This window comes from Nuphar pumila, chromosome 8 (genome assembly GCF_984573655.1).
Source record: "Nuphar pumila chromosome 8, dmNupPumi1.hap1.1, whole genome shotgun sequence".
In the NCBI taxonomy this organism is placed as follows: domain Eukaryota; kingdom Viridiplantae; phylum Streptophyta; class Magnoliopsida; order Nymphaeales; family Nymphaeaceae; genus Nuphar; species Nuphar pumila.
Window position 1 is genome coordinate 31,460,299 of NC_143256.1, and position 72,089 is coordinate 31,532,387.

At 38.2% G+C, this 72,089-nt stretch overlaps 2 protein-coding genes across 3 annotated transcripts; one reads left to right on the top strand and one right to left on the bottom strand.

Moving 5' to 3' along the window:
• The first annotated feature begins 6,281 nt into the window (after positions 1–6,281).
• Positions 6,282–40,546, top strand: LOC149829875 (putative GPI-anchored protein At1g61900). 2 transcript variants are annotated; one of them, XM_090016128.1, is made up of 9 exons: positions 6,282–6,401; positions 19,934–20,057; positions 22,980–23,216; positions 23,303–23,908; positions 33,699–33,944; positions 34,067–34,081; positions 34,262–34,402; positions 34,501–34,548; positions 40,318–40,546. In XM_090016128.1, the coding sequence occupies exons 2-9, from the start codon at positions 20,024–20,026 to the stop codon at positions 40,386–40,388; spliced, it is 1,398 nt and encodes a 465-aa protein (XP_089872254.1). In that variant the 5' UTR covers positions 6,282–6,401; positions 19,934–20,023; the 3' UTR covers positions 40,389–40,546. The 2 variants fall into 2 exon arrangements, with proteins under 2 accessions (XP_089872254.1, XP_089872255.1); XM_090016129.1 differs by having other exon boundaries at positions 6,300–6,401; positions 20,008–20,057.
• LOC149829876 (uncharacterized) lies at positions 9,371–13,293 on the bottom strand. The gene is made up of 3 exons (XM_090015322.1): positions 12,385–13,293; positions 11,711–11,982; positions 9,371–9,449 (listed from the first exon to the last, which is right to left on the bottom strand). Exons 1-3 carry the CDS (start codon positions 13,291–13,293, stop codon positions 9,371–9,373), a joined length of 1,260 nt encoding a protein of 419 aa, XP_089871448.1.
• Positions 40,547–72,089: the final 31,543 nt, after the last annotated feature.

Consider the following 72,089-nt stretch of genomic DNA (forward strand, 5'->3'; position numbering starts at 1 on the left):
CTCTTCCACCGTGGTGGTCGGCCATTGTAGCTGGACGTGTCGACCTCCCCTGCTGATCGTGTGGACTCCATCGCGGAAGTGGTGTGCGGCTCCAACGAAGGAAGAAAGTGGTGCAGCAGTGCCGTTGTGAGATTCCAACAAGAGGTAAGGGGTGTTATGCTTATATGTTGTATTCCTTGTCGTGTGGTACGATTATGAGGCTGGTGTTCACCAAAACCCAGTATGAAACCATACCTACCGTGGTTAGTTATGAGTTTCCAACCCAACACGGTTGAACACAGGTGCTATATAACACATATAAAGTTATGCATAGACGTATATAGATATACCTATATAGGTATCTTTATATATGTATCTGGATAGTTATTAAATGCTCTCTCTTTCGGTTAATTAAGGCTGTATAATATTTATTATATTGGTTCTGTGATTAGTGCATTGTGTCTATTTTGTAAGGATATACAAAGATAAGTTCTCGATTTTCTCCGGTGTGAATGGTCATTGGTGAAGACTTGAGTTTCTTTACAAAACGTTAAATCTGTTATGAGAATGGTCATGAAAGACCTGAGTTTTCTTTACAAAATGTTAAATCTGTTATGTGAATGGTCATGCGTGAAAGACCTGAGTTTTATGCACAAAACGTTAAATATGTTATGTGAATACCTGAGTTTGTTTTTTTTTCTCACAAACATTAATGTTGTTATGTAAAGGGTCATGCGTGAAGACCTGAATTTGTTTTTTTTACAAACATTAATGTTGTTATGTAATGGGTCATGCATGAAGACCTGAATTTTTTTTTACAAACTTTAAAACTGTTATGAAAAGGGTCATGCGTGAAGACCTGAGTTGTTTTAAAAAAAAAATGTTAAATCTGTTAAGTGGATGGTGGTTAGTTAAAATCTGGAAGATAAAAAAAAAAAACCACAGTCAAAGTGTTGGCAACCAAACATTTTTTTTGTATTAAGTCCATGAATAGGGATCTGCGTTTTATTTTTTTTACCATTATTTGAAAACTGGAAAAAAAATATATATGCGTGGTCTTTTCCTCATTGAATCAATATTATTCTTTTTGTTTATTGCATCTCAAGCATATTAGTTTATGACTGTATTCTTTGTTTACCCATGGTCAAAAAAAAAAAAAAATTTGTCATGCATGTATTATTATTCTGTATGTATTTTATAGGCCCCTAACAGAAATTTTCATAAAGTGCTTACATATTATAATATGAACAAGAGGAATGAGATTTTTACTTAGAAATCCTTTAGGTTTACGTGGTTTTAATTTTTACAATAGTCATTAGTTGATAATCAGACTGTGTGCGTTTCTTTTATGGAACGCATTTGCTCTCACGTATATATATATATATATATATATAACACATAGATTTGTGTTGTGACCATGTATGGCCCTGCTATACATTCACACACGGGGCTGAGGAGCTGTGGTGAGTAGGCTGCAAATGGACCACACCTGTTGGGTGATCATATGACGTCGACACAGCGTGTTCGGCTGATCGAAACCGTGAATTATCACTTTGGTGATGCTGGCCTATCCAGCATATAGCTGGATCAACAACCCGTTAATGTTGCTTCCGGCTGAATGTCAGAGTTGTGTTTGGAACTCCATGTGAGTTTGCCAAAAACCACAGTACCCGTGCATGGGTTTGGCAAAAGACGACTTGACCTTGGTTTTTGTTTTTGGTTGCACCATTGCTGCGGACCACGATGACCTGGTGGTCGTTGTACTCACGGGATGTGGTTAGTCATTTTCGCAACCCAATCGACCCACTTTAACCAAGTGGAAGTGTGTACACCAGGTTTGGGCGACAGTTGTGGCGAGGGCCACAATGGCACCGATAAGTCAAAATGTAAAGCGCATAAGGAGGGACAACAATGCTTGCCACCGATATGTTGTTATTTTAGGGTACAAAAGAGTACACCATAAAATTAAATTGTTGAACGTGGGTTTTCGGGCCAAGCCGATCCCAAGGAAACTTCACTCATTGGTGGTGCGTACGTCACCCAGACTATAAAATGCATACAATTGGTGTGAACCCCGTGGCGGGTTTGGGATTTTTGGAAAATTCACTGTGGTGCGATGACTCGCACAGGAGAAACAAACAAAAGAATGTAAAACATCAAATCACATGGTTCTGGGTATACCTGGCAGAAGGTATATGTTACCGGACCCCTCGTAGTGCGATAGCTCGCACTTGGTTATAAAGAAAATGTAAAATAAAATATAAAACCTTTGAGACTCTAGGTATACCTGAAAGATGGTATATGTTACCGGATTCTCTGGGCTCTAGGTACACCTGAAAGATGGTGTATGTTATTGGACCCATGGTCTACCTTAGAGAGGGTAGGTGGTACAAGCTTCATGGACATTCTTGTTTTCGTGAGAGCTAGGCGTCTCACCAGGTCCCTAGTCCACGAAGTTAGGGGACCAGGACTACCAGTGCGTCCTAGGTGGTAGATCCAAGTCTTCTGCAGAAGTACAGGGTGCATCTTAATTATTGTTCTAGCCACTGGGGAGTTCTCTCTCGGTCATTGACCGTCTCCTTTGGATATCTGTACGGCTAGTCATACGGGTCATTAAATAATAGACCCCCGTATGGTCTCAGTCCGCTACGAGGTCTATGTCTGTGCGTACCCACAGGGTAAGAGTAAGATAAACATTAAATAATTTAAGTTAAATGAAATACTCATTCTTGGAGAATCGTGAACTGTCGTTATGACTTTCGCAAAACTTGTAGAATCTACAGCTTATGCTAATGTGAATAAATGTAACTTTAGTTCAGTTATCTGTTGCACTGTATCAACGATTAGAAAGCATAATCATTTTCTTAGAATGATATAAATTTCCATGCTGGTTATATCTATAGTTGCTGCACATATTTGTATACATGACACTGAGCACCACATATAAATATAATGCTTCTTACGCAGACAGGGGAGTCTGACCCTTCTGCTTTAAATGTTTTTCAGGTAGTAATTAAATCAGAGCATCGTTGTCGTCGCGTATGGAAGTAGTCAAGAAATCTCAGTTTTTCAGTGTTTACTGTTCGAACTCTGATTAGTAGATTTACATTTCTGTTATGGGATGTAATTAATGACATTAATGTTTAAATTAATGAATGGTATATTTAGTACTTCTCTGTTTTACCCTGTAATGCACCCGACTTGTGTTTTTCGCACTTCCGCTATTTCAAAAAAAAAAAAATATTTACACTAAAATTTTTACTATAAAAAGTTGGGGCGTTACAATATATATATATATATATATATATATATATATATATATATATATATATATATATATAAAGTAGGTGGTTTGGATTTAGATTTAAAAATCCAAATTCATTTCCGAAAACTTATATTTTAGTTTTAAGTATTAAATTGAGATTGAATTGGATGCAAATTCCAATTTCAAGATCTAGGGTTTTGTTCTTCGAAACCTTACCTTAACTTATGCGAGAGTTATTTTGGGTCTCGTTTGAATCTCGGATCTAGATGCGATTATCTCCAAAGTTATATATATATATATATATATATGCTTTCATACATTTGAGGAACAACCCAACTTTTTGGATCTATTTTTGGGTTTGTAATGTTTATCCATATGGATCTTTTTTGGATCCAATTCTGTTTTGAGATTAGATCAATCTAACGGATCTAGTCTTTTGTCTTACATGTTTTAAGCGATCTGAATCTCTTTTAGAGGTCCAACTCTGCATTGTTCTAAACTCAGATTGGGTCCACTAAATGGATCCAAGTCTTTGTTATGAGGTTACTTAGATTCAGATCATACATTGGATCCAAATCTGCCTAATTCAAGAAATTTAGTAGATGCTTCACATTTGTAATGTATAGTTAGAACTAGGTTTCAGGGGAGGTCGATCCTTGTGGTTCCCTTATCGAGATAAAGAATGAGCTTGTATACACTATATACCTTTTTAACGTCCAAAAGTTCATCGATTTATTTTCAGTCGATGGATTTTCTCATAAAAATACTGAAAAAAATCCCATCTCATTTATGAAAAATCCCAAAATTTTTGCGAACTTTACATGAACCATAACCAATTTCTAACCTAGTTGGGTCAAGCTAGCCTAGTAAAGAGGTTGTTCAAAGTGGTTCGTGTCAAGGTTGTCAGACTCACCTGATCATTAACGAAAAGCCAAAACTTGATCCTAAGTGGGGGAACTATAGTTTAAAAGATAGTGCGTATAACCGAGTGCACCTGGTTCAAGCTTAGATGTGTAACCTAATGTCCACTTGTTTATTTTCTCACATCAACTGTCATCTTTACTTTATGCACATGGGTGAGTTAGGGCCCCACATTTGGATGCTTGTTTCTTGAAGAAACTTGGGCATGCAGTATATCATTTGTTTTTGGAACCAATAATGCATGCACTAGGAAAGCAGATCATGTGTTGTCCTACGTGCTACCACTAACCAGCACTCAAAAGGGTCCTCAACGTTTTGCATTGATGCAGATGGATCAGATTCGGTGGATCCTTTTATCTGAATCCAGCACATTATCGGATATGGATTTTAAAATCGAATCCAAATATACATTTGTATTGAATTTGTACTTATATGATCAGACTCATTCTTAATTTGAATTAATATATTTTTTCCACAAATCTATGTTCAGATTGAGAATGAATTTGATCATGTAACATGTATAATTTCAATCTTTTTTCCCTGATCTGGTATTACCATATGAGACTCAAATCCAGATTAAATTTTACTACGTCAAATCTAGTTCAAGTTCATTTTTGAATCAATTGAATCGGGTCCATATCTGATTGCACCCTTAAGGACAGTTTGTATGTAAGTATCCAGTATGCCTCCTCCTGACACTCTTGGTATGGATCCACATCAAACCAAAATACAATTCGGATTCAAACCGATCAATAGTGATATGTATGGTTGGCTGGATCGCAATCCATTGGGCTTGCCATGACCTTTTTCACATGTGGTTGGCAAGCCAAGCCATTAAGCATAAACGAGTCAATCACAAATATAAGACCACTTCAGGTATGGACCTTTTGAGTCTAATTAAGCAATTTAGTTGGCCTGTCCAAGTCCTATCCTGCCCTGTTAAACTTGAGTAAGTGTGACCTTATTTGTGAGTACTTTCTGGATGTAGGCCTTGATCAAAGATGCTTTACGCTGACCCAAGCAAGGATCTGGATCTGGATCGTGGTAATACTGGATCCGGTTAAAAAAAAAGTAAAAATGCAAGCTATTTACGTGTAACAGATGTAATCAGATTGAATTTTTATCCAAATCACAATTAGATCCAACTTACCATTCCGATCAGAATCTGCCAAAAAAAACCCATCTAACAGATCCAAATCCAATATGAATGCACATACGGATCATAGTTCAGGGATCTGAATCCAGAAGTAACATGTCAGACTCAGATCGGATATCCGACAACATTTGATCAGTTGCACCCTTAGTCCACTTCATACTGGACATGTCTTAGACCTGACCTGACCCCCGACAGGGTCTACATATTACTCGGATCTTGTGGCTCTAAGCTGGTTAGCTAGTCGGACCTACCTTACTAGGTCCAGACCTTAATTATACCAATGGGTCAATTTTAGGTCAGCCGACCCGACCCCACCCGACCCGTACGTTGACAGGCCCAGGCGCGTGGTGTTGGGTTACAGGCTTACAGTTCCCACTCGCTCGAATCGCTTTATTAAAGGCGTGGTTCCCAAAGCAGTCCCCAACTGATACGGGCTTGTTTTTAAGATACAAAAAACTAAGCATTACCAGATTACCATAACACCCCTGGGTGGTTCACTTCAGCCACACAGTGGCAAAACCTTTCATTTTTCGCCAGTAAGAGAAGACGAGGCTGCCAATGGGTTTGGATCCCATAGGGATTGGGTCCACAGTTGTTTAGACAACAGGCCAAGGTATCCAGGTGGGAGTAGAAAATTAAATTTGGATCCCATTTGGCACAAACCCATAGTTGAATCAAGTCTTCATGAATTTTGTTTGGACCTGAATCACCTGTTGGTTTTTGAACTTGTGATTTGGATCTTTATCCAAAGTCCGTGCGCATCTGCATTGCTAATTTGCTACGTGTTCAAAGATAAAAGATTAGACAAAGTTAAACCCAGATCTGGATGAAATTAGAGACTTTCGAAATAAGTGAAAAAATGAAGGTCATTTTCGAAAGGATCAACCCAACAATGATTCACCAAGCCGTAATGAATTCCTGCTTGGGATCCGAAGGTATAAAAGGGCAAAGGTGAGTTTCTGTGTGTGTGTGAGAAAGCGAGCAGGACGAGCGAGCGAACGAACGAGGAGGCGAGGAGGAGAAGGAGAAATGCGGACAAGCTTCAACGCACCCTCCTTCCTGTTAGCCCGTCGCTTCGAGGTTCGGTCCTTCCTTTCTTCCTTTTTCCGTCTTCTTAGAACGCAGTGATCTCTGTCGTCGTTGTTTTGGTCTGAGAACGCCTCCTGCACTTTGTTTCCGTGGCAGAATGGCTCTGTTTTTCTCTCTTTTAATGCCTTAGAGATGCTCGTGCCCTAAATTTCTGGGTTTTTCTTGTGATTTCTCTGTGGTTTCTTTCTTCGGTATTGGGGAGATTGTTTCGAGCGATGAAGGGGGAAGACGGGAGGTGTCTTTTGTTTTGGTTGATGGTGGTGTTACTTTTTTTGGTTTTACATTTGGAGTGGTTGCGTTTTTGCTAATGTGGGGGTTTAGGGTTTACGAGGAGAGTACTATTGAAGCGTGATTTTCTTTTTAGCCTTCCATGTGTTTGGTGGTTGAATCTCTGGCTTTCATGATCTCCAGGACCTTTGTTTCGTTGTTGGTCAGCACCACTATTATCGTTGTGTAACGACCCCATCCGGGGCCTCTCGAGCCCGGGTTCGTGGACGTTAGTTCCCGGAGGGAAATTACTCAATAATCTAAAAAATAACTCAAAATCATGCTAGAAATTTTTTTCCCCCTCTTATTCAATACTTGAAGGTCCATACATCCATTTACAATACCATAAACAAAATCAAAATAAAAAGTAAAGGAAAACCATACTTCTGATGTGTCTGATGTGGCTGAGTCGTAGTAAGTCCTGTGAGTGATGGCAGCAGTCCATGAACCTACAGTTGCAACCAAAAGAAGGGGGTGAGTCTACAACCCAGTAAGATTCCATTTACAAATAGACACGACCGTTGCAACTGTAGTGAACTCTAAGCTCCTAGTCTTAGTTTAGTTTGCTACTTATGCACACATGTTAGTTATGAGTTTTAACCCCTTTCCCACATCTCTATTATCATTTTCAAACATCTCTTCTACTCTAATCGGCTATTCCGGACATAGCCTCCTCGGCGTAGCAACTCATGTAGACAACTCAGAGTCTACAATGTTGGCCAGACTTATGAACCACTCACAAACAACGTAGTCCAAACCGGCCCAGACTACGGACACAAGTGCTGCAGCAGCTCGCCGGTTGCAAGCCGGGAGCGAAGAGACTCAAACGGTAGCTAGCCGAAGAGCCAGGGTGGCTATACCTGCCCCTAAGGTTTCTCAAGGAGCTATACCTGCCTCCAAGGTGTCTCAAGGAGCTATATCTGCCCCTAAGGTTTTGTGGTTCATGCTACGTCCTACATGTGTCTAGTGGACAATGTTTTAACCCCTAAGGGTCACCTAGAAACGTCTGAGATATTTTCAGGTTACTCACGAGGTACACACCTCAACATTATCCTAGACCATGCCTTCTAGTAGAGTTCCCATCACACACCGGGTGGTCATCCTATAGACAACTTTTACTCAACATTCACATTTTGAATTTAGTGCGTTATACAATCCTCAATGTATATCTACTAATTACTTTTAACACATGTTTACATGTCTGAACTGTTAAGGATGACAACCCACCACAGATTAATTCACGATACTTACAATGCCCCTCCCAAGGCATAAGCGTGACATTTCTCAAGGTAATACCTACCCTGAGACTTTGGAACTCTACTCTCAATTTTCACATAACACATCAATCTCATACATGCAATCATGTCATGCCACTTTTATTTCATAACTTAGAAACTATGCATGATCAGATTGAACTTTATAGATTCCTAGGCATGCAAAACAGTGTCTCTTTACAATAAACAAAACTAGCATACTTGAAGTACATGAAATCATATATAAAGATGCCTAAACTAATTAGCATGTGTTTTAATCAACTAAGGAGGAATTTGCAAATGTTCACTTACCTGGAACGCTTAAATTCCAGTTGCAACCTTTGATCTAAAAACAACGAATACCTCGTATCATCAAAATTACCAAAACACTCTTAAACTTAATTGTCAAAATTTGACTCCATTCTTCAGAGTTTGTTCACACATCCCCTACTAATAGACTCTACCCAAGCAGTAGAATCCATGGATTCGAGAATCACATGGATTTGACTTCGGGGCACTTAGTTATGCCTTGTATGCTTTGTAGGCGTATCAAGGGCAAAATGGTCTTTTTGCTTTTTCAATGACTTTTAAGTCATCTTTACTTCAGGTTACTTTAAGATCCACATCCATAATAGAATTTGACCACTTAGGTCCTTAACTCAACTATGATTTGGATCATGGATTCGGTATTCTTGATCCAAACCTGCTTGAAAAGGGTTTGTCTGGATCTAAATCAGGTCGTCTAATCGAATCCAACTTGAGTTTTGGGTCCAAACTGAGATCCAAACCCAAATCCAATTTGTAATGGAAGAATTGAGTCTTCGCTACTTCGATTTTTCTACCGTACTCGATGAATCAATCGCACACGCATCCGATTTGTCTCGGTCTAGACTTAGTCGGTCTGACCCATATTGGGTCCACCTATAGTCTGGGCCGAAACAGTCTACTATTATAAACCCGACTCGATCTGCTAATTAATTCGAACTCGACTCGGTCTGAATAGACCGAGACGGTTTTTCACAACACGCACCTCCTGACTCGGTTTTTTTTTTTTCTTTTGTTTGGCTTGGTCTGGACACGCCCAGACTGAGTTACCAAGAAAACAGACCCCGACTAGGTCTGTCCAGACCTAGTCGGTCTGCCAAAGCACTCATGGCTCAGTTTGCGCTGACCTGGCTCAGCCCGAGTCATGCCCAAACCGAGTAGTGTGGGTGACTCGGTCTGCAGGCCCTGCATATATTTTTTTTTCTCTCTGCAACAGTTCCGACAACATCATTGTTGTCGAACTGTTGCAACCTCTGCAGATGGGCCGATGCCTGCGGTGATGAGGGCAGCGGCCAGACCTCCTGCCTCCTTGAAGCAGGCGGTCCTCCCTTCCCCGTTTTCGTCATCAGTGGGTGACAACAGCAGAGGGAAAATCCCTCTAACACTCTCCTTCTTCTATTGAAATGCAGGGACAGGCTCCCTGTCCCTGTTTTGCTGCAACTCGTCGGCAACCGTGAGGTTGCCGGCGACCCCCCTGCATTCAAACAACCAACAAGAGAGAGAGGCTTACCTGACGGCGACCAACGATGGCTGCAACACCTCCTCCCGATTCTCCCTACACGCTCCCTCTCTGCTCCTCTGGTGATCGAATGGGGGAAATGAGAGGAGCCCCCCCCCCCCTCCCCCCATGGCTTTTATAGCCATGGGGGTTGGTTGGTTACCCCCTCCCTCCTTCTGCATTAACTGGGGGCAGCCCGCTTCCTCTCCCACGATCTGCTTCGTGGGAGAGGAAGGGGCGCCGTCCCCATCTCCTTTTGTAACCCCCCACGATGGGGGGAGCGTTACAATTCCACCCTCCTTACAAAAAGATTCGTCTCGAATCTTTCTCGAAAATAATTGGAGAAATTGTGCGTGCATATCTGCCTCATTCTCCCATGTAGCTTCATCTTTACTGTGATGCTTTCATCTCACTAGGACCATTGGAACATCCTTGTTTCTGAGCTTGTGCTTCTTAAATTCAATTACCTTAATTGGTTCTTCCCGAATGCTTAAATCTTCTTGGATGTCTAACACCGACTCCACTGTATCTAGTATATGCGAAGGATCTGGCACGTAGTTTCTTAACATGGATACATGAAATACGTTATGTATTTTAGAAAGCGATGGGGGTAATGCCAACTGATAGGTTGTAGAACCTATTCTTTTCAAAATCTCGAATGGGCCGATATATCTTGGACTTAGTTTGCCCTTCTTTCCAAACCTCATTACCCCTTTAAACGGTGATATCTTTAAGAAGGCATGATCACCTAACTCAAACTCCAACTCACGTCGCCTCTTATCTGCGTAACTTTTCTGACGACTTTGGGCTGCTTGGAGTCTTTCACGAATGAATCTGATTTGCTCCTCCATTTGCTGAACCAATTCAGGTCTTAATGTTTTTCTTTCACCAACTTGGTCCCAGTATAGCGGCGTCCTACAACGTCTCCCATATAAGGCTTTATAGGGAGCCATCCCAATACTAGCTTGGAAGCTGTTATTATAGGCAAATTCAATTAGCGACAGAATATCGTGCCATGAGTTGCGATACTCTAGTGTACAGGCTCTCAACATATCTTCCAATATCTGGATGGTCCTTTCTGACTGCTCATCTGTCGGTGGGTGGAAAGTTGTGCTAATTTTCAATTGAGTTCTCATTGCTTTTTGAAAGCTTTGCCAAAACTTGGAGGTAAATTTCAAATCTCTATCAGAAACAATGGAGTCAGGCACTCCGTGCACTCTCACTATCTCTTTTATGAAAAGACGAGCTAATTGTTGAAAGGAACACGTTGTCTTGCATGCGAGAAAATGTGCAGGCTTGGTCAGTCTATCAACAATTACCCAAATCGCATTCACTCCCTCTCTGGTCTTAGGAAATCCTATAACAAAATCCATCGTTATATCTGCCCACTTCCATACAGGAATAGGTAGTGGTTGCAATAGGCCACCTGACCTCTGATGTTCAATCTTTACTTACTAACATACTCAGCAATATCTCTCTTCATTCCATTCCACCAGAAATTTTTCTTCAAATCCCTGTACATCTTTGTACTTACAGGGTGAATGAAATACTTTGAATGATGTGCCTCTGCAAGCAATTGTTTTCTAAGTTCCTCATCCTTAGGAATACATACCCGCTCTCGAAATCTCAGCATGCCTTGATCGTCTACTTTGAATTTTGGATCTTCACCATTAATTGCTATTGACCTGATTCCTTCTAACTCTTGATCTAAGAGTTGCTTTTCTCTGATTTTGTCCCAAATTTCCGACCCTAAGGTCGTATGGACAAACATCAATCGACCCGGCAGACATTGCACATCTGCTTTTTGTTCTACAATGCTTACCAGCAGACTTGATATAGATAGTCTCGTGACTGATTCTGCTTTTCGACTGAGTGCGTCAGCTACTACATTAGCTTTCCTTGGGTGATACTTTAGCTCGAAATCATAATCTTTTAATAATTCTAGCCATCGCCGTTGTCTCATATTCAGTTCCTTTTGAGAGAACAAATATTTTAAACTTTGATGATCAGTAAATACCTCAAATTGTTCTCCATATAAGTAATGTCGACATATTTTGAGTATGAATACTACTGCAGCCAATTCTAGGTCATGAGTTGGATAATTTATCTCATGCACCTTTAGTTGTCTTGAGGCATATGCGATAACCCTGTCATGTTGCATCAGAACGCAACCCAATCTTTTATGTGATGCATCGCTATAAACGGTAAAACCTCTAGTGCCAGAAGGTAAAACTAACAATGGTGCAATGGTCAATCGCTTCTTGATTTCTTGAAAGCTTTTCTCACACTTCTCATTCCACTCGAACTTCATTTCTTTCTTTGTCAGCTTAGTCATGGGAGCTGCCAATATAGAAAATCCTTCTACAAAGCGTCTGTAGTAACTAGCTAACCCAAGAAAACTTCGAATTTCTGTGGCATTCTTGGGTGTCGGCCAGTTGGTTACCGCTTCAACTTTTGTTGGGTCCACCATCACTCCCTCTTTACTGATAATATGTCCCAAAAATGACACCTGATCAAGCCAGAATGCACACTTAGAGAACTTAGCATATAGCTTCTGATCTCTAAGTATTTGCAAAACGATTCTCAAATGTTCTGCATGTTGTTCCTTAGTGGCCGAATATATGAGGATGTCATCCACGAACACCACTACGAACTTATCCAAGAATAGTTTGAATACTCTGTTAATTAAATCCATGAATGCAGCTGGTGCATTCGTCAGCCCAAAAGGCATGACTAGGAATTCATAATGACTATATCTTGAACAAAACGCTGTCGTGGCAACATCTTCTTCCCTAATCTTTAGCTGATAATATCCAGAACGTAGATCCAACTTAGAAAAACAGGCTGCACCTTGAAGTTGATCAAATAGATCATCTAACCTTGGCAGAGGATACTTGTTCTTTATTGTTACCGCATTTAATTTCCTGTAGTCGATACACATACGCAATGACCCATCTTTCTTTTTCACGAACAAGATCGGTGCGCCCCAAGGTGATATCGATGGTTGGATAAATCCGATATCCAACAATTCCTGTAGTTGATCATTGAGTTCTTTGAGTTTGGCAGGTCCCATCCTATATGGAGGAATAGAAATGGGCGTTGTACCTGGAGCTAGATCTATCTGGAATTCGACTTCCCTATCTGGTGGAAGTCCTGGAAGTTCTTCTGGAAAAACATCCACGAATTCCCGTACAATCTCTACCTCTGTGACTGAAAGTTTATCGTCATCCTCAGTCTTCATATAAGCCAAGTATCCAATCCAGCCCTTCTGTAGATATCGGTTGGCTTGAAGACATGAGATGATTGTCGGTTTTGCAAGTTTTCTAACGCCTTGAAAGGTGATAGTTGAGGTTTCAGGGTGTTGAAAACTGACACTTTTTCCTCGACAATTAATCATTGCATGATGGTTAGATAACCAATTTATGCCCAAGATAACGTCCACTCCCTTAAAGTCCAGTATTAGAAGGTCTACCGACAATAGACGTTCTTCGACTTGTACCATACATCCTTGGATGACTTCATCTATATACACCGACTTCCCTACTGGTGTCTCTACTTGATACTTTATTTTTAGAAGTACCGGTGAAACAGGTAATAGTGCAACAAAAATAGGGGTGATGAAACTATGTGTAGCACCTGAATCAAATAGAACATGTGCACTAACACCAGAAATTTGGAGTGTACCTTCCACCACGTCAGGGCTAGTCAAAGCTTCCTGCAGAGTCACTGCATAAACTCGTCCTGAAGCAACTGGTTTCTCCCTGGGTTTTGCTCCTTCTCCCTGTACTTGTTGGGGACATTTCCTTGCAATGTGTCCCATTTGACCGCAATTGTAGCATTTAATATTCTTTTCATCGCAACGACCTTCATGCTTGAAGCCGCAAGTCCTATAGTTGTTGCCCTTGGAAGGTGCTCTTCGGTATCGAGGTTTCTTAGCTTCTGGTTGTTCAGGCTTCTTCCCCTGCTACTTATTGTTGTTTTCTGAACTGCGTCCCTCCTGTGGCTTCGAAGATCTGTTGTTGCCTTGCCTCTTCTTGAAAAACTTTCGGGACGACAAACTAGTTTGTCCTTGTTGTACTTGCTTAGGTTTCTCTTGGATCTCCGATTTTGTTGTTCGAGCATCCCAAAACTCGTACCGAGATGCCATCTCCACCAACCTGTCGAACCTCCGAATTTGCAAAGGTCCCACCATCCTTAGAATTTCAGGTTTTAATCTGCGCTCATATAGCTTGCATTTTTGCTTCTCAGTAGATACTAAAGCCTTCGCAAATCTGGATAATGAATTGAACTTTGCGGTGTAGGCTGCTACACTCATACTTCCCTGTTTGAGCTTTCTAAATTCTTCTTCTTTCTCCATCCTCTCGATCCTGGGAAAGAATTGTCTGTAGAACTTGTTCCTAAAGGTAATCTAGGAAACAAACCCTCCACTTCCCAGGACATCTCTGATGGATCGCCACCAGTACTCAGCATCCCCAATTAAGTTTGATGCCGCAACCCATGCTTTCTAGTCCTCTAGGCACTGTATCGCATCCAGTGTTTTCTCCGCTTGCATCATCCATTTCTCTGCTGCTACTCCTCCAGGAGTTCGTCGAATGTGGGCACTCTCATATTCTTGAACTTCTCAGCCCAAGAATTACTTCCTGACGCTACTTGGTTTTGACTTTGATGCAGTGAATTTTGTAATAGCTCATACAAAATTCTTTCTGTGGTATAGTCGGGAGGCACACCACTACCAACTGTAGCCCGTTCATGTCGAGGTGAAACTGGTGAAGCACCTCCACCTTCTGCTCCCATGCTCCTTGGAGGTAGACTATCTGATGCGTGTGGAGACACAGGACCAATGGGGCTTGCAACACTTCTCCTTGCAGAGCCCTCACTCACATGCCTTGCTTGAGAAGGGCCTGCTTGTCTCTTGCTTACTTGAGAACCTCTTGACTGGTACGTTGTTCCCTGACGAGTCCTCATATTGCAATATGAATAAAGTGATTACTAAAATTTATGTTTGCTTCCACACAGGTTTGCACATTTATCGTAAGAACTTACTATTTATTAATAAAAACAACGTTTTTACAACTTTTCACGGGTTCTTCCGTAATACAACCCGTTACTTACTGCTATCACTAGGCAACCATAGGCCTTTATTACATGATTTAAATAAAAACAAACACTAAGGTGTCGGGGTACGAGGGGTGTAAATAGGTTCTTCTTCTTCCTCGGAGTCTGAAGGAACCCTAACTGGTGCTGGCACTGCCATGTTGTTAAGAGCACATAAGTATGCGTGCCTATTCATATGTCCCCTGCCTCTCCTCAGTAAGACCATTACTCGAAGAGGTTGCACCGATTCTCTTATTTGTTCATTCTCTATGACATTAGTGCCCCTACCTTGTTGCACCATCGACCCTTGAACACCCTCATGACCGGATGCACTGGGTTGCTCCTGACTTCTCCCGTTACTGGTAGCATTGCTCGGTCCTGCCCTATATTGGCCGAAACGAGACCTGCCGCAGCCCAAGCAACATGCTGCAGCTCCCCTACCACCTCAATTTGCCAGTGAACCTCTTCGGACGTGCCTATATGGAGGACGTCCTCGTGACCCTGGCGATTCTCCAACGGATTGTTGGGGTGGTGCTACCTCTTGCTCTCGATCATTGTACCCCCAGTTGTTGATTATGACTGAAACTGGGACTGGAGAAAGAACGGGAGGTGTCATACTTCTCATTGCCCTAGTGACGTCAATCATGACCGTCACGAAGAGCGAAAGGACGACAACCATCTGATCCGTCTGGATCACTTCAGGATGCCTCTGCCTCCCAGAGCTCCTACCGCCTCTACGGTCGCTCTCGTTGCCACTATCATTGTTAGTATCCATTCCTGCTAATAAGAGACACTCATAAGTTCAGGACCTTCTTGTGACTCTTTTGCAACATATTCCTTTGGATGGTTGTAATTATCGTTCTTTTAAGACCTTCAACTTATTTTAAATTCAAACAAAATTTTTCCTCTACAATCCAATTTTTCTTATTTAAACCTGGCTCTGATACCACTTGTAACGACCCGATCCGGGGCCTCTCGAGCCCGGGTTCGTGGACGTTAGTTCACATAGGGAAATTACTCAATAATCTCAAAAATAGCTCAAAATCATGCTAGATTTTTTTTTTCTTATTCAATACTTGAAGGTCCATACATCTATTTACAATACCATAACCATCCAAAGACAAAAGCAGAATAAAAAGTAAAGGAAAACCATACTTCTGATGTGTCTGATGTGGCAGAGTCGTACTAAGTCCTGTGAGTGATGACAACAGTCCCTGAACTTACAGTTGCAACCAAAAGAAGGGGGTGAGTCTACAGCCCAGTAAGATTCCATTTACAAATAGACACGACCGTTGCAACTGTAGTGAGCTCTAAGCTCCTAGTCTTAGTTTAGTTTGCTACTTATGCACACATGTTAGTTATGAGTTTTACCCCCTTTACCGCATCTCTAGTATCATTTTCAAACACCTCTTCTACTCTAATCGGCTATTCCAGACATAGCTTCTTCGGCGTAGCAACCCATGTAGACAACTCAGAGTCTACAATATTGTCCAGACTTATGAACCACTCACAAACAACGTAGTCCAAACCGGCCCAGACTACAGACACAGGTGCTGCATCAGCTCGTCAGTTGCAAGCCGGGAGCGAAGGGATTCAAACGGTAGCTAGCCGAAGAGCCAGGGTGGCTATACCTGCCCCAAGGTGTCTCAAGGAGCTATACCTGCCCCCAAGGTGTCTCAAGGAGCTATACCTACCCCCAAGGTTTTGTGGTTCATGCTACGTCCTACATGTGTCTAGTGGGCAATGTTTTAACCCCTAAGGGTCACCTAGAAACGTCTGAGATATTCCCAGGTTACTCACGAGGTACACACCTCAACATTACCCTAGACCATGCCTCCTAGTAGAGTTCCCATCACACACCGGGTGGTCATCCTATAGACAACTTTTACTCAACATTCACATTTTGAATTTAGTGCGTTATACAATCCTCAATGTATATCTACTAATTACTTTTAACACATGTTTACATGTCTGAACTGTTAAGGATGACAACCCACCATAGATTAATTCACGACACTTATAATGCCCCTCCCAAGGCATAAGCGTGACATTTCCCAAGGTAATACCTACCCTGAGACTCTGGAACTCTACTCTCAATTTTCACATAACACATCAATCTCATACATGCAATCATGTCATGCCACTTTTATTTCATAACTCAGAAACTATGCATGATCAGGTTTAAGCATCACACTTGAATTTTATAGATTCCTAGGCATGCAAAACAGTGTCTACTTGAAGAACATGGAATCATATATAAAGATGCATAAACTAATTAGCATGTGTTTTAATCAACTAAGGAGAAATTTGCAAATGTTCACTTACCTGGAACACTTAAATTCCAGTTGCAACCCTTGATCTGAAAACAACGAATACCTCGTATCATCAAAATTACCAAAACACCCTTAAACTTAATTGTCAAACTCTGACTCCATTCTTTCAGAGTTTGTTCACACATCCCTTACTAATAGACTCTACCCAAGCAGTAGAATCCATGGATTCGAGAATCACATGGATCTGACTTCGGGGCACTTAGTTATGCTTTTATGCTTTGTAGGCGTATCAAGGGCAAAATGGTCTTTTTGCTTTTTCAATGACTTCTAAGTCATCTTTATTTCAGGTTACTTTAAGATCCACATCCATAATAGAATTTGACCACTTAGGTCCTTAACTCAACTATGATTTGTATCATGGATTCAGTATTCTTGATCCAAACCTGCTTGAAAAGGGTTTGTCTGGATCTAAATCAGGTCGTCTAATCGAATCCAACTTGAGTTTTGGGTCCAAACTGAGATCCAAACCCAAATCCAATTTGTAATGGAAAAATTGAGTCTTCGCTACTTCGATTTTTCTACCGTACTCGATGAATCAATCGCACACGCATCCGATTTGTCTCGGTCTAGACTTAGTCGGTCTGACCCATATTGGGTCCACCTATAGTCTGGGCCGAAACAGTCTACTATTATAAACCCGACTCGATCTGCTAATTAATTCGAACTCGACTCGGTCTGAATAGACCGAGACGGTCTTTCACAACACGCACCTCCTGACTCGGTTTTTTTTTTTCTTTTGTTTGGCTTGGTCTGGACACGCCCAGACTGAGTTACCAAGAAAACAGACCCCGACTAGGTCTGTCCAGACCTAGTCGGTCTGCCAAAGCACTCATGGCTCAGTTTGCGCTGACCTGGCTCAGCCCGAGTCATGCCCAAACCGAGCAGTGTGGGTGACTCGGTCTGCAGGCCTTGCATATATATTTTTTTTCTCTCTGCAACAGTTTCGGCAACATCATTGTTGTCGAATTGTTGCAACCTCTGCAGATGGGCCGATGCCTGCGGTGATGAGGGCAGCGGCCAGACCTTCTGCCTCCTTGCGGCAGACGGTCCTCCCTTCCCCGTTTTCGTCATCAGTGGGTGACAACAGCAGAGGGAAAATCCCTCTAACACTCTCCTTCTATTGAAATGCAGGGACAGGGTTCTCCCCGTCCCTGTTTTGCTGCAACTCGTCGGCAACCGTGAGGTTGCCGACGACCCCCTGCATTCAAACAACCAACGAGAGACAGAGGCTTACCTGACGGCGACCGGCGATGGCTGCAACACCTCCTCCCGATTCTCCCTACACGCTCCCTCTCTGCTCCTCTGGTGATCTAATGGGGAAATGAGAGGAGGCCCCCCATGGCTTTTATAGCCATGGGGGTTGGTCGGTTACCCCCTCCCTGCTTCTGCATTAACTGGGGGCAGCCCGCTTCCTCTCCCACGATCTGCTTCGTGGGAGAGGAAGGGTCGCCGTCCCCATCTCCTTTCGTAACCCCCCCACGATGGGGGGGAGCGTTACACGTTGTTTGATGGATTGTTGTGTGGTCTTCACTTTTTTGTTTCTCGTTGTTGGTCGTGTTTTTTTCGTTTTTATCAACTGTCTTTGTTGTGATAAATAGTACCTTGAAGCTTGTAAATTGCATCCTCAACCGAATGTTGGTGACTTGATTGAATGGTTGGAGTTTTTCTGAGAGGACTTTGATTGTTTGGCAACTTGGCGCCTGAGTTGCGTGTCATGGTTACATCCCGGCGATCCCACCCAGAATTGGATATCCATCTCCATGTAGATCAGGAAAGGTTAAGGTTGGTGCAGATCATATTGACCAGTGGCAATGATCCTGGTGGTTCTAGTGATACTTCTGTTGTGGTAGTGGCGGTTATGTTTGTAACAAACTGTTATTTTGTCGATGATGCACCCTTTGTTTGTCTTCAAGCTTACTTAACTTGTACCGCACATGCACCAACAAATACATGCATATGTATCAGATAGTTTTTATTGATTTGCTGCACCAGCATCACTTGTAAGATGCTGTATATCGTGTATGTATGTTGGATGTCTAGACACTTATAAGCAGTGGAGGAGCAAGGAATCTGAACTAGGGTGGGCACAAACTCTAGGGCTGGGAAACGAGATAAACAGCTGCCATTTGGCTCGGCTTGGCTCAACTCAGAAATTGAGCTCAGCGAACTAAGCTATTAGCTAGCTCATTTAGGTAAATGAGCCAAGCACAAACATGGCAAGCTCGATTGGCTTGACTCTTATAGGTCTAATATATTATATGCGTAAAATGCATATTATATATGTTTTGTACATGGATTAAACATAAATTTATATGTATTATACATATTTTTATATATTATCAAGCGTTAAAAAACAATTTTTAGAAGACGAGCCAGCTCATAATTGACTCACAAAGGGCATGGGTGTAGCCATAACGAGCCAAGATTGAACAGTCCAAGCTCGCTCATTTATCAGCCCTTAAAAACCTGAGAGAGAGAGAGAGAGAGAGAGAGAGAGAGAGAGAGAGAGAGGAGGGTGCGCATAAAAGATCAGGGTGGGCACTGCCCCACCAGTACCCACCCTAATACTTTTTTCATTGGGTCATGGTGGGGACTGCCCACCCCAAGCCTGACCCCCCCACTAGGGAGCCCGACCTCAATGTGGCTCCGCCACTGCTTATGAGGAACATGGTGTGCATCGTGGATTTGAACTCTGTATGTCAGGGTGTGGAATTATCACTGATTAGCTTATTTTAATAGGAGCATAGTATAAGCTTTCAGAGGTGAGAAGCAAGGGCGAGAGTGGTTGACCTGCCAAGTGCGTAGACGTGGTGTCTTGATGGGCATTGATCATTTACCCAAACCTTGGGCTATGCTTTTGAAGAATGATGCACATTTTAACACTTCACAGAAATCTCTGAATTCATTTATCTTCTGATCTGAATTATGTATCTGCAAAGAAAGTCTGTGTTAGTTGTTTAGCTGCTACTCATTGTTGGTCAGATCAACAAAATGATGGCATATTTGTTATCTTTCCTGCTTATGTTCAAACAGTGGATAATCTTTGAGCTGGTCATCCATGGATTCTATAGTGCTGCTTGAAAATTTGGCGGATGTCGATATTTCAGAGGAGAGAGACGCATTATGGGGCAATGTAAGGCAGAAATTCAACTAAAAGGTGATACCTCTTTTTAAAATTGATTTCTTAGCTTTTCATAACAGCTATTGTCATACTGGAGGCTATCTATGTGTTCTATGCTTGATTCTTAATAAACTTCTAGTATATTTGGCTTTTATATGATATCCTGGGGAACTTGCAAACAGGAACTAGGTTCACATGAGAAAATTCTTCAACATTCATCACTTAGTTGAATTAAGCTAAATGGATTATAATTTATTGCTTTTGGAATCTGAGCAATCTCTCAGTTCTCCTGTAGAGGTAGACATGTGCTGTGTATGCTTGTTTGCATGAAATGATGAAAGTTTATATGTGCAAAACAGTAGTATAAATACTGGATATATAGTTAATGTGTATGTGGACAATGTGAAATAAAGTTGGCTGAATCAGTGCACAAACTTGGCATTGTAAATATTAACTTCTATTATTCGTATGCAATATTAAAAGGAACTGCTATGGAACGATCGTAGATTCAACCGCAGCAAACAAGTTGCATGACCTGAAAAAGGTGCGAAGGAAGAGAGAGCACTGTAATATGTGAACACACACACACACACACACACATGAAAAACATAGGCTCCTACTGTTGTGCATGCTGTACCCTTCTGTCCTGTTGCTTCCCATCCTTTACCACATGCACGTGTTCACGTGCGTGTGTGTCTCTCTGTGTGTCTGTAAATGTTTGTGCACGTGTGTAGTTTGAGCTAACATTATCTAATTGTAATAGATGTTATTTTGTCAAAATATTATGATAAAAAATGTTGATATTATTTGTCAATGAAACTGCCAAGTCTTCCCATCTATTCAGTGTTGTGAAAAGCGTTGAGGCGTAGCGAGGTGCTCCACCAAAATCTGAGGCGAGGCGTAAAGCGTAAGCCTCAAATTTTTATTTTGAAAACTTAAAAAAAACTAAAAAAAATATCTAAAATTATAAATAAATAAAAAGTGCTTTATTGATGAAGCAACAACCAACAAGAACTAAAAAATCTCAAATAAATACTGAAAAAATATGAGATTAACATGTGAAACAGTAAAAGTAACATTAATGTAACAACTTGATCTACATAAGTATCTAAGAAACCAAAATTCTCTCACAGCATGAGATCTTATTTATGTTGTTTTCAAACATTAGAAACCAAAATTCTCTTCAATTAAATTGATCTCTTGCCGCATTTGCAGGAAAAAAAAACAGAGCTAAAAAAACATCTAGAGAATAGCCATTTGTAGTAGAGAAAGCATGGGCCTCTTCTGTGTTCAATCCAATTTCAGCAAGCAATGAAGTTAATTGATGCAAAACCGAAGCATAAGTGTTATCAAAATCCAAATAAAAGAACATTTACAGTTCTATAGAATCATTCTGATGGTGCTGAATCATTCAACAAGAAAGGAAAAAGACCCAAATACTCAAATGTGTATCAACAACTTAAAACACTCTACCAAATATGCAGCAATCACAAGTGCATCAATTATTTTGATGAAAATAACATGTATACATCTATGAAGCATCTAAAGCTTGTGGTTTTGATATATTTATATGCTATGTCACACGAACTCGGCTCCAAGGTCGACGCACCCGCGTCGACACGCACCGACACGGGTGCGGCTCGAACTCGGTCAACTCGACCCTGGGTGCGGTCAACACAGCCGGGGAACCCCCCCCCCCCTTCTGTAAGGAAAAAAACCTTGAATCAGGCTTCACAACTCATCACCTGTCCCCTAATGGGCACAACTTTGACCGAGTCTTATATATATAGATTTTTTTTAAATATATATATATATATATATATATATATATATATATATATATATATATATATATATATAGCCGAGTCCCTGTGTCCAAATTTTTTGAAATTGCGCCTCACCCGTGTCGTACCCGCACCTGCACCCGCACCCATGTGACATAGTTTATATGTATATCTAATAAGTGAAAATCAATATTAAAAGTATATCATGTCATTTGTATTGCATCGGCTGAATTTGCTAAAGAATCTAACTTATGTATACAGACTCAACACAATACACAATGCTCTATTTCTCCAACCTCTGTCATCGTAATATATCAGCTGCAAAACACCTTGGGGTTAGCAAACTCGACGAGTTTAGTCCCTAACTAAGATATTGTTTTTTAACTCAGTTAGGGATCGATCCGATCCAACTCAGACAAGTCACGAGCTGACTCACCAAGTTTGCTAACCATGCTGCAAAGAGCTTGAATCAACCTTTATCTATTGAAATCTCGTTGAAATCTATAAACTGTAATTTTTTTCTATTGAAATCTCATTGAATCTATAAATTGTCACATAGGTATGCATGCAATAACATAGGAGAGAAGAGGCTGACAGAGGAGAGAGGTTCATAGACAAGGCTGACAAAGGAGCAGTCTTTGTCTTCTATTTCTTCTTCTTCTTAGGTTGATCGATGAGCAAGAGGTGGGAGAGAGCAGAGAGTGAGATAAGGGGGAGACGAGAGGTGGGAGACAAGCAGGGAGGTGGGAGAGAGACGAGATAATGAGGGCTCCCGACAAAATAACCCTATTTTTTAGTCAAATGGGGGCTTTGATCCCCATTTGACCAAAACAAGGTGAGGCGTGTACGCCTCACCTTGAGGCGCACCTCGCCCTGAGGCGTACGCCTCAAGGCGTATGAGGCGTGCGCCTCAGGGCTTTTGCGCCTTATGCCTGCGTCTCAAGGCACAAAGCCCCTCGCCTTGAGGCGAGGCACGTTTTTTTGCGCCTTGAGGCGCACTTTTAATAATACTGCATCTATTTCTTTTCATTATTAGTTTGATGAGTTTCCAGCTTATCAGTCTTGGTTGTGGTTTCTAATCTATGTAGAAGATGTCACAATATTGTGAAATTTAGTTTTGGGCAGAGCTACTTATGGGATGTTGCCAGTGGTATGATGTGCAACCCTTGTGCAGGTTCCTTCTGTAAATGGTTTCTGTTTGTATTTTGGGTATCTGGTTTCCGGGATGGAATAGCAGTCCAGCTTCCTGCTTCACATGTTACTTACAACCTGGTGCCATCGGTTCCACCCATGGCCCCGCTTGGTCCGATTGAAATCTCACCTGCAGTGGTCCCTCGGAACCCCTATAATGTTGAACCATTAGCACCAATGTATCCTTCCTTCCCAAGCACATACAATCCAGTATTGACAGGTTTTTCTTTGAGCCCGAGATCTTTGGAGTTTTGTTTTGAACAGTTATAATGGCTCCTTAATTTTTTTTGGGTGCTCTTTGTGCAGGAAAGTGCCTTGTAAACTTTTCCACCATTTCAAATATTTTGGACCGAACTGCATCTGATTGTTCTGCACCTTTGGCAGCACTTGTTGGTAACGTCATTTGTTGCCCCCAGGTCCGCACTTTACTGCATATTTTCCAGGGAAACTACAGCATAGACACTGACCTGTTGGTTCTGAAAGATCCTGCAGCTAATGAGTGCTTCTCAGATATTATGAGCATTTTAGCTAGCAGAGGGGCAAACAGTACCATTTCTGCTATTTGCTCTGTCAAATCATCTAATCTTACAGGCAGCTATTGTCCTGTGAGGGATGTAGCCACATTTGAAAAAATTGTTAATACAAGTAAACTGCTAGATGCTTGCAGTGTGGTTGACCCGCTTAAAGAATGCTGTAGGCCTGTTTGTCAACCTGCTATCATTGATGCCGCAGTTCATCTGTCTTCGAGTGGTTCAGCCTTGCTTGCAAATACCAACATACTTGGGGGGACCTCAGAGATGGATATCTTGAATGATTGTAAATGGGTTGTTTATGCATGGCTTTCAAGGAACCTCTCTGCTGATGCTGCCAATACTGCATTTAGGATTTTGTTTGGATGTAAAGTCAACAAAGGTATGCAGTGGTACTTTTTGATACTTTCAGACTAGTACTATTTGTTAGTTCATGGAAATGCAATTTTAATGTCCTGGGTTCGCCAAATCTTACTACTGTACCATATTATACCATCTTAAGGAACTCAGGATTCTGTGTTGAAATCAATTAGATTGATAGTGATCTTTACACAATGTCACACAGGGATTAACCTTCATTTTAATCTAAATATTGGGTATTTTGCTCTCCATAGTTCCTATTTGTGCTAGATGCCTCTTTTAATTTTTGCATCTGATTTTTCTGGAGCCAGATTATTGGCTGTATGTGCATCTTGAGTTAGGGTATTAATGGATTAGTTCAAATAATGATTGGGTTATGTTTGGACCTTGATTTTATTGGACATTCCAACCTGACCTGACTCTGCATGTGTTTTTAAATAAAGATGCATAATTTTAGTACATGGATCGGCTTTGACTCTCATTTTCTTGACCCAACAATCTTGAACCTTATCCAACTATACATTATTTGGTTGAATTCGGGTTTCACCTGAATGGGTTGGACACTATGTCACCTGGGTTCAGGTGCGGGTATGGGCATGGAGGGTATGACACGACAATTTCAAAAAATGTGGGTAGGGGACATGGCTATATATATATATATTAAATATCACATAAATACAAAATAAAGTGAATATAATCTAAATATATATGCTGAAAATATAATTATAAATTATAAATTGAGGACATGGCTATATATATTAAATATTACATAAATACAAAATAAATTTAAAATAAACTGACTATAATCTAAATATATATGCTATATCTAAAATATATATTATATACTGAAACTATAATTATAAATTGTAAATTATAAATTATAAATTGAATACAAACTTGTATGTACGAAGGGTAAAATGGCGTGTCGATGCGTGTTGACATTGGATACGCATGTTGACACAAGTGTGGAGGAAAAAATGGAGTGTCCGGGTACCATAGGTTGGACAATATTTCTCTGATTCACATACAATTTCCCAGTTATGAATCTGTTTAGGGGTCACTTGTTATGTATCTTACTTTTCTATTTTCTGCATGATTGGTTTAGGAAGCATTAATGATGGGAGTTTTTATTTTTCATTTTACCTGTTGCTGTCATCACTGCTTTGATATCCCTTGCAGTATTGGTAAGTTCTTGATTTGTAGGCTTGTCCTCTTGGATTTTTGAGTGTTGTATGGATGTTATACCACATTAAAAATTATATACTCTCTTTTATATGCGTAAGTGAAAAAGTAGTATTTTGTATATCACATGTTACCGAATGTACCATGTATCGGGTCTGGATATTATAACAGACCCAGACCCATATTGTATGTTAAAACTTTAAATACAGGTTCTAGGTCACGATATCGTTATTGAAATCGTGACAGCCGCAGCCCCTGTTCTCCTCTTCTTTTCTCTTTCTCACAAAACAGGTTCTAGTGAAGAATCTCACATGGTATCAAAGCCGAGATCCTGTTAGGGTTTGAAGGGGCTTCCAAAAGGTGCGACCAGAGGTTTGAGGTTTCGTTTTCTTCATCTCTCTTTTCGTTTTCTTCATCTCATCTTTCCTTTTGTTTTTGAATCCTTAAAATCATCATGTCTTACTCTTGTATTGAAAATTCACGTTTCACGTGAATTCCTTGTTTCACATGAATCCCTAAAATCGACCCATCTTCTTTTTCGTCTGGGATATTCAGATCTGGTCGTGTTTTTGCACCTGATCTGAAGCACTTCATCTCTGCGCATTCTCCTTTTCACTTGGACCAGAACATTTAGATCTGAGCGTGAAGTTGCATCAGATCTGAAATATTAAGTTTTTTTGTCCAGACTTGATATTTGACAACAGATTTCAATCTGAGTTTATTTCTATCAAGCGTCTCCACTTTATAGCATATTTCTTCTCGCTGTCACAACTGATATTCACATAGCAGTTGTTTGTCCACATCATACGTGTGAGAACTTCTTATTGTGTAAATCACAAACCTTATAAAAAAAAGAAAGGGAAAATTTTAGATATGGTTCCTCTTTGAATCTGACAGTCTCTGATCGCCAGTTTCTTGAAGGTTGCTCAGCTTAAAAAAAAAAGGCCGACAAGCAAACTTCTCTGGCAGTAGACTGGGTTCTTCCTGAATACCCTTGTTAAATTTTTTGCACTTCGTGAAATACCCTTGTTAATTTTTTTATGGATTCTCATTCTTCTCAATCGAGTCTTCCTTTGAGTTTCCTCAATCAACTTGTTTCTGAAAAGTTAACCACGTCAAACTTCTTGATTTGGAAGAGACAAATCATTCCTTTTATAAGGAGCCAAGGTGTCTTAGGTCATCTTGATGGAACCACTCCAGTCCCGCTAGAATTTGTTACGAGAGAAGAGAAGGATGATAAATGAGAAACTTCAATTGTGTATGTCAAAAATGCAGAATATCTCAACTGGAAAATGAAAGACCAATCAGCTGTGCATACATTACCTCTACCTTGTCTCAAGAGGTTCTTGTTGCAATCCCTGACAATTGTACAACCCTGCAACTTTGGGAGAGATTGGTTCAAACATATTTACAAGTTTCACAGGTAAGGATGGTTTTTCTCAAGAGGGAATTTCAGCTGTTGAGAAAAGACTCCATGAACATCATGGAATATCTAAACAAGATGAAGACTATCACAGACCAACTTGCAGTTATAGGATGTGCAATGAGTAACAATGATATGGTGCAACAAACTCTGAGTGGATTGAGATCCGATTATAATATGATCGTCACTTCACTATTGTGCTTGCCTGCTCTTCCTACTTTTGATGAGTTGCAGGCTAAATTAATTCAGTATGAAATGACTTTGAAAGGATTTTCTGAAGAAACCCACGTCATGCAAATTCTCAAGAAGTTTTTGCCATAGGAGTGACTTATGGTCGAGGACGAGGGCGAGGAGGACAAGGGCGAAGTGGACACGGAGGGCGTGGATTGCTTCTCACTCCAAATATGTCGACCCATGCTCAGGGACAAAGATCTATCCCCACTTGCTTTCTTTGTAACAAAAGGGGGCATATCAAGGCGAATTGTTGGCACAATCCTGAAAATAAAAGAAAGACTCCATAGACTGAACAAAAAAGAAAGTCCCGCAATATCAGAGACGATGGAAAGATTAGAGATCTGTTGATATCCGCCTTGTCAGAATTGAATTTAGAGCAGAATGACCAAGGAACTTGGTTCGTTGACTCAGGGGCAGCAACTCACGTGACCAGTGATGCAGGTAAACTTTTTAAACATATTCCTTATTTTGGTAAAAGTAAGATTGTCACTGGAGATGGATCCTACCATCTTATTTCTCACGTTGGAAAATTTGTCATTCCCATGTCACATTCTACTCTTGAACTTTTTAATGTCCTTCGTGCTCCCAATATCAAGAAAAATATTGTCTCTGTTTCTAAACTTGTTGATGATAATCATGCTTCAGTCGAATTCACTCCCTTCTTTGTGCAGGTCAAGGACCTTTGCACGAGGAAAACATTCGCTGAAGGAAAGAGACAAGACAATATGTATGTCTTTCAAGAAGCTCCATGTCATCTCGTCCGCTCTACTCATCTGGATTTGAAGTCTTCATTAGAGTTGTGTTCTTTCTCTTCAATAAATGTTTTTAGTATTTTTTAATGTAATAAGCCTTTCCTATGACACAGTCGGTTAGGACATTGTGGGAGTCATTTTATTGAGAAACTTGTTTCTAATAATCTCATTCCAAAAGAAAGTCTCAATGTGGATGAGAAAAGTCAAAAGTGTTCCAGTTGTCTTTTATGCAAAAGTCATGTATTGCCTTTTCACTCTGTTAATCAGAGAGCTTCAAAGCCTTTTGAGATAATCTGGTCTGATGTATGGGGACCTGCCCCAGTTGCCTCTGGATCTGGATACTTAATTTTTGTTGATAGCTACTCTCGATACACCTGAATATATTTTATAAAAAATAAGTCAGAAGTTTTTCTTTTGTTTCAAAACTTTCTTTCCTTAGTAAAAAATAAATTCTCTGAGTCCATACAATTTTTTCAATGTGATGGAGGAGGGGAGTTCTCATCTAGTGACTTTATTTCTTTTCTTCAAAATAATAGGATAGGAAGAAGGGCATCCTGTCCACACACACCCCAACAAAATGGGATTGCTGAGCGAAAACACAGGCATATCGTCGAAAGTGCAATGAGTATGCTCCATGACAGTAATCTTCCCATCAATATGTGGACAGAAGCTTTTCATTCTGCCGTACATGTGGTAAATAGATTACCTATGGTTGTTTTGGAAAATAAGTCTCTTTATTACTGTCTTTTTGGGGTTCATCTTAGTTATCATGATTTACGTGCCTTTAAATGTGTTTGTTATGTGCACATTGATCGATCCCTGAGAAACAAGTTTCAGGACAAGGAAAGTGTAGATTTGTGGTATATGCAGACAATTATAAAGGATATAGGTGTTATGATCCCGCTAACAGACGTATCAGAATCTCAAGACATGTTGTCTTCGATAAACAAAATTTTGATCACAAAGTTAGCAAAGCAGATATTCCTTCTACCACAACTGAAGTTTATTATCCTTGGCTGAACTCAAAACTTTTTGCTAGTCCCAATGAAGTCTGTTCTTCAGACTGCCTGCAGTCGAAAGAAGAAAGGTTTGAGACTATTGATGCATCGAGATCACAGAATGAGGAAGAAGTACCATCATCGGTACCGGGCAGATACAAGGGCATTTCTTATACTAGACAAAGAATGACCGCGTCAGGTCTTTTAAATCACGCCCCAGCAGCTGCACCTACTTCTTCTCATATTCTTGAGGTCAGGAGATCCAATCACATGCGACATCCTATTGATCGGTGGGTTAGCTATAATAACTTCTCTTTGGATTTTCAGCTCTTTTTAACTGCCCTAAATAAGGAAGATGAACCTATTATGTAGTATCAGGCAACCACTTCTACCAAATGGGTAAAAGCCATGAATGATGAAATGCAAGCCTTGCATGAATGTGGAACCTGGGAAATTGTTCCCAGACCACCTAACAAAAATGTTGTCGGATGCGAATGGCTCTACAAAATAAAGTATAAACCAGACGGGACCATTGAACGATACAAGGCAAGACTGGTGGCAAAAGGGTTCACCTAAGAAGCAGGGCAAGACTATGATGATACCTTTAGTCCAGTGGTGAGAATGTGAATGATTTGAATTATTCTTTCCTTGGCTGTTGAACATGGATGAAAGCTGAGTCAACTCGATGTAAAAAATGCATTCTTGCATGGGGATTTGAAGGAGGAAGTTTACATGGAACAACCACCTGGATATCACGAGCAAGATTGTAAAACACATGTATGCAGGCTAAGAGCTATCTATGGCCTAAAACAAGCATCTTGTTCTTGGTTTGACAACTTCTCACTTGAGATTCAAAAGCATGGATTTTTACGCTCTACTGGATTACTCATTATTCATTTTTAAAAGGCAGAATGTGATCAACCTATTACTAATCTATGTAGATGATATTGTCATCACAAGAAACTTTGGAGATCACATTAAAGAAGTGAAAAACCTACTAGGTCAGAGGTTCAAAATGAAAGATCTTGGTGCCTACCTTGCTGTGTGACAATCAAAGTGCTCTCAACATGTCATTCAATCCAGTACATCACAGTCGCGCCAAGCATATTGAGATCGACCAGCATTTTGTAAGACAAAAAGTTGAAGAAAAAGAGATTGAGCCTGAATTTTTTAACACTGAAAGACAAGTAGTAGCCGTATTTACAAAGGGCTTAACAAAAGATCGTTTTTGGATGCTTAAAGGCAAGTTGTTCATGGTTCAAAACCGTGATCAACTTGAAGGGAGGTGAAAAAGTAGCATTTTGTATATCACATGTTACCGAATGTACCATGTACTGGGTCTGGATATTATAACAGACCTTAACCCATATTGTATGTTAAAACTTTAAATACAGGTTCTAGGTCACGATTTCATTATTGAAATCGTGACAGCCGCAGCCCCTATTCTCCTCTTCTTTTCTCTTTCTCACAAAACAGGTTCTAGTGAAGAATCTCACAGTAAGATGAGTAGCTTCATGTTAGTTTGGATCATGGATCCGACCCGATCCACCTCGTGATGTGTGAGCGGTGGCATGATTGTAATTAGTTTTTATTACCTGTGTAAAGTTATGCCCTGTATTGTATCACTTATAAATAATAAGTAAAAAGGGAAAACCCTATTGCCGCTGACTACTCTTCTCTCTCTTCTCTTTCTTTACCTCATCTCTAACCCTTGCAGGTTGGTATTTCTGATATTTCTGACATGGTATCAGAGCACAGGCGCGGAAATCGATCATCTGGAAGGCCTATAAGGACCAGCACGTGAAAGGACGTAGGCTCTATTTCTGCTTTTTTCTCTGTCTCTTTTCCTTAATCAGATTTCTCCAGTTTCTCTTTTTCTTAATCTGATTTCACGCATCCCAGTTTCGCACTCTCTTTTTCTTAATCTGATTTCACGCATTCCAGTTTCGCGCATCCTTATTTCTCTTTCGATTCCTTTTCTTTTCCAATATTTTCCTGGTTCACACGTTACACAACATTGCTATTTCTCTGTGCACACAGCATTGCTAATTTTTTTTTCTGAGTAACGTGTGTGTGGAGATTATTTTTCAGCACACAATATTGTTCTTTTTCCTCAATACACTGTTAAGTACAATCGGCATTTAATATTTTCTGGTTTGCACGTCACTATTTTTCTGTGCAACGTGTGTGCTGATATCATTTTCAGCACACATTATTGCTGTTTTTCTTTCCCTTAATACACTGTTAAGTACAGTTTGGCCTCTCATTCTTCATATAATCCATGGATTCCAAATTGAACCCTAGTTTTCTTACTCACCTCATGACCCACAAGTTATCCCATGATAACTATTTGCTTTGGAAACGTCAAATTGTGCCTTTTATTCGCAGTCATGGTCTTTATGGGCATCTAGATGGGCGATCACCCGTCCCACCTACACATATCATGCAAGAAATAACAGGTGAAGATGGGAAGGTGAGTCAACTCCGAACCACCAATCCAGCTTATGACATATGGGTACAACGGGATCAGACATTAGTTGCTTACATAACCTCCACACTTTCTGATCGTGTTTTACAAACTATTTCTGATGACCAATCTGCTGCCGAGTTGTGGAATGGACTAGCTCATTCTTTTTCTCAGGTTTTCGAATCTCGGGCTTTGCAACTCAAGTGAAAATTCCAATCCATGCGAAAAGAAAACAAATCCATTACAGAGTTCATGGGGGATGTCAGAGTGATTACAGATCAGTTAGCTGCCATTGGAAGTCCTGTATCAGATAAGGATATGGTACAACAGGTATTAGGTAGTCTTGGACCTGAATATCGCATGTTTTGCACGGCACTCCAGGTTGTCTCAGTCCTTCCATGTTTTGATGATCTTCAATCTAAACTTTTACAATATGAGGTTAGTTTAAATCAGGAACACGCGTCAGATGATGCTCATCCTGTGATGATGACACATACCCCTATTCAAACAGGAGTTTTATTTACTCCCCCTCGTCCCAATGGAACACCTATGAACAAAGGAGGATTACTGCCTACACCAGGTGGAGGAGGACGTGTTCCTACTTGTTTTCTATGCAACAAGCGGGGACATGTTAAAGCAAACTGCTGGTACAATCCTCAGAATCAGAACAAATCATGGAGGCCAGATAGTAGGCAAGGGCAGAAGGCAACTCATCAGTTTGCCCGTACTCCTCAGGGACAGGTTCTTCCACAGGACGTACAAAATATCCTTATGACTACATTCAATCAGATGAACTTGCGCCAAAATGAGGAAGGTATATGGTATATTGATTCAGGGGCAGCAACACACGTTACTTCTGATGCAGGTAAATTTTCTCACTTGACTCCTTACACTGGAAATGACACTATAGTCATAGGAGATGGATCTCACCACCCCATCTTTCACACTGGAAATATCTCCCTTTCTTTGCCTGAATCTCAATTACCCTTGTCAAATGTCTTACTCACACCTGCTATTCAAAAGAATATCCTATCTGTGTCAAAATTAGTTGATGAAACAAATTCTTCCGTTGAATTTACTCCTTTTGTTTATCTTAAGGACCTTCACACCAAGAAGACGCTCGCTAAAGGTGAACGGCGCGGGAACATGTACGTCTTTGAAGAATCTCATGTGCCTTTGAAGACGTCGTCTTCCGTAGCCGTGGCTTCTTCAGCTTCTTCCTTTCCAACATTTTTGAGTCGATCTACAGATCATAGTTCTTCATCTAGATCTTGGATTGAAACAAGCTTCTCGATTTTGGTTTGAAAGTTTTTCCACAGAGATCCAGCATCATGGGTTCAATAAAAGTGTTCTAGACCATTCATTGTTCATCTTCAAAAGTGGTTCAGCTATTGTTTGGGTGCTTATATATGTTGACGATATCATTATTATCGGGAGTGATGAAGATCACATATCTTGGGTTAAGTCTATGCTGATGGCTAAATTCAAGATGAAAGACTTGGGTCCCTTGCGATATTTTTTGGGTGTGGAAGTTGATAGTTGACATGAGACTATTACATTGAGCCAACATAAGTACACTATTGATATTTTACTCGCTACAGGGATGGAGAATTGTAAACCAATTAGCACACCTTGCCTTCTAAATCATAAGTTAAGTGCTAAAGAAGGCACTACTTATCATGATCCTACTTTGTATCGTCGAGTTGTAGGGATGTTACAATACTTAACATTCACTAGGCCTGACACAGCATACTCTGTCAATCAGGCCTCTCAGTTTATGCATGCTCCTACAGATGCACATATGGAAGCAGTAAAAAGAATCCTTCGGTATTTAAAGGGTACGATTGGAGATGGTTTGATGTATAACAAAGACACAGCTTATACGTCAGGACATCGACTATTCACCTACACAGACGCGGACTGGGCTGGTGATCCTGATGAGCGCAGATCAGTTTCAGGGTATTGCATCCTTATCGGCAATAATGTTGTAACATGGAGTAGCAAGAAGCAAAAGGCAATGGCGCGATCTAGTACTGAAGCCGAGTATCGTGCAATGGCAGCAGGAACAACCGATGTTACGTGGGTGAGACACCTACTGCAAGAATTACAAGAACCGATCTCATCCTCTATGCTTCTTTATGATAATCAGAGTGCTATTAATATTGCCTTCAATCCCATTCTTCATTGTCGCACAAAGCATATCGAAATCGATCAACACTTTGTTAGACAAAAGGTGGAAGAAAAAGAAATTGAACCTGCATATGTTAGGTCAGATATGCAAGTTGCTGACATTTTTACCAAGGGATTATCCACTCATCAGTTTTGGGCACTCAAAGACAAGTTGAGCATGATCAAAGACCATACTCAACTTGAGGGAGGCTGTTAGTTTGGATCATGGATCCGACCCGATCCACCTCGTGATGTGTGAGCGGTGGCATGATTGTAATTAGTTTTTATTACCTGTGTAAAGTTATGCCCTGTATTGTATCACTTATAAATAATAAGTAAAAAGGGAAAACCCTATTGCCGCCGACTACTCTTCTCTCTCTTCTCTTTCTTTACCTCATCTCTAACCCTTGCAGGTTGGTATTTCTGATATTTCTGACACTTCATTGGGTTAGTGAATGGAGTTTTTTTCTTAGTGTTTTTTCCATTTGAATTTGAAAATCTGTCAGGGATTTCTTTTTCTCAGTTTGAATGATTTTTTTTTACTGGGATATCCTGTTTTTTTATGAAGTATGTGTGTTCTTTTGCAGTTTGTCCATTGGAATTCAAAGAACCTACTTCAGTTGTCAAAGCATGCAGCAATGGGATTTTTCCAAATCCTTCTTGCTGTAGCTCTTTAAATACTTATGTTGCATCCCTACAGAAGCAGATGTTAATCACCAACAGACAAGCATTAAACTGTGCTGCATTTTTTGGATCTCAGTTACAGAAAGCAGGTGTGATGACTAATGTTTATGAACTCTGTGACATCGACTTGAAAGATTTTAGTCTGCAGGGTACTTTACACACCATTCTCTATTTTGAATTTGCTCAACATTTTTTTTTGTGTGTTTGTATTTTGTCTGACATTGTTATCATGTTTCTATGCACATAATATCATACCTTGCAATGGGGGCAGCATTTGGACAGCAAGGTCTGTTATATAACCTTTCTTTTCCAACACATGCTTGAATTTTTATATGTTTCTCATTCGAATAATGTGTGAGTGTCGGTGTATGCGTGCATTTATGCATGTGTGTGCATATTGCATATTGAAAATGATTCTGTTCTTTTCTAAGATGAGAGTTCATTTAAAAAAACTTCTTTGATATAGGTTGCCTTCTTCGGAGTTTACCTACGGATGTTATATTTGACAATTCCACGGGTTTTAGCTTTACATGTGACTTGAGTGACAATATTGCTGCACCATGGCCTTCTTCTTCTTCACCCTCATCCTTAACTCTGTGTGCTCCGGGTAAGTAAATTGAACAATAGTCAATATCAGTTCCCTCCCACCTGAATTGCTGTTTTTGACAAGTGTAGAACTTACAGTTATTTTCTTAAACAACACAGAAATGTCACTACCTGCATTGCCCACATCAGAGACATCTGGAAATCTAGGTCAGTCAGTTTTTCTTAAATGATCTTGTGCGTTAATGTGGTGGTTATTGGTCCCTATGTCTTTGTATCAGAATCTCTCTTTAGCATGGTCTGCACTGAAGTATTATTACTGAGTGACTACTGTATATGCTGCTGGTCTTTATGAGACTTCTTTTCCTTTATTCTGTTTCTCACTAATTAGAGTATGGAGCAAGGATCCGATTTAAGATCTTAAAACTTGTATGAAATATTCTCTACATGAGAGCTTAATAAACAGTGCAGATAGTATTCATTTTCGAATAATCAGTTATAATTACTGGAAATTGCCATCTCAAAAGATGGCAGGTGTTGCCATAAATTGGATGTAGCTCCCAACATAGTCCACTGCTCATTATGGACATCCAGGTGCCCAAATCCCTGGTGTGCTCGGCTGTAAAGTTTTGAGCAATAAAGAACTTGGTTATTCTGTGTTATGTTTCATGGATCATGGTTCAAAATGGAGAAGCAAACTTGACCAGTCTCAGCACCAGATGGTGTGCTTGCCTTTATGGTGAGCATTAGAACATTTTCATCTTCTTAGACAACTTAGACAACTTATTGAGAGAAATAGAGAGAGGAATAAAGATTTGCATATGGTTTTTATTGATTTGGAGAAGGCTTACGATAGAGTACCTATGGACGTTCTCTGGTGGACAATGATGAAGAAAGGTGTTTCTCTCAAGTACATTAGTATAATTAAAGATATGTATGAAGGAGTAGTAACCAATGTCCGCACTTGTGGAGGGGTGACAACCAATTTTCCTATAACGGTTGGGTTACATCAAGGATCTGCTTTAAGCCCTTTCCTATTTGCTATAGTGATGGATGAGCTTACAAGATCAATTCAAGAAAATGTGCCGTGGTGTATGTTGTTTGCTGATGATATTGTTTTGATTGATGAGTCTAGAGCTGGGGTTAATGCTAAGTTAGAATTATGGAGACAGACATTGGAAGCAAGAGGTTTTAAGTTGAGTAAGAGTAAGACAAAATACATGGAATGTCGGTTTAGTAAGCAACGAAGTAGTGATGGGAGTGTAGTGAAGCTTGGTGAGCAAGAAATACCGGTGGATGATTCTTTCAAATATTTGGGATCTATCATTCAAAAGTATGGAGAAATTGATGGAGATGTAAATCATAGGATAAAGGTTGGGTGGATGAAATGGAAGAGTGCAACTGGAGTGTTGTGCGATCGTAGAATGCCATTGCGGTTGAAGGGAAAGTTTTATAGGACGACTATTAGGCCCGCTTTACTATATGGTACGAAATGTGGGGCTGCTAAGAGACATCATATTCAAAAAATGAGTGTAGCTGAGATGCGTATGTTGAGATGGATGTGTGGAAATACAATAAAAGATAAGATTCGGAACGAGGAGATACGTAAGAAGGTAGGCGTTGCACCCATTGAAAATAAGATGAGAGAGAATCGTTTACGGTGGTTTGGACATATTCGACGAAGGCCAAATGATGTTCCAGTTAGAAGGATGGAGAAATGAGAAAATATATTAGTTAAAAGAGGTCGGGGTAGGCCTAGGAAGACATGGATGGAGGTGATAGGAAAGGATATGAATGCTTTGAACCTCACCGAGGACATGGCATTGGATAGAAATGAATGGAGGAGAAGGATTCATGTGGAAGACCCAGAATGATTTTCTTTGTTGGTTCATATCGCCGACCCCAATTGTTTTGGGATGAAGGCGTAGTTGTTGTTGTTGTTGTATTAGAACATTTTCATTTCTCAGTTCCAGACAGGGTGTAAACTTTTTTTTTCTTTTTGAAAAAAGTTTTTACTCAATTGTTTGAGAATGAATGCAATATTCTTCATGGTTCTTTTCCTGGATATTTTTGGTCATTTTTAGAAAATGTTCTGCACCATTCTGAAATGAAAAAAAGCGATCATCCTAATAAATGTTACTAGAAAAAATTTCTTCTCAAGTGCTTATTTTCACTTTTCAGCAAAATCTTTTGATAAACTGCACTAATGGTTACTAGAAGTTGTGCAGAAACTAAAAAGGTTAAAAATTACTTGTTAGAAAGGGCAGGAGGAGGGTTGCGGAAGGCCTGTGACAGCCAGCATAAAAACTTTGTCATATCCTATGAAAATGAACCAATATGAGAATTTCGTTGGGGCGTTCCCTATTGAGCGACGCGCTGTACTCTCTAGGCCCGGAGGCAGTGATAAATGTGCAAGGGTTGCTAGGTCGTCGCCCAGAAGCGACGCGTCACACCGGCGCCCGGGTGTGGTGTCAAATAGGCAAGGGTTCCCTCACTTTGTTGGACGGGTGGGGGTAAAGAAGTTAGTCCAAGACTATAAAATTAGGTTAGCCACTTGGAACATAGGGTCTTTAACTGGTAAGTTGGTAGAGTTAGTAGATGTTATGTGTAGGAGAAAGATTGATATTTTATGTCTTCAAGAGACCAAATGGGTAGGTGAGAAAGCTAAAGTGATAGAACCTTGGGGATATAAGATTTGGTATACAGGAATAAATAGGAATAGGAATGGAGTAGGGATTGTTATGAGTCGTCAGTTTATAGATAATGTAGTTGAGGTCCGTAGGAAGGGTGATAGAATTTTACTTATTAAATTAGTATTAGGTACGGATATTATTAATATTATTAGTGTTTATGCACCTCAAGTAGGTTTAGATGATTCCATTAAGCATCAATTTTGGGAAGATTTAGATGGAGTAGTACAAGAGACATCTTATGGAGAAAAGCTTTTCATCGGCGGTGACCTTAATGGACATGTAGGCATTAGTAGGGATGGATTTGGGAATATCCATGGAGGCTATGGTATAGGAAAAAGAAATGAAAGTGGAGAAAGGATTTTAGATTTTTGTTTGTCCTATGATATGATCTTAGCAAACACTTGGTTTAGGAAGAGGGAGTCTCACCTAGTAACATTTAAAAGTGGGGTTAATACGAGTCAGATAGATTTTTTCCTACTTAGAAAGAGAGATAGGGGTTGTTGCATCGATTGTAAGGTTATACCAGGAGAAAGTGTAGCTACACAACATAGAGTCTTAATTTTAGATCTTAGAATTAGACAATGCCGCAAAAGGGATAGACATAGAATAGATCCTAGAATTAAGTGGTGGGCACTGAAAGGAGCTAAACAAGGAATGTTTGTAGAGCAGGTAGTTAAGGAAGTTGATTGGTGTCTCGAGGAGGATTCAGAATCAATGTGGAATAAGATAGCGGGTGGTATGAGAAAAGTAGCTAAGGAGGTATTGGGTGAGTCTAAAGGCGGTGCACCACTAGGTAAGGATACATCATGGTGGAACGAGGATGTCAAATTAGCTATTAAGGTTAAAAGAGAGTGTTATAGAAATCTAAGTAAGAGTCGTGATAATGAGAATTTGGAGAAGTATATGATAGCAAAGAAGGAAGCTAAAAAAGTTGTTCGAAACGCGAGGGCTAAGGTATATAAGGAGGTTTATGACAAGTTGGATACCAAAGAAGGCGAGAAGGATATTTATAGGCTTGCAAAGATGAGAGATAGGAAATCGAAGGATTTGGGTATGGTTAGATGTATCAAAGATGAAACGCAAAGGGTTTTAGTCAAAGATGAGGAGATTAAGGAGAGATGGAAAGATTATTTTGATAAGCTATTTAATGATAGTCATGCTCAAGATCTTGGAGACTTCTCCATTCCTTTTCATGAGATGAATCGTGACTTCATGCGCAAGATTCAAAAGAAAGAAATTGCATAGGCTTTGAAGAAAATGAAATCAAGAAGGGCAGTTGGCCCAGATGGTATACCTATCGAGGCTTGGAAATGCTTGGGAGAGAAAGGTTTAGAATGGTTGACAAATCTTTTTAACTTGATTTGGCGAACAAATAAGATGCCTAATGAGTGGAGGAAGAGTACTTTGGTGCCTTTATATAAGAATAAGGGTGATATACAAGATTGCACAAACTATCGTGGTATAAAACTCATGAGTCATACTATGAAACTTTGGGAGAGGGTGATTGAGTCTAGGTTGAGGAAGGTTGTCATGATATCGGAGAATCAATTTGGTTTTATGCCTGGAAGATCAACTATGGAAGCTATACATCTTCTTAGACAACTTATTGAAAGATATAGAGAGAGGAACAAAGATTTGCATATGGTTTTTATTGATTTAGAGAAGGCATACGATAGAGTACCTAGGGACGTTCTCTGGTGGACAATGATGAAGAAAGGTGTTTCTCTCAAGTACATTAGTATAATTAAAGATATGTATGAAGGAGTAGTAACCAATGTCCGCACTTGTGGAGGGGTGACAACCAATTTTCCGATAACGGTTGGGTTACATCAAGGATCTGCTTTAAGCCCTTTCCTATTTGCGATAGTGATGGATGAGCTTACGAGATCAATTCAAGAAAATGTACCGTGGTGTATGTTGTTTGCTGATGATATTGTTTTGATTGATGAGTCTAGAGCTGGGGTTAATGCTAAGTTAGAATTATGGAGACAGACATTGGAAGCTAGAGGTTTTAAGTTGAGTAAGAGTAAGACTGAATATATGGAATGTCGGTTTAGTAAGCCACGAAGTAGTGATGGGAGTGTAGTGAAACTTGGTGAGCAAGATATACCGGTGAATGATTATTTCAAATATTTGGGATCCATTTTTCAAAAGTATGGAGAAATTGATGGAGATGTAAATCATAGGATAAAGGTTGGGTGGATGAAATGGAAAAGTGCTACTGGAGTGCTGTGCGATCGTAGAATGCCATTGCGGTTGAAGGGAAAGTTTTATAGGATGACTATTAGACCCGCTTTACTATATGGTACGGAATGTTGGGCTGCCAAGAGACATCATATTCAAAAAATGAGTGTAGCTGAGATGCGGATGCTTAGATGGATGTGTGGAAATACAATAAAAGATAAGATTCGGAACGAAGAGATACGTAAGAAGGTAGGTGTTGCACCCATTGAAAATAAGATGCGAGAGAATCGTTTACGGTGGTTTGGACATATTCGGCGAAGGCCTAATGATGCTCCAGTTAGAAGGTTGGAGAAATGGGAAAATATATTAGTTAAAAGAGGTCGGGGTAGGCCTAGGAAGACTTGGATGGAGATGATAGGAAAGGATATGAATGCTTTGAACCTCACCGAGGACATGGCGTTGGATAGAAATGATTGGAGGAAAAGGATTCATGTGGAAGACCCAAAATGAATTTCTTTTTTGGTTCATATCGCTGACCCCAATTGTTTTGGGATGAAGGCGTAGTTGTTGTTGTTGTTGTAGAAAGGGCAGGAGCAGAGTTACCGGAAGCTTCTTAGATAGGTGGGAAGCGCATTTCCTAGAAACTGGGAAGCACGATATTCATTGCTTTCAAAACTTGATGCAAATCCAAGTTCTCTTATGTTTATCTTATGCTTCTTACGCTCTTCCTCCATGCTTCCTATATACTTGTGCTTCTTTTTATGTTTTCCATTTGTTTTACTTTCATTTTTTCCACTCATGTACTTTCCCTAAATTGGTAAACTATCATTGTTAGATTTTGACAAATTTAATTCTTGCACAAAAAACTGTATGAAATTTGATAATAGTCACTTTCATTTTAGTTTTTATCTGGATTCTGTTCGATTTCATTTAGCTTCCTATTCAATTCTCATGTCATTTTTTTTTCTGCTTTCAACCCGAATCCTCATAAGATGGAGAAACATGCTTATTGGGATTGCATTTTAGCTGCTTGAAAAAATCTGCTTGTATCTATGTTTCACTTGCCCGATTTGATAACTTGACATTTCCAACTATTTTGCAGGCCGACACGGTATTGGCGTTGATTATCTCCTACCAATTCTTTTGCTTTTGGTTATCAGATTACTGATATGAAGAGCTTACTGACATGTCTGGTTTGTTGAATTGTGGTGGTTGATGACCCTCCAGTTTCCTGCTCCCACTACCCCACACACCATGATTGTTTGTAAATTAAATACAAATGCAGCAGCATCCATTTTGTTGTGTATAGCAAGCTGATTTTAGTTTTTTTTTTATAATTGTGTTCCCTTGAGAACTCTCCTGTCGGCCATTTTGAACCATTCGGTTCACTTGCTTGATTTATACAAGGACATTTCCAACCTTGGTCGATCGAGCAAAACCACTTCTTACCGAAAGTGTGTGGGTGTCCAAGCATTCGAGGAGCATGCAGAGGCATGGATGGTGGGTCTGGTTGTGTATTTGATTTTCGTTCATGAGGGCATGAGTGTTCGTGCTGGAATGTGGATATAAATTCGCTAGCATGCCTTCCTGGGCTCAACTGGTAACTATATTCGGTGCTTTCTCAACTTTTATTTGGTTATGCTGGCCATAGTTGCTTGGTTAGCATTTACTATAGCTAAAATTAGAGTCGGTTGCAATAACAATCTTCAAGGGGCTTTCCTTGGGAAAGCGCCTATTTCTATCCTGCCGGTTTAACCTTCCCATGAAAGTTCTTTCATACAAGGGAGATACGTATGTAAGGATTAATACGTGAAAAGTGGTAGCTCCTAGACTTTCTCTTGGTCTGTGTTTGGCTTACCAGGTGGGAACCGGAAAGTGGGGAATTCTCATTTAAAGAGTATTTCCTACGATTAATATTGCACATTCCAACATTCTCGCACAGGATTGAACTGGCGTGCATGTGAGCAGGGGTGTAAATCCTTTTGATCAAGCTCTTACATGCTTGTGCTTTGAACCTTGCAAGGAGCGGCAGCAACTCCTTGGCTCCAAATACAATCATCGATCATTGACATCCAACAGTTTTTAAACAACAAATCAGAAGGTTAATTCAACCATTACATGGGAGAAAACTTTATATAAAGTTGTTGGTCTCTTCTGCCTCTTAGTTATGTTAGAATTTAGGCGATTTTCCAACGCCTCTCATTTACAGAGAAAATTGTGGCAAAAAGAAAAAGGGTGTCTTGAATCTTGTAACTTTGTTGTCTGGAAAATATCAAAATTTTTGTAATGGAAAATGATGTAGCTGATTCCCATATATTATTCGGTTTTAAAAATAATCATAAATATGAAAATAGCTTGCAAGTTGCAACCTTTTTTTTTCTTTACTATTTCTCTATATTTTGTCAGTTTTGCCTTTGAATCCTCACATCCACCGACATCTCTGTGTCCTCACAACTCACCAGTGCCATCTTGTAACTTGCAGTGGTGGATGGTAGAAACGATGGTAGATGAAAGATGTTGGGTAGTGAGGATGGCGGTGAAGAGGGTGACGGGAGGTGGTGAGTTATAAAGATGGTAGCGAATTTGGGTTGGTGGTAGAGATGGTGATTGAGTGATGGCAGATTGGAGATGGCGAGTGGTGAAGATGGTAGTGAATTGGTGATCAGTGGTTACTAGCAGAGGTAAATGAGAGGTAACGGAGGATGAGGCGTGGTTAGGTGCTCAGGCCAGAGTGCTTTACAAAGTACTTGGGCCACACAAAACACAGAAAATCACTACTGTATTTTATTAAGTACCCAGGCTCAATCACTGGATCTGCTATGGGATTAAAGGTGGTGGGTAGTGACGATAATGGTGCATGGGATATCACCTAAAGTGTTTTAGAGGCGACTTAAATTTTAAATTCAAAATCACCTAAAGTATCTTAGGTAACTTAAAACTCAAAATGGAGGTGGATGCAAAGTCGTAGAGATGGAGGTGGATATGAGTAGGGGTGGCAATCGGGTTGGCGGATCGGGTTAACGGGTTGGCAGGTCAGAATACCTGAACACGAACATGACCTTTTTATTAAACGGGTTGGATGTGACAAACACGAATACGACCCATTTATTAAACGGGTAACCCAACATGACATGGTTAACTCGTTTAATAAACGGGTCAGGTCGACACAAAAACAGAGAAGAAAACGAGAATAAGTACCTATTACTTATTCCAACCCCTTCTTCAAGATCAAAAAATGAGGTGCCTTCAACGGGAGAGACGAAACATTGGGCTTGCTTTGCTTGGGTGCCAAACCAAGAGGAGAAACAAGAGGGTGGTGGTGTGCACCTGTGCAATGATGGCAACGAGGTGGAGAAGAGAGGTCTCAGGCTCTCGGCTACGACTGGGTAGGAAGGAGTTAGGTGGGTGACTAAAGTGTAAAGTTCGGAGTTAGGGTTAGATAAGTTTATATATATATATATATATATATATATATATATATATATATATATATATATATATATATATATATATATATATATATATATATATATATATATATATATATATATATATAAACGGGTTGTGGGTTGATGGGTTCGTGTAAACGGGTTGGCGGGTTGGCATACCCCTAACATGAACACGACCCGTTTAATAAACGGGTTAGGCAGGTCAACCCGTTTACAACATGAACCCGTTTAAGCCAAACCATAACCCGGCTAAGAAGCGGGTTGGCGGGTCAGGTCAGATTTTGCCACCCCTAGATATGAGGTCGTAAAAATGGTGGTGGATGAGAGGTTGCAGAGATAGAGGTGGCAGGTGGTAGAGATGAAGGTGGATGTGAGGTCGTAGAGATGGTAGCAGATGTGAGGTCTTAAAAGGCAAAACTGATTAAAAAAATATTGCAAAAAGGAAAAAGTGACCCGGCAATTTGCTTTAATATTTGTGGTTATTTTTAAAACCAAACCAGCTTTTGGAGTCAACTACCTCACTTTTCATTTTGTAACAATAAGAAGCTATTCCATCTATAAAAGGATATTGCTAAATCATCTGCAACAGTCAATGGTGCAATTCAATATATGCTTTTTTCTTGGCAACGATGTTGTCCCTTTGAGTGTCCTTCAGAAGCTGGTATATTCAATTGACTTTTGTGAGAGCTTGTCCTCCTCTTTTTTCTTATTTTTCTTGATGATTATTTCTAAATGAACATTGAAGAACATGAACAGAAAGACATCGTAGAAACAGCCATCTTAAGCTGCACAAGACAACGTATACCATTAACATGCATTGGGAACTTGGTGAAATCGATGCAAGCATGCGCATAGTCACTAGAGCATAGAAAGGAGGACATGAGACAACTATGGGGAACTTCCTAACATGTGCATCACTCATGCTGGTCCCCTAGATAGGCTGCTTCTGGCAGGGCTGATATACACATGCCTTCACAATCTGATGAAATATCCCCGACTCCAGTTTCAAGCCCAACATTATCAAATGGAAATCGAGAAAGTTCTATGCAGATTGAACTTACGTCTAACATGAAGAAATGTAGAAAGATAGATTTAAAGTTTCTAACTGCCATTGAAAGATGAAGATAAATTCGAACTACCATTCAGAGATGAAGATAGATTAGAGCTACCATTCAGAGATGAGGTCCTTACTAGATGTGCTTGGTTTAGCTAAAGCTGGAAACTTTTTGTTTCCGTAATTTAACTTTTTGAAAGGTAAAATTATGATTCTCTAATGACTTAAAAATGTGCTTACACTCTAAAATTCCGTATGTAAAATAGCTGAAATGCCCAAACATCACATGTACAAGCAGGGTCGAGTGGCTAAACCTGGTTCAGTTACATCTACCCTCTGTTTGGGAACCTTTCATTAGGATGCAAGCAGCATTTCCATGTATTGCCAAAATAAGGCTTTGCTAAAATGTGGTGTTGAGGATGGAGTTGCCAAAAACATCCGCTTGTGAATGTGGTGGTGTTGAGGCTGCCAACTCGATTTTCGATGCAGTGTTTTGGGAACACCACTAGTCCCAAACAAGATGGTGGTGTGTGTTCTCCCCGAAACACAAATTTGCATGTTCTTGTGTGTACGGAGGAATGTCTTGGGACCCATGATAATTTATATGCCAATGTTGCCCACGATGACTTTATAATAAAATAATATATAAAAAGGTAGATATGCTTTTGACGGAAATATCTTCCCGTAAGATAGATATGCGTTGAATGAAAATGTCCTCCTACTCCCCGTAAATAGATTTGCACGTTTCGCCTTTGTTTTTAGCTTGTGTTACAACACATGACCGCCTTCTCGTTCCTGCCTGATGAGTTGTAGAACCTGATTCATAGTTTTTTCCCTTACAGAAAGGGGGTCCGAGGGTTCCCCCCAGCGCGGGTCTTGCTGCGCGGTCAACGGGCGGGGGTCCAGGGGGGCAACGCCCCCCCCCCCCCCCCCCAGAAGAAATTTTTTGGGCTTATATTTGAGACTCGATTTCTTATGGATCAGGCCCAACTTGTTTAGGTTTAGGGTTGTCGCCCTTGCCTTGTATAAATTCTTTCTTTTCTTTCTCTCTTGTAACTGTTGAAAAGAGCAATAAGATTTCTCTTTGAGCGGCCGTGGTTTTTTTTATTCTCTCTTTATTGAAAATAGCGATTTATAGTAGAAATCAAATCATAGAGTAGCATTTTACAGTAGAAATCAGATCAGAGAGTAGCGATTTACAGTAGAAATCAAATCAGAAAGTAGCGATTTACAAAAGAAATCAGATCAGAGAGTAGCAGTTTACAGTAGAAATCAGATCAGAGAGTAGCGATTTACAGTAGAAATTAGACCAGAGAGTACCGATTTACAGTAGAAATAAAAAAGTAGCGATTTACAGTAGAAATCAGATCGTCATTCGATTTGCAACATCCTTCAGCAAATCGTTATTCGATTTGTAGTGTCCTTCAGCAAATCGTGATTCGACTTGCTACTTTCTTTAGCAAATCGCTATTTCGATTTGTGGTGTCCTTCGACAAATCATCATTGCGATTTGTAGTCCTCTTTAGCAAATCGTCATTTGATTTGCGACATTCTTCAATAAATCGCAATTGCGATTTATATTTTTCTTTAGTAAATCGCAATTGCGATTTACAGTGTCTCGTAGTAAATCATTGTGCGATTTATAATTGTCTTCAATAAATCGCTATTACGATTTATAGTGTCTTCGGTAAATCGCTATTGCGATTTACAGTGTCTTCAGTAAATTGCTATTATAATTTACAGTGTCTTTAGCAAATCGCTTTTGCGATTTATGGTGTTATTCGGCAAATCGCTATTCAAATCAGGGCCAACTTGCCAGAGACGTATCTCTCTAACCGGAGATCGTATTTCCAATTCATAAAAAATGGTGCCTTTGTGATTGAATTTAGTTTATTTTTGCCAATTTTTAGCGATTTTTATGATCAGTTCATGCCTATTTTGATTAAAAACCAGACCCCTATCATTCTGCATTATTTATATTGCACAAATTTTAATCCATTTTCCCAGAGTCATATCTCCCCAACGAGAGATCATTTTCCAGATCTATAAAAAAGGTTGTCTTTCTTTATGTGTCTAGAATATTCCTGCCAATTTTTTTAAAAAATTATATCTATTTGTTATTTTAATTCTGTTAAAAATTGGAACTGATTACAAAACTTCAGGTTCTGTAATAGGTTCATTTTCTGAAACAGAATGGTGACTTTTCAAAGTCACCATTTCTAAACCAAAGTTGATTTTCCTATTCTGTAACTTGAAAAAGTTTTCTAATCATGTTAGGAAACTTCTTCCACAAATTTGGTATAATTTAAATTCGTATGGCCTCTTAAACATCTAAATTATAGAAGTCTGTTCACTTTTTCTCAAATTCCTGTTTTTGACAAAAGGCCTTAAATTTCAAAATTTTCATCCTTGATTTCTCAAAAATCTTCAATCTTAAATGGTTTTAAGATAAGTCTAGAGTTTTCATAATGATTATGAGCATTTTGATATATCATTTATTTCATTTTGCTTAATTTTCCTTATTTTAGAGAATGAAAGGCCTATTTTGGGTGATTTCCTTTAATTTTCCAATATTGAAGGAAAATCCGAATAAGTTTATATTTATTACTAATATGTTTGCTCAATTTTGCAGGTATTTTATTTTATTTTTGTTATTTTTCTTTTCAGTTGTATTTAATTTGAGGGTTGTAATTAAATACTCAATGAGAATTTTTATTTTATGCTTAGTTTAGGAATGAATGAGCATTTAGTTTAAGCTTAATTTCATGATTACCTTGTTTCATTTTTTTTTATTTTAAATACACAATGGAAAATATGAATGATACGTGCACAATTCTAATAAGAGGTAAATAACCCTAAGTAAATGATTCACATTTATGGTCATAGTCAAAATGTAAACAATACTTAGGATTTTTATCTTTCATGGGATAAAATTTGACCTCCACTTTAGGTCACTTTTTGAAAATCATCATACTTCTCTAAAATAAATTTTCTTTTCTTCCTCTATCAGAATTTAAGATATAAATTAATTTGGGATATATTTATGACCATAGTCATGAATATATTGAAAATTAATTTTGTTTTAAATCCTATAAAGGCCCAAAAATTTATTTTATTCTTTGTTAGAATTTAAATGAAGATTAGACTAGATTATATTTGTGACCATAATCATGAATATATTGAAATTTAATCTTTGTTTTTAATTTTATTAAAGAATAAAATTTGCTTTTAATTTCAATTTCAAATAAATTCTTTAATGTATTCATCAATTAAGATAGAATTGCATCATTATTTTCCATTCTTTTCAAATTATTTCAAGTTATTTTCAAATTTCCAAGTGGTTTTCGAAATAAGTTTTCAAAAACAATTTTCATTTCTAAATTCAAAGTCATTTTTTATTTCCAATTCTAAATTCAAATTTATCTTTTTATTTTATTTTTCAATTTCATTTTCAATTTTATTCAATTTTAAATCCTATTTCAAATATCTATTTTTCAATTTCCAATTTTTTGACTTTATTTCTAAATTTCAAAATTTTCAAATTTCATATTGCAATTTTGAATTTCATTTCCAATATTAAATTCAATTCTTTATTTTTTCAAAATTCCAAATTTTGAATTCTATTTTCATTTCAAATCCAATTTTAAAATTTCAAATTTAAATTCTGAATTTAATTCTAAAATTCAATTTTGAATTTCAAATTCCAAATTCACTATCATTTTCAAATCTCAATTTCGATTTTTGATTCCCAATTTAATTTTCAAAGTTCAATTACATTTTCAATTCTAAATTTTTATTTCAAATTTCTAAATTAATTCCAAATTCTATTTCAAATTCAAAAATTCATTTTAATTTCCAATTTTTAGATTTCAATTCTAAATTCCATTTAATTCTTTATTTTAGATTCTAAACTTCAATTTTCAAAACAATTTCAAAATTCAAAATAAAAATCAAATTCAACTCAGTATTAAATTCCAATTTCAATTCTAAATTTTAAATTCGATTTTCAAACTTTAATTCTTATTTCAAGTCAATTTCAACTCTGATTTCAAGTTTCAAATTCAATTCTAATTTTTAAAATTCAAGATTTTCATCCTAAATTCAAAATTTAAACTTCGAATTCTAAGTTTGAAGTTTAAGTTCAATTTCACATTTCAAACCCAATTCTGATTTTCAACTTCAAAATCCTAAAATTTTCAAATAAAATTTCAAAATTCCAAGTCGTATTTCTGAATTCAATTCTCAACCAAACTCCAATTTCGATTTTTCCTCTTTAAAATCAATTCAGATTTCAAAATTCCAAAACTTAACTTTGAATTCAATTTCAAACTTTCAACTCAAATTCATTTCAAGTTTTGATTTTTGAAATCAAAATTGATTTCTGAAGTCATTTCTTAAAAAGATATTTTCTAATGCATTTCAGAATCACTTGGAAAACTCCAAATTTCCGAAGCATTTCCAAAAGTATACATATTTTCAAGTTCAAAATCATAGCACAAGCCTAATTCAATGTGCATTAAGGGCTTAGAATAATCACTTAGATAAATTTAGGCAAAGCAAAGGCATGAATTCGATCCTTGGTTCAATTACCCCTGGTAAAGGCACCAAGAACAGTTGAGCCCCGTACCGACAAGCGAATCCCGTATCTTCATTTTTCTCGCAAAATTTCAAAACGAAGGTCAGTAATTTTAAAACATCTTTTTCAAAAGGTCAAGTGAGACCTTGCAAAAAGTTTCTCTTCTCTCTTCTGTTTTTTTCCTTAAAAAGGAAAATGAAGAAAGGGAAAAGAGAATTTTTTTTCAATGATCACAACTCCATCTATGTTAGGGCGGTAAACTCATATCGGGAAAACCCTAACAAGCCGGTTCAGATGCATCCTCTACTTGCAGTAGTTGAGTTCAATCCTTGGATTTTAAGGATAACCACGACCTCAAACCCTTTGAGTGACCGAGGTCCCATTGAACTCTGTCAGGTTCATAATCAAATACATGTCACTCAGGCTATACCATTACTGTCTGCCACAATGAGCGTTAGTCCTGAAGAGATCCGTCGGTCTAACCGTTACTTGTCGGATATGTTCTTGTCATTCGGACAAGCCAGTGCATCCCACAATGAGGATATATATACTCGACCCCATTCAGTAATCCCCCCTAACATGACCATCAGCCATGGGGTTCATGAGACATGTAAGACTGATTCATATGCATGCTTAACTGAGCTCTCGACACTACGACCATCACGAACACCTCACCTTCTTTGGGTGGACAACATACTCTAGCACAACGGCCCTTACGAGTCTAGTTGTATAACGGTATCTATGAGCATGCATATGACTCAATCTCAACGGATCGGATGCTCGGCGTAAATTACCGCAATGAGCAGTTGGCCTATTTATGGCACAAGAACTACTCTGGCTTTGCGGCCTTTACGAGCAGTGACCTAGTCAAGACGCAACAACTACTCTGGCTCTGTGGCCCTTATAAATAAAGTGCCCTTACAGGCAAAACATGAAAACGGGCCATTCTGGCAGCGTTCCAACAACATGGCATCCTCGTGCCATTCAACTAGTTCTGGCAGCTCTCCTGCCAACCATTTTGACAACACTTCCCCTGTTTCGACGACAGAAGTGAGTCAAACATTTCTATGTTGTAAAAAGTACTTGACGAAATATGGGCAGCACCTCCTCTATATGATGGAGTAACATGCTATGCTCTTTTTGAGATTGGTTGAGTTTCTTCAGAATTTTTTGCAGTACTCCCTCTCTTTATCTGAGGAAGCGTGTGTTTTCTTTAAGCTTGATGAGCATCTTTTCAGAATTCCAGCAGCACTTCCTTGTTTGACTGTTGTAATGGTATCTTTAAAACAATATTTTCAATAAAAGCATTTGGAAAAATGTCAACCAAATATAATAAAAACCGACTTTCCACAGAAGTGGTGAGTACGGGTCGAATCCACAGGGAACAGGATACATTCTGAATTAAATCTAAAACATCAATTTATTAATATCACAAATGTTTACAACTATGTTAATATTACAATTCTAATTAAATACCAATCTAAAAATAAAAATAAACTAAAACAAGTGTCTAAGTCTTCTCCAGATCACCAAGGGTAATTCTGTCTTTTCACCACACGTGCATCTGCACTTCACATTGAAAATATACCTGTAGACCTGTTTCTAACTTATCAACCTACACAATGAAAATAAGAAGTCAGTAAACAATCAATAATTCAATCTAAATTACCTCTACAATTATTGCTGAACTAATTATGAAATTAATTACAATTAAACAAATCAAGAAAACTAAAACTACAAATTTTAACTAAACTAACTCAACAAATCAATTCTAACTAGTTTAACTACACTTAATTCACTAACTATATGCGAGCAAGTACTAAAAACTACGTAAAATCAAACTACTAGTTAAATAACTATTTTGTCCCTAAATAGTGCAAAAGTGGATTCTGATAGCTTTTCGCAAACATATGATTTGAAGGGGCAAACGAAGTCCAAAATTCATGAAATTTCTTCTGTTCTGTTTCTGATAGATCCAAGAATCTGACAAACTTTATGGATTTGAATCTTTCTAGAACTCCAGATACAAGCGTTGTAAATTTGTGAAAATTTTGGAAATCGCAGGTCCCGAAATTGAAAAACCCGAAAAAGCTGATTTTGGAAAACGCTTAAAAGTAAAACCAAATCAACTCGAAATGAACTGATTTTTGGTCTGCTGTCAGTGAACACACAATTAAAGAGAATAGAAGAAAAATTCTGAGAAAACTTCAAAAATTCGCACATAAAATGACGATTGCAAGATACGATAAAAATCTGGTTTAGAACTCAGTGCACTATTCATTTGACTCAATCCACTAATGACACTATAACTTTAAAACATATGCAAAAACAGTCCTAAACTACTTTAATCTACTGTTAACTACAAAAATTAACCACGATTAGATTACTTACAAAACATCTAAATAAACTACACAAATGATGTTAAATCTAATCTACACAAGACACTAAACTTAATCTATCCTAAACTAAGATGCAATTCTAATTAAAATATCTAAATGAATGACTCTAATTAATCCTAATGTATTCTTTCTACTGTAAACTAACTAACTAACTAACTAAATACTCAAGGATTAACTCTAAAATCTACTTGAAACACAAACTACAACCTAATGTTAATTTAACTAGGGTTAGCTACTAACTAGGGTTAGCTAGGGGGCGGTTTAGAGTGTAGTCTTGAATGATGTTCACGCCACCCTAGATTAACTAAGATATCCTAAGAAAGAAAAGCTACTTACTACAAAACGAAAATGGAAGAGAGAAATAAAAATAATCTATCCAATTTAACTCCTACATGGAATGCAATTTAATATTAATGCAAGCTTACCTAAATGATAATGCACAATTTCTAAAATCTAATCTAAGTTAATACATACTTAATTAATGCTATTCTATCTATGCTATGTCAAAATAAGAATTTAGTAAAGGGCTATAAATTATGAGCACGATTTTGGAAAGGATCATATCCATCCATAATTGACTTAATAACTCAAAGAGGAAAGCTTGGGAAGATAAAACCGTCCAGCTGGAGGGATATTCACGTTTTTAATTCTTCCTTAAAAGCAATATAACCAATTTTGAATTTCTTTCACAAACCCTTGTACACGATTTTTAGAAAGGGATTTAAACTCAAACTTTGTTTCCAAACGTGTAAAAGGGAAAAAACCTTCTATTTTGCTGGATCACCCAAAGTCAAAACCTTCCTTAATTGGACCCCACGAAATTGGATGAGGTTTCACCCTTACCAAAATCGGTTTTCACTCACAATGACCAAATACCCTTCTTCTAAAATTCAAAACTAATTAATTAACTAATATACTCTAACATTATCCTAGCCAAACTAACTTATGCACACATAAATCAAAGGATATAAAGGGTAGACAAACTATGAATTGGAACAGGCTATCTATGTTAATTACTACATAAAAATCAAATTAACTAAATGAATTCTAAATTGACTAAACGTATTTCAATGAATATAGCTATTCTAACTAACATATAATTACATCTATTCTAACATGTAACAAAGCTGAACCTAACACACTATTATATACATAAATTGAATGAACAAAAATTAAGCAAGCCATTACATTAATTTGTAAAACAAAAAACAATTTAAACTAAATTTTGACTAACGCAAAGTTGCCACTCAAGAATTTAATGTAAACTACACTAATACACGATTAAATCTGAACTTCTAGATTATAAACACAAATATTAATCCTACTAATATGCTGTACATAAATCAAAAACAAAAAACACATTACCGACATCTACTACAATCGGCTAATTCGAAACACAACAGAAATTTAGCAAGAACTTCAACATTAAAACTACTTAATTTTACACAGCAATATAACTTAACCGAACTAATTTATCAGACTAAAATGCTTCAGAAAATGCTACAACCGATTGAGACAATCCTGCAAAAATTGATCTTCAACAAGGCTCGATATTATAAAAAAGAACTTAGAAACGAAATCTAATTAACCTAATGTGCTGGTCTCAAGCACATCTGCACTAAGGTTTGGAAACAACAAAACACACAGCACACACAAAAATTATAAAATGAAATCAAACACCATCACACGCATATAGGTTTTATCTAAAAGAAAGGGAAAAGGAAGATCGTACCTCAAGGGTGATCCGACGAGTGGAGGGGTAGTGGGTGAGCGAACTTCGCCATTATAGGAATCACGGTTGCATTTAGCACATGAAACAAGCCCTTTAAACCCCTGGGTTACCCCAGTGGACGAGTAAGGTCTCGTGAGGGTTTGTAGAGATGCTACCCACAAACATCAATGTCATGCAAAAATCATTTTTCAGAAATACTAGGCAATTAAGAACTTATTGTAAACAAATATTTCATGTAATCTACATTTTCATAACAAATTTAGAATTTTTATGCCACCACAGTAAAAACCTTTTTCTTTCACTTTTCAAAAACTGTAATAATCTATGAATTTTCTCAGAAAGTCAAGTATTATCATGTTATTATTCATTTATCCTCACCTGTATATTTTCTGCACAGTTTTTCACAATTATTCCTAAGCAATGAATTTTTCTCATTAAGCTCATTCTTTTTCTTTTGATTTTCAATTTTTCACCCTTTTTCAATTTCTCTCACTTGAGCATTCTTCTCACTTGAGCACTATTTCAAATATCCAGTTTCATGACCCGTGTAACGAGCTTTGGGTCAGTGACTCCCAGGTCAGACGACCTTAGGGCACCAAATACAGAGTATCCCTCGGACTTAATTTCTCGAGTCACTAGACCTTCTATTTTAATAGTTTACGTATAGTCTTCTTCTCATCATGTGAAATGTCTCTATCTCTTAGGCTTTCTATGAAGTTCATGTAACAAGCTTTCGAATCGGTGGCTCCCAAACCAGATGGCTTTAAGGCACCAGGTGTAAAACACCCTTCAAACTCTACTTACTCGAACCACACAGGCCACAGATGTCGACTAGACAAGAAGATGATCTCCTTCGTTATCCTTTTCATGAAGAGACTCAAACACTTCAACTTGTGTCTGAGTTCCATTACTAGGAATCACGAAGACATCAACAACTAAACGCAGCTCTATTTCTATTAAGCTCATCTTTCTAAACATCTTTCAATTGCTTAGTTTTTCCACAAAACATACTGTGCATACTTATACTAAAGTGATTTAAAGCTTTCTAACATTCAAATACTATCTTTTCTTTTGAATTGTTTCATAAATAACTACTCTATTAAGATCAAATCAGAAAAAAAAATTTCACATGGGGCTTAAATTTTTTTCTAAATTGTCAGATGATGCAAAAGAACATTCATATATGCTACAAACTTGTTCTTAATGACCTAATTTGATGAGTTTTTAGCTACCTGACATAAAAATTTTTTAGTGTGCATCAAAACCACCCCCCATGCTTGAATGACACTGTCCCTAGTGGCATACAAAATATGCAAACATGTAATGCAGATGCACACTAAAGAACAATAAAAGAAATACGGGAGAAAGGATAGATACAACCTGGTATGCTCGAGCCTCTGAAGCTAACGATTGACTGGACTTTTCACCACCACTATGCATGTACGAATGCATAGTTTTCTGCTGATCTGGTCAATGGTCTACTTCTGAAGGCATGCTCTATGTCTGGTAACTTGGATTCATGCATTGAAGCACCAAATAATAAGGTATACATGCATGACAATCAACATAATCAGAAACGAAAATTAAAACAAAATACAAAAGCAACAGTTTTATTTCTAATATACACATGATACACAAAGAAAAACAATGAACAAAATAAAAGTTCTAACACATTAAGCAACTAATCTATGTTAGAATAAAAATCAATCTATATCTAAATCAGCAAGTTTAACACATACTCTATCTTAAGCAATGTTAAAACAATCTAATTACTTTCTGAAATAAAAGACAATTCTAATCTAGATCACAAAATCAATAAATACAGGAAAACACCACTATGTTCTCTAAGACTCACCTGTCTAATCACTCTGTGAAGTTTGAAATTCAGTGAATCCTAGGAAAAACAACATGTGAATCCTATATTTTCTAACTATGTTAAATCCTACTAACTAAAACAAGTAAAAACCTAACTAAACACATATTAATCAACTGAAATCTCAGAATTAATCAGAATATAATCGCCGTTCCCCAGCAATGGTGCCAAAATTTGGTTTGACTATTGTAATGGTATCTTTAAAACAATATTTTCAATAAAAGCATTTGGAAAATCGTCAACCAAAGATAATAAAAACCGACTTTCCACAGAAGTGGTGAGTATGGGTCGAACACACAGGGAACGGGATACATTCTGAATTAAATCTAAAACATCAATTTATTAATATGACAAATGTTTATAACTATATTAATATTACAATTCTAATTAAATAACAATCTAAAAATAAAAATAAACTAAAACAAGTGTCTAAGTCTTCTCCAGATTGCCAAGGGTAATTCTGTCTTTTCACCACACGTGCATCTGCACTTCACATTGGAAATATACCTGTAGACCTATTTCTAACTTATCAACCTACACAATGAAAATAAAAAGTCAGTAAACAATCAATAATTCAATCTAAATTACCTCTACAATTATTGCTGAACTAATTATGAAATTAACTACAATTAAACAAATCAAGAAAACTAAAACAACAAATTTTAACTAAACTAACTCAACAAATCAATTCTAACTAGTTTAACTACACTTAATTCACTAACTATATGCGAGCAAGTACTAAAAACTACGTAAAATCAAACTACTAGTTAAATGACTATTTTGTCCCTAAATAGTGCAAAAGTGGATTCTGATAGCTTTTCGCAAACATATGATTTGAAGGGGCAAACGAAGTCCAAAATTCACGAAATTTCTTCTGTTCTGTTTCTGACAGATCCAAGAATCTAACAGATTTTATGGATTTGAATCTTTCTAGAACTCCAGATACAAGCGTTGCAAATTTGTGAAAATTTTGGAAATCGCAGGTCCCAAAATTGAAAAACCCGAAAAAGCTGATTTTGGAAAACGCTTAAAAGTCAAACCAAATTAACTCGAAATGAGCTGATTTTTGGTCTGCTGTCAGTGAACACACAGTTGAAGAGAATAGAAGAAAAATTTTGAGAAAACTCCAAAAATTCGCACATAAACTGACGATTGCAAGACACGGTAAAAATCTGGGTTAGAACTCAGTGCACTATTCATTTGACTCAATCCACTAATGACACTATAACTTTAAAACATATGCAAAAACAATCCTAAACTACTCTAATCTACCGTTAACTACAAAAATTAACCACGATTAGATTACTTACAGAACATCTAAATAAACTACACAAATGATGTTAAATCTAATCTACACAAGACACTAAACTTAATCTATCCTAAACTAAGATGCAATTCTAATTAAAATATCTAAATGAATGACTCTAATTAATCCTAATGTACTCTTTCTACTGTAAACTAACTAACTAACTAAATACTCAAGGATTAACTCTAAAATCTACTTGAAACACAAACTACAACCTAATGTTAATTTAACTAGGGTTAGCTACTAACTAGGGTTAGCTAGGTGGCGGTTTAGAGTGTAGTCTTGAATGATGTTCACGCCACCCTAGATTAACTAAAATATCCTAAAAAAAAAGCTACTTAGTACAACATGAAAATGGAAGAGAGAAATAAAAACAATCTATCCAATTTAACTCCTACATGGAATGCAATTTAATATTAATGCAAGCTTACCTAAATGATAATGCACGATTTCTAAAATCTAATCTAAGTTAATATATACTTAATTAATGCTATTCTATCTATGCTATGTCAAAATAAGAATTTAGTAAAGGGCTATAAATGATGAGCACGATTTTGGAAAGGATCATATCCATCCATAATTGACTTAATAACTCAAAGAGGAAAGCTTGGGAAGATAAAACCGTCCAGCTGGAGGGATATTCACGTTTTTAATTCTTCCTTAAAAGCAATAGAACCAATTTTGAATTTCTTTCACAAACCCTTGTACACGATTTTTAGAAAGGGATTTAAACTCAAACTTTGTTTCCAAACGTGTAAAAGGGAAAAAACCTTCTATTTTGCTAGATCACCCAAAGTCAAAACCTTCCTTAATTGGACCCCACAAAATTGGATGAGGTTTCACCTTTACCAAAATCGGTTTTCTCTCACAATGACCAAATACCCTTCTTCTAAAATTCAAAACTAATTAATTAACTAATATACTCTAACATTATCCTAGCCAAACTAACTTATGCACACATAAATCAAAGGATATAAAGGGTAGACAAACTATGAATTGGAACAGGCTATCTATGTTAATTACTACATAAAAATTGAATTAACTAAATGAATTCTAAATTGACTACGTATTTCAATGAATATAGCTATTCTAATTAACATATAATTACATCTATTCTAACATGCAACAAAGCTGAACCTAACACACTGTTATATACAGAAATTGAATGAACAAAAATTAAGCAAGCCATTACATTAATTTGTAAAACAAAAAGCAATTTAAACTAAATTTTGACTAACGCAAAGATGCCACTCAAGAATTTAATCTAAACTACACTAATACACGATTAAATCTGAACTTCTAGACTATTAAACACAAATATTAATCCTACTAATATGCTGTATATAAATCAAAAACAGAAAACACATTACCGACATCTACTAAAATCGGCTAATCCGAAACACAACAGAAATTTAGCAACAGCTTCAACATTAAAACTACTTAATTTTACACAGCAATATAACTTAACTGAACTAATTTATCAGACTAAAATGCTACAGAAAACGCTACAACCGATTTAGACAATCCTACAAAAATTGATCTTCAACAAGGCTCGATATTATAAAAAAGAACTTAGAAACGAAATCTAATTAACCTAATGTGCTGGTCTCAAGCACAACATCTACACTAAGGTTTGGAAACAACAAAACACACAGCACACACAGAAATTATAAAATGAAATCAAACACCATCACACGCATATAGGTTTTATCTAAAAGAAAGGGAAAAGGAAGATCGTACCTCAAGGGTGATCCAATGAGTGGAGGGGTAGTGGGTGAGCGGACTTCGCCATGGCTTCGTACCAGAAAGGACCTCGGTGGTGCTGGACTGCTTTACTTTGCTGCTGGATGCTGGGAAACGACTGAATGAAGATTCCCCGACGATGGCGTGCTTTAATGGAGAAGAGAGCCGACGGGGGAAGGGACGATTGGCTATGGAGGGGCAGATGACACCCCTACCACGGCTGGTGCACTCCACGCTCAACTGCAACCTGCAACAACAACATCAACCTACAGTTACAACAAGGTGGTTAGAAAGACAAGGTATGGAAGAAAAGGGCCGACGACGCTTCAATGGCTTTGCGTGGATTCCATGGCCGATCATGGATGTTGAAGAAGATGAATGGAATGGGCGACTGGGAAAGAAGGTGATGGAACAAGAGTCGTGCCCCTAGAGCACAAAAACCTAGGCAAAGACCTCTCATGCTTGGGCGTCTTTTACTATTTAAATGAAAGATGTTCTTTTCTGGAATTTCCAGAAAAGAGATTAAAATAAAATTATTCTCTGGGCGCCTCTTTTGGTAGGGGTTTTTTAGAAAACATTTTATAAGAACGTGAATGGGTTGAGCTGGAATGGATCTTTATGCGTTTTGGCTCAGATCCAATGTTTAAATGGACGTTTGGATCCAAATTATCCAATTTTTCTCTGAGGTTTGACCCGCAACACTGTAAATGCAATAACTTCCTCGTTTTAAGTCTGATTCGAACGAAATTCAAACCGTAGCTCCATGATATTAATATGCACCTAAGTGTGGGTTCTAAACCTATAAATGATGCATTTATGCAGTGAAAATATATTAAATTTATGAGTAATTCATGCATCATCACTTCCCCTCTTTGACAGATAAATCACTATGCTTTAACTCAGGAATGGATGCGCACCGTTGTGCATATTTTGCATCCATTAAGGTTCGATTAGGCCATGCACAAGTGACTTAGTTCTTACAAAAAAGCAGTTTTGCGCAAAGGCGAAACCTTTTCAATAGGGGCTTCAAATTGAATAAAATTGAAAAATAAAATAAAAAGATAAATTTGAATTTATTATTAAAAATAAAAAATGACTTTGAATTTAGAAATAAAAATTATTTTTGAAATCTTATTTTAAAAATCACTTGAAAATTTAAAAATAACTTGAAATAATTTGAAAAAGATGAAAAATAATAATGCAATTCTATCTTAATTGTTGAATGCATTAAAAGAATTTATTTGAAATTGGAATTCAAAGCAAATTTTATTCTTTAATAGAATTAAAACAAATATTAAATTTCAATATATTCATGACTATGGTCACAAATATATTCTTGTCTAATCTTCATTTGAATTCTAACAAAGAATAAAATATTTTTTTGGGCCTTTATAGGATTTAAAACAAAATTAATTTTCAATATATTCATGACTATGGCCACAAATATATCTCAAATTAATTTATATCTTAAATTCTGATAGAGGAAGAAAATAAAATTTATTTTAGAGAAGTATGATGATTTTCAAAAAGGGACCTGAAGTGGAGGTCAAATTTTATCCCATGAAAGATAAAAATTCTAAGTATTGTTCATATTTTGACTATGGATATAAATGTGAATCGTTTACTTAGGGTTATTTACCTCTTATTAAAATGATACACGTGCCATTCGTGTTTTTTCATTGTGTATTTGAAATAAAATAAAAAGAAATGGAACAAGGTAATTATGAAATTAAGCTTAAACTAAATGATCATTCATTTCTAAACTAAGCATAAAGTAAAAATTCTCATTGAGTATTTAATTACAACCCTCGAATTGGATACAACAACTGAAAAAAAAATAACAAAGAAAATAAAATACCTGCAAAATTGAGCAAACATATTAGTAATAAATGTAGGCTTAGACGAATTTTCCTTTAATATTGGAAAATTGAAAGAAATCATCCAAAACAGGCCTTTCAAGCTTCAAAATAAAGAAAATTAAGCAAAATAAAAAAATGATGTATCAAAATTCTCATAATCGTTATGAAGACTCTGGACTTATCTTAAAACCATTTAAGATTGAAGTTTTTTGAGAAATCATGGAAGGAAAATTCAAAATTGAAGGCCTTTTGTCAAAAACAGGAATTTGAGAAAAAGTGAATGGACTTCTGTAATTTAGATGTTTCAGAGACCATACGAATTTAAATTGTACCAAATTTGTGAAAGAAGTTTCCTAACATGATTAATAAGCTTTCCCAAGTGACAGAATGAAAAAATCAGTTCTGGTTTAAAAATGGCGACTTCAGGAAGTCACCATTCTGTTTCAGAAAATGAACCTATTACAGAACCTGAAGTTCTGTAACAAGTTTTGATTTTTAACAGAATTAAAATAAAAAATAGATATAAAATTTATAAAAATTGGTAGAAATAAATTAGACACATAAAGGAAGACAACCCTTTTTACAGATCTGAAAAATGATTTTTCGTTGGGGAGATATGACTATGAGAAAATGAACTAAAATCTGTGCAATATAAATAATGCAGAATGATAGGGGTCTGGTTTTTAATCAAAATAGAGCATGAAATGACCATATAAATTGCTGAAAATTAACAAAAATAAACTAAATTCAATAACAAAGACACCACTTTTTATGGATTGGAAATACGATCTCCGGTTAGAGAGATACGCCTTCTGCAAGTTGGCCCTAATTTGAATAACAATTTGCTGAATAACACTATAAATCGCAATAGCAATTTGCTGAAGACACTATAAATCGCAATAGCGGTTCACTGAAGACACTGTAAATCACAATGGCGATTTACCGAAGACACTGTAAATCACAATAGCTGTTTACTGAAGACAATTATAAATCGCACAACGATTTACTAAGAGACTGTAAATCACAATTGCGATTTACTAAAGAAAATTATAAATTGCAATTGCAATTTATTGAAGAATGTCACAAATCAAATGACGATTTGCTAAAGAGGACTAAAAATCGCAATGGTGATTTGTCAAAGGACACCACAAATTGAAATAGCGATTTGCTAAAGAAAGTAACAAGTCGAATCACGATTTGCTGAAGGACACTACAAATCGAACAACGATTTGCTGAAGGATATTGCAAATCGAATGACGATCTGATTTCTACTGTAAATCGCTACTCTTTGATTTGATTTATACTGTAAATCGCTACTCTCTGATCTGATTTCTACTATAAATCGCTACTCTCTGATCTGATTTTTATTGCAAATTGCTACTCTCTGATCTAATTTCTACTGTAAATCGCTACTGTCTAATCTAATTTATACTGTAAATCACTACTCTCTGATCTGATTTCTATTGTAAATCGCTACTCTCTTATCTGATTTCTATTATAAATCACTACTCTCTTATCTGATTTCTATTGTAAATCGCTAGTTTACTCTATTTGACGTTGTCACCATTATCTATGCTGTAAATGGTTATTCTCTGTTTACTCAGTTCGAGGCTTTCACTCTGGTATCATGATGAACAATAGAAAAAATATTGATTTTTCTGGTAGTTCAACTATTTCTCACGAATAGACGACGACAAAGGGTGTTCCAACGATAATAGACGACGACGATGACAAAAGGTGCTCCGACGGCAGCAAACAACAACAAAATGTGCTCCGACGATAGTAGACAACCACAAAGGGTGCTCCGACGACGATAAAGGGTGTATCATCAATCAGAGCTCCTATTACAGCAGATGGTGCATCGTTAAAGGGTAATCCCGAACGTTTAGGGTGACATATTGCGAGGAACTCCTGTTAAAGTAGAGGAGTTTACTCCTTAGGGCAAAAACGATGATGATTTTAACCCTTTCTGGCGGGAGGATATTTTTGTCATTTCCTCAAAATGTAGTTTTATGATGCTAATGGTGGGAAAGGATACTTAAGTCTTTGCAAACGCACCAGACTCCGATGCTAAGTGATGTCAACACACACAGGGAAATGAGCCTCACGTGATTACATACGTGGCACTCATTCAGACCCGAGAACACACACCTGCGTGTTCCGGGGGGAAACATATAACCTGCTTCGGTCCCAAACAGTCGAGTATGAGAGCTTTGGGGAAACCATAACGTACCTCCGATCGAGGTTCCCAAACAGAACCCTATGGTTGATAGGAATTTGGATATTTCAACTATTCCTTACCGACCACCTTTGCAATTTATAGTTTCCTGCTACCAGCATAACACAAGAAATGCAGGATCTTTTGGATTTTCAGCAGCATCCAAGAGTATGATTTCTTGCTGTCAAAGCTCCATAATATTTCTTGATTCTGGATGTTACTTGCAGTCTATGTCACACGGTTGCTATGTTTTGACCTCCGTTCCGTATCTCCTTATATATTAGTCATAATGGAAACATCTTGAAAATGAAGGCGTGTGTCCTGCCCCCTCTTTATGAGGAGCTCTGGCTTGCAATAGTATGACATGCAAGGGTTCAGGATTTCACAGGGACTTCATCAATCAGTAACGGATAGCTGCTTACCAGTCACTGAAGAAGGATGGCACTGTTGCCTACTTGTCAACTACAGCGACTAGAGAGAAAGTTGCCGTCTCGATAGGCGACGAATTGTGCTGAAGGAGAGGAGTGTATTCGGTGATGAACGGCTAGAGGGAGGAGAAAAGGTGGCGACTGCGACGGGGAAGGCGAAAAGGAGTACCTCTGGCTACCAGGGCCTGTGCTCACTGGAAGAGGGGAAGGAGGGGTGGGCGGAGATGAAGATGGGGAGCCACAATCTGCTCTCATGGGGGAGAAGGAAGAGAACTCCATTCAGATCTCAAGCTGCAGGAGTTTTCCTTTTTGAGGTTTTCAAAAAAACACCCGGGAACTCGTTCTGTTCCTTTCCATTTTTTTACCAGTTAACTAACGGTCATCTCCAACGGTCAAACGTATTAGTGTATTGGATCAACCCGCCTAGCGACCGACCCTTTTAACCAACCAAGAATCCACTTACTTTAAAATGGTAAACTAAGTTGCCAAATCTTTTCCTTGCACGTTTAAAATGGACAAATTTTCTGTTCACATTGTCCTTAACCTTCTTTGTCAAACTCCAAGTACGCTCCTGTTCATAATCACCAAATGTATTGTGATATTTTGAAAAAAAAATCATGATTTTATTGCAATTAAAACAATAAAATCCAAACAAATTATGATGTTTTCAAAGATCAGCTATTGCAAAATATTACATTTTTTTTCTCAATCATTTTAAAATGTTCCCACCCAAAGTTGGGGAAACTCTGTTTAGAAAACATCGTTTTCAATAAAACTATGAAAAACGAAAAAAGGAAATTCCCTCTTACTTCAAAATGCTGAAAATAACTTATTTTGAGAGAAAAAGTTCCTAAAACATGCTTAAAAAATAACTTATTGTGGATCCAAATTTCAAAATTATTAGATCCTAGCTTCAAATCGTGTTGAGTCTTGGATCCTGACTTTAAATCCTATAGCTTGAATTGACTTTCAAGGAAAGATCCCTCATATATATGTCCCCTTTCCTAAACTTAATTTTATAACATTAAGAACAAATTAAACCCATATATGCTATTTTCCGATCCTTCTGTAAATTAATTTTTTTTTTAATCTTTTTATGCAAAACATTTTCAATCATGTATTCTTTCTTTAACGATTTTTTGCTGTATCACGTTTTGCACTATATTCCATGATTCATATCAAAGACAGTTTATTTAACAAAGAGGGCGTGTTTGATTGTGTGGACAAAATTATATCTAAAATAACTTTATCCGCGGAAAAAGTCGCTGCTGCGAATATCACAGCAACTTTTTTTCCTCGAAAATTGAGAAAAAAAACCTCCTGCCAATGCACAAAACAAGGAGGTTTTCCTTCCCTGTTTGACAGGGCCTGTTAGCCCCACACAAAAACCGGAGACACTATGAAACGCCCTCAAGAGGGAAGTATTTCTGCAGTGTTGGCCCACAAGGGGGAGATGTCAATGGATTGGGTTTATTTTGGTTTGGACTCTGAATACACATAGGGGTGTCAACGGGTCAGGTTTACTCGGACCCGACCCAAACCAAACTGTGTAGGGTTCTGGAATGGTGATAAATAAGAAGACCCGATTAAGACCTGGGTCCGATTAATACATGGACCCAAGTATAGTTTGTAAAATTTTATACCAGACCCAGATTGGACCCGAGTTTCGATTATGGCCCACAAATTTTCAATGTAAAAATGATAAAAAATATGGTTTTATTGGGTATGGTCCAGGTCTCGTTCATGTAGTTCTTATCGAGTCCGAGTATGATTTTTCTTATAGTGGACCCAATTAGACCCAGGTTCAGACCTGACATCAGAGCCGTACCTGTGTTTTATGGGGCCTGAGGCGGAGGGAAAAAATGGCCCCCCTATTAATGGTAGGAGTTCGGGGGCAGCGCCTCCGATTTTTTTTTAAAGAATCAAAATAACAATAAAATTTGCATTCACGTTAAATAAATATAATATTCCAAATATTTATATTATATTAAATAAAAATATATAAAATATTTATATAAACTACCTAAACAATACTCATTGGCCTTAAAAATGGGCCCCTAATTTTTTTTGGGGCCTAGGGGCCCTAAGGCCCAAGCCTCATTGGCCTCTTTACAGGTCCGGCTCTGCCTGACATCATACCTGAAAATCGGGTCCGAGTCTGGTTCCACCTGGGTCCGAACCATACCCTCGGTGTAAAACTCAACGGTGTGCCCTCTTCTGTCCTACAAGAAAGCTTTTGTTTAGGGTGCATTTGAATTGCGGATGTGTGTACACACATCCGTGAATAGGACAGAAGTCATTGTCCTGCCCTGTTCACATGCTCCAAAAAAAAATGATTTTTTCATATTTTTTTGTCTGATAGTCTCCATTCTCCACTGTTCTATGAGAGTATGTTTGATGGCTGATCCCGTGCATAGCACGAGATGAAAAAGACATCGTGAATATTATTTTTAACAAACATTGGATGCGGCGGATGGTGTTCCACGTGTCTGCCGCGTTCATTAGCATGTATAATTTTCGATCCACCTCCCCCTGTTACAAAAAGAACATGAACAAAGGGAATGATTAAAAAAAAACATCGACGGGCGCACCACGCCTGTTGATACATTTCTCTCTCTACCGATTGAGCAAGGCTGAGGAAAGCCACTGTGGATGACGCGTTGCTCTTCAACCACCACCATCAAGTGTTAGAGACCGGTTTCACGGTGACAAACTTCGATTGCCTCGCCGAAAACTCTAGGTCTTCGACCGACTCTGGGAGCTTCACCGTCGGGTTCCTCCACCAAGATGCATGGGATGCCTTCTGCCTCCTCAAAGCTCTACCAAGGACCGGTGATAGGAGCAGACTGCGGCCGTGCAACGAGCTCTATGCCCAAGTGGGCATGACGACGACCGAGTGTGTAGCATTTTTCAAGATGTGTAGGAGGGGTTTCACCACCAAGTTGACAGCAGAGCTTGTTCGTTCCGAAAATTCTGATGGGTTGGGGGCAGGAGGGAGTGCTGGTAGGAAAGAGGAGGAAGGACTCGAAGTGGGCAGAATTGGAGTACGAGGGCAGGCAAAGCTCCCACAAGTCCGACCGACAATCGTAGATCTTGACGGCCAACATCTCCTCAAGATCCACCAATCCCCCAATGAACCGGGCGCCCCTGATCATGATAAACTGGAGGGAATCCTCCATTTGGAAGACACCCACCAAGGGATTGCACCTAGAGAACTTGAGGGGCTGCATTGCCTGCCAAGAAGTGCAGAAAAGAGGGTTATACACGAATCAAGAGCGCATTGAGCAGGTGGAGATGAAGAAGAAGCCATCAGAGCCGATCAAGGAGTTCTCCTGGCGGGGGCGGGGACGGAGGCGAGGGAGGAAACCGTTAGCGATGCAAATCCACTTCTTCAATCTAGGGTCATCGTCTGAACGCGATGCCCAAACGATTCTTGCCTTGCTCAATTGGGGTTTTATGGAGTCTGACCCCTTCTTTTTCTTCCTTCTTGAGTAGCCCCGATGAGGAATGACGTCGTCGTCTGAACGCCGCTATCAACCAACATCCCTAATCACCACCACCAGTGATAAGAGGGACGTCGAAACAGATAAGAAGAAGAAGGGTTTCGGCGGGAATGGCACAGAGAAGCAGTGGATTCTAGTGTCATCGACACACAAGCTGCACAATGCAACGAAGAGGGCATGAGCGAATGAAACAAGAAAGAAGACGTTCTTGCCATACCAGACATCAAACAATGAACATTTGGAACATAGCATTTGAGTATGGTCTAAACAAACGTTAGACTTGGAACAGTGGTTACAGAATGAACAAATACAATGCTTTGTTCAGTCTTTTTTTTCATTTCATCCAACCCTGAACAAGCCATCAAACATACCACGAGGGGACACAGAATAACAACAGACATAGCACTAATATTATATTTGTGCATCCCACGTTTGTGTGGGCGTACCGACATGCGTAGGGCCCATTTGTTTTGCAGATCTTCAATCGTTCTTTGTGGCACCAAATAAAGATTGTTAGAAAATGAATCTAGTTTTTCATGATGTGAATCATGAGTCAATGTTAGAAGAAGTCTTGACTAAAGCACAACAACCCAATACTCACTATAGGTGCAACAAAACGCAATGAGAGATCGATTCGGTTGTGGGAAGCATGAGTGTTGATCTGAACTTGCCGATTGTTGCCTCTACCAAACAACCAGACCAGTTAGTGAAGGGCATCACCCATTCAATATTCGACTCGCACAACCCTACCTAGTTGTTGTTCATGCATACCATCGCTTGTAAGCAGGTTGCGAGTGTAAAACCCAGTAAAAGAAACAAAAAAAAAAAAATTTGCGGACCCGGATACAAGCCCGTCATGGGCTGACAATGGGTCGCCTGGGGCCTATCGGAGAGCGCTTGCCTCCCCTTCGTCTTTAAAAAGATGCAAGGGGGGGAGGGGGAAGCATTCAAAGCTTCCCCCGTCTCCTCTCTCTTTTCCGCTCGGCTCCCCCGACTCCCCCTCTCACCCTTTTTTTCCTCTTCTTCTCCTCATCTCCGGCGAGCCCAGCCCGACTACCTCCCTCCTCTCTGGCAACCTCCCCAGGTAATGCTCTTCGTCTCTCCTCCCTTCCCTTCTTCTTTCCCTCATCTCCTTCTCTCACTCTACCCTCTATCTCAGCGGGCCGATGAAAATGGTCAGGACCCCCCCCCCCTTCCGTCTGTCTTGGAGTTTCTGGCAGGGGCCAATGGCCCCTGCCCTGATATTTTTGAAGTCGGTAGGGGCCATTGCCCCCTGCCCTGATTCCTTTCAAGGACGACAAGGGCCATTAGCCCCTGCCTCCTCCTTTTCAAGAAACGCATAGGCCTTTGGCCCCTACGCCCCCCCTTCCTTCTCGATCCGGCAGGGGCCATTGGCCCCTGCCCCTCTTTTATTTTTGGCAGAGGTCGATGCCCCTGCCCCTTTTTTTATATCCGATAGGGGCCATCCCCTGCTTCGCTTTTTAAAAAAAGCTGGCATGTGCCATCAGCCCCTGCCCCCTCTTTTAAAAACTGGCAGGAGCCATCGGCTCCTGCCCCTGCCTCGTCACTTTTTAAAAACCGGCAGGGGGCCCCTGCCCCATTCTTTTTCAAAGTCGGCAGGGACCTTTGGCCCCTGCTTTGTATTTTTAAGAAGCCGAGCCTTCTTCCAACTTTCTATTCCTCGTTTCCTAGATTACTAATCTTCATGCATTTGCAGTTGCGCAACGGAGCCCGTTCGTGCCCCGCGACCCAAACTGAGGATCACTTATGCTAGCAGCCATCTTCTTTCTCGTGATACCTCGAGGTAGGGAAAGTTGCACAAGGACTTAAATAATTGAATTGAGCTTAAATAATTAAAGATCGAAAGGACTTAATTATATATTTATATACATATACATATATAAGTACACATTTAATTCAAGGATGCAGTTTCACGATCCTTGTCCTTTGCTTTTGCATTTCCTGTTTTCTTGTTTGCCATCGCGCTTTGCGCCCAGGCTTTTACTTTCGCATTTACTATTTTATGTTTGCCACCATATTTTGCGCTCAGGCTTTTGCTTTCGCATTTACTGCTTTCTGCCTTTTGCTCAAGGATGCAGTTTTGCGATCCTTGTCCTTTGCTTTCGCATTTCCTGTTTCTATCATTTTGCTTTGCCATCGCGCTTCGCGCCCAGGCTCTTGCTTTTGCATTACTTTCTTTCATTTTCACCTTGCCATCACACATGCTTTTCCCTGTTGCATTCTTCACATAGAATTCCATGGTTATGACCTCATGGAATGTGCTTCAGTCACCACCACTCTCGGTCTCACAACCGTGGTAGATTTGAGGTTTAAACGACGCAACCTCGAAGTTAATCGAGTCCTTTGTGAGATTCTCAGTTCTTCATTTGCATAGTTCTGTCGGTAAAGTTTGAGCCCCCTTTTTGTGTGATGCACTATTGCATCTAAGCCTCCCCTACTCAGTGTATTCGGGAGGAGTACCTTTTCTGCTAGTTCGTATACCCGATATGTTTCAGGGAATCCTTGATCTGGGATAAGATCAAATTGATCGATGAGGGTTCTTTTGCGAAACCCGTTTATCGAGACTAATATTGAGACTTGCGTAGCATACAAACATTGCATTATTGGATGCGAGATTCAAGAAAATTGCATGCTATATGTAGGCAAATTGTTGATCATTTCAAAAGATTTAGAATGTTAAAATAAGTTTTTAAAACATTATATCTTTGCGAAACACACTGCTGAGGCTCCTATTGAGGACCTATATCCCTTTCCTCGTAGCGTACTCTTGGACATGCGAGACATGTTAGTACTACGACAATTGAAGGAGATGGTCTTATGACATCGATTAGTGCTTTGCGCACATTATTGAAAATGCATAAAATGGGATCGCCTTCACAGGCAAGATGCGCATTTGGTCAAATGACTAGAGCATATAAAATGGGTCGTCAGTTAATTTACCCCTGCATTCGCTTCTTGTAGTCTGTCAAGGGAGAGAATGGATCAATACACACACTCCAATGGACAAGTTGTTAACAACCACCCACGAGCAAAGATCCGGCTTCCCCAGTCATTGTAGTTAGGAGATGGGAGTACTAGACATTATCCTAGGTGGTAGATCACATAGACTTTTGCAGAAGTATGATGCATCCGTTGCCACTTTTCAGCCTTTGGGAAATCCTTTTTTGGTTGAAAGCCGTCCCCTTTGGATCCGACTCAACTAACTATTCGGGTTATTCAAAATACATGGAATAACAAGCGCCCAAACTAATCTTAGTTGTTTCTACGATTTACGTCTGCGCGTACCGCAAGCCAGCTAATATCAAAACTTAAATTAACCTGTTCACACTTCTTGATAAATTGTTGTGTTAATTTTAGCACAAGACTTGCTAGTTGTTCAGTAGTTTTCAGCTTACTACCTGATTATGATCATTCCTGCATATTCTTGCTAGTTCTTCACCTGATATGTATAATGTCTATATTAGTCTTAGATATTTAACTGCTTAGTTAATACGTGCTACATTAATTATTTATGCCTTATTCAGTTCTTTCTGTTCACGTGCTCACCTACTAATTTTTTGCAAAACTAACCCATTTTATGGGTACAGGTGATGAATAGGTACATAACAGGTGATAACGCGACTGCGAGATGACCTCAGAATCCACTATTTCTGCTCGTAGTTCTTCTTCTGGACATTTTGGGTTTTTGTTACAGTTTTCCTAGAGAAATCTAAATTTTGTACAAACTTGACACTTTCTTTTAATAAAAGAAATGGTTTCCTAAGTATAATTGCAGATTGTTCATGGTTTACATCTTTGTTCTCTCGCTAACATAGCCAAAGTTGTCAAACTTCCCCTTTTTTTTAAAGAAATCATTTTCGTTGATTTTAGAAATAAACTCTGTAAAGAAAAATAATTTTCCAACTATTTCAAAAGGTTTATAAAGTTCAAAATTTTGGGGCATTACAACTTGGTATCAGAGCCAGGTTATACAATGGTTCTTGGTCATCAAGCATTCACATCGCACTGTAAGTAAACTAATTTTTTATTTTTATGTTTTTATTGTACTATTAGACTAAAGCATACCTTACATTGGTATTTGGAGTTTTCTTGCTTAAAAAATATGGACCCTCCGGATGGTGCAAAATTGGGATGAAGAAAAGGCGCACGGAGAATGCGTTGTCGCTCAGTCAGGGGTAGGGGCCCTGTGGTAGAAAGACAAGGTCGTCTGACTACTTGGTCAAAATACTGGTCAAACAGACCGCCCCCACCCACCTTCACTGATTCTTGGGGCTTTACGCTTCCAGATGCTTACCAGGCACCGCTAGCCACGACTTGGGCAACAATGCACTTTCGAAAGGATGGTCGAGTACCATCTGTAAACACCCCAATTTTTCCAAAATTACCTTTTTCTGACTCTAGGTCCCACCTTCTGAGTCACTTGTACTTCTTATAGCATTTTCTTGGATTAAGTTCAAAAAATAAAAAGGCAAAATTTTAGAAAGTTTTATAAAAGTGGCTTTAGGTTAAATAAGAAAGGTTTTTTTGGAAAATTTTCGCAACTAAGCCTTCTTTGAAAAATTTTTAAAGTTTAGAAGGGGCGTTTCTAAAATTTTTATAACCACCCTCTCCTTTATAAACCCACGTAAAGGAGAGGGAAAGGGGGGTAGATTTTTCAAAAAGAAAGAAAGAATTGACGCTCTCTCTCTCCCTCCTTCCCTCTTCTCATCTTCCTCTCTCTCTCTCTCTCTCTCTCTCTCTCTCTTCTTTCCCTCTTCTCCTCTTTTTCTTTCCCTTCCTCATCAGTGAAGAAGATCACTCCGGCAGTGGCATAAAGGGGGAGCCACCTCTCCTCGCAAACCTATCCTATGGTAAAAAATCTCTCTTTTCTCCTTATCTTCTCCCTTCTTCTCTCTTCTCCTCTTCTTTTCTCTTCTTTCTCCTTCTTATTGGACGATCAGAGATTTTTCTTCTATGTTTTTTTTTACTGTTGCATCTTTGCATAACCATTTTACTAATTTATCGGGTCTCATACTTGCATTTTCTTTCCGCTCACCAATCATCACCTCCATTAGCATCTTAATCAACCTGCATTGTAGATTCTTCCATTCATCCGATCTCTCAGCATCCATTCATCTTCATCGCATTTTATAATTTCATATGCATCTACATTATCTGATCTGCATCAGCATCCAAGCATTTTGTCATATCCATCTGTAGATTTGTGTATGCTCTGTGTGTTCATTTCATCGATTTCATCATTCTGCATTGTCTGTCACTAAGCATTAGCAATTCCTCATGTTCATAGCATTTCATGTTTTCATAAGCATTTGCATTGATTTCCTATTTCATTGACGTTGCACAATTTCTTGTTTCATTCACGTTGCACAATTTCATAAGCATTTCATCTTCACTGCATTTTTTTTCATTTGCTTCCTCGTAGCATAAGCATCCTGTAATCTGCAATTGTAGCAGATTTGATCCAGAATCTGCCTCATAGCATCGATCATTCATTCATCTCATCATCTCATTTGTTGCTTTACAATTATTGTTCGTTTATTCCATTTCCTGTTCCATGCATCATTCTATGCATCTTCTACATTGCATCCAGCTGTATTGATTTCATTATTTTATCGTGTGCTGATCATCAAATTATGCGAACAATACTTAGGATTTTTATCTTTTATTGAATAAAATTCGACCTACAATTTAGGTTATTTTTGAAAAGCCTCATATTTTTGAAAATTAATTTCCTTTTCTTTCTCTATTAAAATTTAAAATATAAATTAATTTGAGATATATTTGTGACCATAGTCATAAATATATTAAAAATTAATTTTATTTGAAATTATATAAAGGCATAAAATCATATTCTAAAAATGAAATCTTTTAAATTTTTTTTGTTAAATTGATTCATCATAAAATTATATCATTCCATCATTTTTTATTTTCAAGTTATTTTAATTTCAATTTCAAAATATTCCAAGTGATTTTCAAAATTCATTTTCAAAAACTTATTTTTAAAATAAATTTAACTTTATTTTCGAAAACCAATTTCAAACTTCAATTTCGATATATATTTTTAAATTTTGGATTTCAAATTCTAATTTCAATTTCAGATTCAAAGTCTAAATTCAAAATCCCAATTTCAATCCAATTTCAAAGTTTACTTTTAAATTTTAAATTTTAAATTTCAATTTCTAAATTCATTTTTAAATTCCAATTTCAAATTCTAATTTCAATTCCAAATTTCAATTTCCAAATTCATTTCCAATTTCAAAGTTAAATTTCAATTTCAAAATTTAAACTTAAATTTCAATTTTCAAACTTCAAATTCAATTTCAAATATCAATTTCAATATCAATATCAATTGTAATTTCAAATTCAAATTCAATTTTTATTTCAATTTCCATTTTTATTTTTCATTTCAAATCATATTTTCCATTTTGAATTTTACTTCAAATAGTTTTCTTAAGTCATTTCAAAACATTTTTAAACATTTTTCAAAGTGTATTTTCAACTCAATTTCGAAATTCACTTGGAATTATAATTTTGAAATATTTTCTATGTATTTTCAAATCAAAATGATTTTAAAGCATATATCATATATTAAATCTTCATTTTTTAAAAAGTTCATAGCACAAGCATGGTTCAATGTGCATGTAGGATTTTAAAATAATTTTTTAATCAAATTTAGGCAAAGCAAATGGCATTGATTCGATCCTTGGTTCGAT

Coding starts and splice junctions, on each gene's coding strand:
- LOC149829875 (XM_090016128.1), top strand. CDS start 20,024: ATGGGGCAATGTAAGGCAGAAATTCAACTAAAAG. Junction 20,058..22,979: donor GGCAGAAATTCAACTAAAAG/GTGATACCTCTT, acceptor ACCCTTGTGCAG/GTTCCTTCTGTAAATGGTTT. Junction 23,217..23,302: donor ATACAATCCAGTATTGACAG/GTTTTTCTTTGA, acceptor CTCTTTGTGCAG/GAAAGTGCCTTGTAAACTTT.
- LOC149829876 (XM_090015322.1), bottom strand. CDS start 13,293: ATGGGACACATTGCAAGGAAATGTCCCCAACAAGTACAGGGAGAAGGA. Junction 11,983..12,384: donor ACTACAGGAAATTAAATGCG/GTAACAATAAAG, acceptor TGGCTTGATCAG/GTGTCATTTTTGGGACATAT. Junction 9,450..11,710: donor CGATTGACCATTGCACCATT/GTTAGTTTTACC, acceptor GTTTGAATGCAG/GGGGGTCGCCGGCAACCTCA.